We start from the raw sequence: 60,948 nt of genomic DNA, 5'->3' as shown, positions 1-60,948 counted from the left end.
GAGTTCAAGCCCCATGACCAACAAAATAAATAAATAAATAAAGCCAAAAAACAAAAAGGCCAGTGGGAGTTGGTTTAAATGGTAGAACACCTGCCTAGCAAGTATAAGGCCTTCAGTTCCAACGCCAGTACTGCCAAAAATAAAAACTGACCTTTGACCTCAAAAAATGACCCATTAGCAATACTCTATGCTCACAAAAGGAAAGTGGTAGCATGCATTAAGTATCATGAGTGCTGCAGGCAAGGAGGGATCTGAGGACTACAAAGCAAGGCGGCCAGCCTCATGTTGTTCATGGGAGGAAATGTATTCTTTCCAGAGCAAATCGTTTGCTAAGGAGCTCGTGGCACCAGCTCCTCTCAATGGCAGGGCAGTGTTTCCACTGTGCACAAGTATTGGAGGTGTAAATGAAAGGCTAGATGAGGAATATTATACTCTCTCACAAATGCCCTACCACTGCCCATCACAGCTAGGCAGCTACTCCTTCCCCTCTGGTCACTTCTTGAGAAGGCAGATCCATGGGACTCTAGACCTACTGAGGCATCTTCCTGAAACCAATGAGATTACCTGAAAGTTTCCACACTGGGAGGTTAAGATTCTATGTTTTCTTAGAGTCTGTATTTTTCTATTGAGCATCTAATCTTCACAGAGTCAATCACATTTTAGTAATCTACTAACTTGGTAACATGTGGTTTGGTTTGGTTTGGTTTTCTTGTCAGTCCTGGAGCTTGAACTCTGGGCCTGGGTGCTGTCCCTAAGCTGCTTTTGCTGAAGGCTAGTACATTCTACCACTTGAGCCACACCTCCATTTCCTGCTTTTTCTGGGAGAGTCTCTTGGGCTACAACTATCCTAGAGTGTAGCCCGTGTTTTGGCTCTCTCAATAAACTCTCTTCTGCCTGAAACCAAACAAACAAAATAGTTTCACACTTTCCTGCCAGGGCTAGCTTCAAACCTTGATCCTCAGATCTCAGCCTCCAGAGTAGCTAGGATTACAGGCCTGAGCCACCTGCGCCCAACTTGGTATCATGTTTTTAGAATGTGAAACAACTAGTCTTAATCCTATGTCCTATGTCCCTCAGCCTTACTCATCATACATCAAGCCAGAATTTCATCTACACTAAATCAGAAACTAGACAACTAGGCACAGCTCCTATATACCAAAGCCCATCAGAATTATGCAGACTTGTCTATTTTACAGTGTTTAATCATGCCCTGACCTACCTTGCTTTTCCTGTCAAAATTCCAATAAAGATTCTGGCCTAGGTATCCTCCATTCCTGTTCTATCTGCTGGCCCAAAATCTTAGTCTCTACATGGCATGAACATCTATTCTTTCAATGGTGTTAAATTCTGTGTCACCTTTTAAGACATCTCCAGAAGTGAAAGCCTGTACAATGTACAAGCCTTTCCTCCAATCCCCTCAAAGAAAGCAAGGCAATAAAAAGTCTGTCTTCTTCTTGTTTTTTTTCTTGGCGGGGGGAGGGGGGAGGGCTCCCTGACCAAATATCTTTAGCTCTCTTCCCTTCAGGTAGTCAGCTTTCTAGAAAGGAATTGGGACTGCCCACCTGCAGGAGATAAGCCCTCAGACCAATGTTCTGAGTGAAGTTAGGAAAGATAGAAAACTGAAAAAGGGAGGAAGTAGCTTATTGAAACAGGATTCTTCACACACTGAATTAAGCTAGAGTGCCTTCACTTAACCAAGTCTCAGCAGACTTGTTATGAGGAAAAAAGCGAGGAGGCAACAGAAATTTGTTCCTTGCTGTTATAAACCAGTAGTCAGCCTCTGCATCCGTTCTATCCTGAAGCAGAGTAGGAAGAAACAAAAGAAGGGAAGGACATTTTTCATCCTTTCCTCCACCTAAGAATTTATCCATGATAAAAATTAATGGCACTTTCCTACCAAATCTGCTATGAAAACGAAGACACTGAAAAATCGTTCAGATGTTTGTATTATGTGATACATGTAGGTGGCCTGTGTAGGCTCCACCCTTGCAAATCACTATTCATTACAATCCACTCAGTTTGCCTCCAAAATTCACTAGACTAAATGAAATCTGGTAATACAATTTACTTTTACCAAGGAGAGAAATCCTGAAACAGTACATATTTCAGAGGATTTCAGGCAGTTGGCCAGAAAACTCCTAGCTATAGATTTTTTTAATAGTTCTGGAAATTCAGTTATTACAATGGGAAAAGCATTTCTGTCAGGAGCTTTGGATGATTGATGAACAGTAACCCTCAAGGATCCCAGGAGACAGAGAATTTGCCACTCTGCTCCCTGTGAACTTGAAATTACATATTCTAGCATTCTCTTTATTTTTTTTTAATGATTTAAAATTTTTTTGTCAGCCTGGCACCGGTGGCTCACGCCTGTAATCCTAGCTACTCAGGAGGCTGAGATCTGAGAATCATGGTTCAAAGCCAGCCTGGGAAAGTCCATGAGACTCATCTCCAATAAACCACCAGAAAATTGGAAGTGGCACTTTGGCACTTGCCTTGAGCTAAAGAGCTCCAGGACTCATCCAGGCCCAGAGTTAAAGCCTCATGAGTGACTGACACACACACACACACACACACACACACACACACACACACAATTTGAGAAGTTAGTATTTTGTTAGTTGTATATATAACCAGGGATTAATTGTTTGGTGGGGTTTTCCCCCACTTTGTAGCTGTGAGCCTGTCTTAGCTCTGGAGAGGAAGTCTGCTTTGCTCACCCAGAGTTGTGAATCCAGTCTAAACCCAAGGGTTCATGGAACATAAAAGAGGGTATGAAAAGAGCATAAAGATCACAAGGCCCCAATATCATTCAACTAACTCTGAGGGTTTACCATAGATCAGACATTCATAGTCATCAAGTCACTGTCTTCCCTAAGTCAATAGCTAGGGGACAGACATTCAAGCAAACAAAGTATATGTGCTAATAAGTGAGGTTAAACATAGCATGGCAGGATACATATGCCTCCTCCTATTCTTGACAGATCAAGGAAAGTTCTAAGAATGGCAAGGTAAGACTTCTGCTACTGGTTAGAATATAGGAATACATAAGAAAGCCTTTCAAATCTTTAGTAATAAGATGAATCAACCAGATAAAATAGACTTTTCTGTGAGAAGCAACATAAGTGCTTCATAAAGTGAATTCTACAAAAACATTCTGGAAGTATACAAGTGGATTGGGAGCTGTGGCATTTCTGAACCCAGGGAGAAGGGCATAGTCTGTATATTAGTAGGTAGAAGCAAGCCTGTAGCATTGTAGCAGATTGCAGAAGAGTACAGGACAACAGTAGAAGCTGTTAATTGATGTCTAGAAAGATCATAATAAAAAATAAATCACCTAGGCCTATATTTTCCCCCTTTTGCTTAAAAAAATCAACAGTGAGAAAATGGTTTTTGTTACATAGAGAATTAATCAAGTCTTGCATATTCTCATAGTGATTGGGTTCCCAGGCCTTCCTAAAGTGAAATCCAAAGGTAAACCAAAATGATGTGAAAATTCAATCCATCATGGTCTACCTCAGACATGGACAAGATCAAAGAGTTCAGTCTTTGGAGGATAGGAGTTGTGTTCACTGAATACAAACTCAGTCTTTCACTAGTTCACCTCAACCTGTAATTGAACCCAAATGCTTACCTCTTCTTTTAACTTCCTGTTCTTTCTTCACAATGTCCAAAATAAAATTTAAAACTGTAAGACATGTCAAGAGAAATGATAAGTTATCTTGCAGTCTTTAATAATTCAAATATCTGGTTCATTTATGTGTCTGTTTCTGTTGAATCCATTTTATTATTTGTTTTTAACATGTTCTACAATATCCACCTACCTTCTTTTCTCTCCTTCCCATCACCCTCTTTTTTCCTCTTGTATTTCTTGTGGATGGATGGATGGATGGATAGAAGGTAGAAGAGAGAGTATGTCTGGACCATGCATAGATCATAGAAAGCTCTTTAAAGTGCATATTAAAATTACTACTGAAATCAGGTGCTGGTAGTTCATACCTGTATTCCTAGATAGAGGCTGAGATTTGAAGACCATGGTTTGAAGTCAGCCCGGGCAGAAAAGTCCATGATACTCTCAACTCTAATAAAACCACTCAGGAAAAGCTGGAAGTGGTGCTGTGGCTCAAGTGGTAGAGCACTAGCCTTGAGCACAAAAAGTCTCAAGCTCAGGAACAGCTCCTAGACCCTGAGTTCAAGATCCAGGATGTGCAAAATAAAAGGGAGGGGGCAGAAGACAATAAAACTATTGAAATTTCATTGAAAAAAAAAAACAGAGTCATTGGTACAAATTGAGTCACAGTTAAAGAATTATCCTTGCTGTGAGGATTTTGAAGATTAATGGAAGAGATCAAGTTCATATGGGCTTTATCAAGGGGAGAAAACAAAAACATAAGTACAGTTGCCTAGAACTATCACAATGTTTATGTTATTTATAGTTGTGGCAGAAGTACAGTTCAGTCAGGCATCATTTTCTTGTGTTTTGTGTTATTGAACTTTGTAAATATTGCTCTTTAAAAAAAACAAAATGTTGAAGGTTTGTGGCAACCCTGCATGGAACAAGTTTATTAACACTGCTTTCCCACAGCACAGACTTCACTTTGGATACCTATGGCCCACTTTGGTGACTCTAAACTTTCTCATTGCTATAATGTGTTATGAAGATCTGATACCAGCTGTCTTTGACATTACCATAGCAATTTTCTGGGGTGCCAAGAGTCATGCCCACATAAGATAGTAAGCAATCCACCAATATTATCTGTGTTATGACTGCTCCATCAAGTGATTCTCTCCCTCTTTCTCTTTCTCTCTCCAACTCCACGGGCCTTACTTTTCCCTGAAACCAATGTTAAAATTAGACCAATTCTTGGCCCTACCATGGGCTCTCTCAGTGCTCAATAAAAGAAGGAATTGCATATTTCTGTCTTTTTAAATTAAGAGCTAGAAATGATTAGAACAGGTAAGGAAGCTACGTCAAAAACCAAGACAAGCCAAAATCTAAGCCTTTTGTATCAAACTCTTGGCCAAGCTGTGAATGGGAAGGAAAAGTTCTCAAAGGAAACAAAAAGTTCTAGTAATGATATGAAAACAAACTACCCTCATTACTAGTACTGAGTGATTGCCTTAGAAAGTCACAAACTACAGAATTCCCTTTAACCAAAGCCAGACCAAGGTCCTCATTCTCCTTGTCTGTGAAAGATGATGAAGAGGCTGCAGAATAAAAGTTTCAAGGTTGTAGAAGTTAGCTGATAGTAGATGTTTTGAGGAAAGAATTTGTTCTATAACATAAAAGTACAATGTAGCAACAAATGCTGATGTAGCTAGAGCAAGTTATCCAGAAGATGTAGCCATAGTTAAGTGATGAAGGTAGCCAGGTAGCCACACTAGACAACAGACTTTCAGTGGAAATGATGCAGCCTCATAATGAAGATGCCACCCAAGGATTTCCAGAGCTAGAGAGAAGTCAGTGCCTGACTCCAGAGTTTAAAAGACAGGCTGGTTCTCCTCTTACAGCCTGATGCAGCTGGTGACTTTAAAGTGAAGCCAATGCTCATTTGCCATTCTTGCTGTGGTGGTGCATTCTTATAATCCCAGTATTATGGAGGCCAGGCAGAGGCAGAAAGATACAAGTTTGAGAGGAAATGAGGATGCCTATACTGAGAAAATAAAAGATGATCAATGGATGCTTGTTAAAAGATAAATAATAAAATATCCAAGAATATATAGCCAGTTGACACTGAAAGTCTTCATTTTCCCCATGTACAAATCCCACCTTTAACATTTGTATCCTACCCAAATTTTACTCACCAGACACTGGATAGTCTTTTCAAAAATATTCTGGCTTATGTTACTCTCTTGCTCAGAATTTTTTAATGGCTCCCAAGACCATGGAAATAAATTTTCAATCTTTTTGGTTCAAAATAATAATGAGTAGTAGGGTCCTTAAAAATGAAGATTTATAGGTTCACTCAACAGATCTGGTTTATCTGAGGTTAATCTGAAATGAGCATTTTTAAGAGAACTACTAAATAACTGATACAACTAGTCCTTAGATCACATTTACAGGAACATGAGTTATAGTCCCATCATAAAATGACTTTAATAAGCTTTTTCTGTCAATTTCTTCTGCCTTATTCTCCATTTCTGGGCTTCTTTGCTTTTACATCCCCAAACAGTTTTCTTTCCCCCCACATACCATACTCTTTTATGTCTCTGGACCTTTGCTTGAGCAAATGTCCATCCCAAATTGTCTGCTTAATTCTCTCTAATGTACAGTAGCTAGTAAAGTTTAACTTCTCTGGTTTTCTTGGAGGACTTAGAAACATGACTTTATTGGCAGCACCATAGCACATTGCATCTGGAAGCACCTGCCAATATATACACAAGTGTTTGTGTGTGCCTACTTGTACACACAGCTTGTTTGTATTCCTGTCTGGATATTGTACACCAAATTTCTGTGTCTTTCCTACACTATAAATGTGTTGAAGGCAGAGACCAACCTCTTCATATTTTTAGTATTGAACATCTTGCCCAGGATGAATTCACACTTTTGGTTAGATGACTTGTCGGGGGTCATATAGATGATAAGCTACACAGTCAAGAGCTGAACCAAACCTTCACACTCCAGATGTAAAGACCTCCTGGCTCTCCCTCTCTCTTTTCCTCCTCTTCTCCCTCTTGTTTCCCCCTCCCCCCCTCCCTCCCTCTCTTTCTCTCCCCCTCCCCTTCCTTTCCCTCTTCACCTTCCCCTCCCTCTCTCTGCTAGTCCTGGGGAGGGACTGAACTCAGGGCCTGGGCACTGTCCCTAAGCTTTTTTTTTTGCTGAAGGCTAGCATTCTACCACTTGAGCCACAGCACTTTTGGTGCTTCTGGCTTTTTCTGTTTATATGGTACTGAGGAATGGAATGCAGGGCTTCATGAATGCTAAGCTACCTTCTCAGCCCTGCAAAGATCTCTCTTTCCAGGTGAATTTTCTACCTTTTCCAAAGTGACAATCACTTCCTTTTCTTTAGGTCTCAACCATAGCTTGACAGGATATTTGAATTTTTGAAACATCTGAACTCCTTCTGCAGGGAATAAGCTTCTCCAGTGCAACAGGTTCGCTGTCTCTCATTAATTTTTGTATTCTGACAATGCCCAGCAGAGAATCTGACACTTAGTAGTTTTTTTTTTTTTTAAATGATGCTCAATGAATAACAAAGCTATTTAAACACAGAATACCAAGGAGGAAAACGTCAAGTGGATGCAGCTCCTGAATTTCTTAGCTATCCTTTCCCTACTTAAAGTTTTACAAGCAGCCGGACACCAGTGGCTCACATCGGGAATCCCAGCTACTCAGGAGACTGAGACCTGAGGATTGAGGTTTGAAGTCAGCGAAGGGAGATGGATCCTTGAGAGTCTTATCTCTAGTTTACCAACAAAAAGCCAAAAGTGGAGCTCAAGTGATAGACCATTAGCTTTGAATGGAAAACGCTAAGGCAGAGCGCCCAGGCCCTGAGTTCAAGCCCCAATACTGGCAACAAACATACAAACAAAAGGACAACCAAGTCAGCATACTTCTCCAGCGTCTTCAGCAGTTCCCGCAGAAGCCTACTTCACAATCTGGATCAAGAACTACCAATCCCAGAATGCCGAGTGATGAGGAGGGGGCGGGCTCTCCAGGAACACACTTGTGATTGGCCAGAGGAGACGTTTGCTTCCGGCCGGAAGGGCCTCGGGGGTGGGGACCTGAGGAAGCTCTGCTGTTCAGAAACCGAGTTGGCAGGTTTTCTTTGAGGGGATTGTGGGTGACCCTTGGGTCCCCCAACCGCTGACGGGATGGATGAAGACGGGCTTCCGCTCATGGGGTCAGGCATAGACCTGACCAAGGTTTGTAAAAAAACAGAAAAACAAAACAGCGGAGTCGAACTTCCGGCATTCTGGGTGGAATCTGGGGGAGGGACGTCGCCGCTCCAGGCCCTTGGTGCCCCTGACGGTGACCCCCAGGAAGTCAGCCCCCACAGTGTACCTCAAAAAGGGGGGGAGTGTCTCCAGAGCTGACTGAGATGAGATGGTGCCCTAGCCTGTGCTTCCCAGGTCACGTGGCTTTCCACCAGTGGTTGGTGGGTAGAGACTGGCCCATTGGGACCTGCATCACGTGTGTGTGTGTGTGTGTGTGTGTGTGTGTGTGTGTGTGTGTGTGTGTGTGTGTGTGTGTGTGTGTGTGTGTGTGTGTGTGTGTGTGTGTGTGTGGTTTTCACCTGTTAACAATCGTCCTTGTAAGTCTAGGGAACCTTCTGCAAGTTTCTGCAGCCACTTTCCAGCCGCCTCCTCCTCCACCCACACACACTGTGTAGGAAAACAAGCTAAATGACTGTTTCCATCCTCCAAAAACTTCCTATCACACATCAGAATGTCCCCTTGGGATTCCCAGGTACCTAGACGATTATACCGTGTGCATTTCTCCAGCACGAATCATGTTTTTCTTTTTGTTGTTGTTGTTGTTGTTTTAAACAAAACACAGGTGCCAGCTATTCAACAGAAAAGAACGGTGGCATTTCTAAACCAATTCGTGGTGCACACTGTACAGTTCCTCAACCGCTTTTCTACAGTTTGTGAGGAGGTAGGTCCTCTGATCCTGGTCTTTAGCCAAGAAATCACTTCCCGTTGAACTGACAAATGAGTTGAGCAAGTGTTATGGTCTTTATGTATTCATGTATCATGACATCTTATTTGTGTTAACCCTCCTTAGTGCCCCATCAGATCCGAAGGTCACCTCTACTAGATTACTAATCTAGAGGCTTCTTTGAGATAGTTTGGGCATTTTTATTATAACTAAAGAATTAAAAGGAAACCTAAAATTTCACTGTTGGAAGCTCTTCTTTTTTGTAATTTTGAAATTTTATTTTCCTACCCCAAAGATTGACATTTTTAAGTATACATTGTTTCGATTTATATTCAAATTACTTTTACAGTTGTTTATTCCAAAAGATGGGGAGGGGTAGCCTGGAAACATGCCTTGAGTGTCAACTTTTATTATTGGAGCCTGGAGTCACAGTAGAGGTCTAGAGAGTGAATCTGTAAAGGTCAGTCCAGAACAGAGAAGACATGGAACTCATATTTATTTATTTATTTATTTTTGGGTCTGGTTGTGGGGCCTGAACTCTGGGCCTGGGCGCTGTCCCTCAGCTCTTCAGCTCAAGGCTAGTGCTCTACCACTTGAGCCACAGCGCCACTTCCAGCTTTTTTCTTTTTTTGCTTATGTGGTGCTGAGGAATCGAACCCAGGGCCTCGAGCATGCAAGACAAGCGCTCTACCACTGAGCCACCTTCCCAGCCCGGAACTCATATTTATGAGTATCAACCTGGTGTTTAAAGGCTACAGACCTGGTGTGAAGGTAGGCTCCAAGTTTGGACCTGGCTTTGGACTGCTCTAAAATCTAGGACAGCCTTATTATTTGTATCCAGTTGTACGTGGAAGCTGGCCTAGGACTATAGACTGATCATGGGAAAATCATGGCAGTCAGCCTTATATTCTGGTGACAGGCTTGCTCTTAAGACTTCTTAGGGCCAGCCTGATTCTAATCTGGGCTTGGAGATCCTGAGGGACTGGCCTGCTCTTTAGACTGTCTTGAGCCTTAGGTTGACCCAGAGCCACCAGAGTAAGGCCCAAAGTGAGGCAGATCTGGAGTTTGAGGCTGTGGATCTGATGAAGCAATGGAGTTGACCAGGAGGTGTCATCTTTGAGTACAGGTGTGTTGTCTGGGGCCATAGGCTTGCACAGTGCTGGGTTTTATTCCAGTGGACTTAGCTTTGTGGCCCAAGGCAAAGTCTAGTGCTCATGTCTCCCTCTTTTTTGAATTAAAAAGGCATTTTTAATCCATGCTGTGCAGCCTGGGATTGGAGGAGGGTGAAGACAGATATATGAAGCTGCCCTTCCTGCTTCAATGCACCTTTTCTCAAATCTGTGTTCCACCCACTTGCTATGATCTCTCAGCTGGTTTCCTTACCTCTTGTGAAAGTATTTTCATATGTGAATGGTTGACCTGGAAAGTGCTATGCAACTGTTAGCATAGCCCTTTTCTCCTTTAAGTATGGTAATCCAGAGGTAACTGCAAATCATTACCTGTAGCTTATATTGGTCAGTTTTAATGACTCCTACTGAGTGAGATGACAGTAACTAATATTTATTACTGTTTACTCAGTTTTGTACAGGTAAAGCTAATGTTTTACACATATGGAATCATCACAGCATAGTCCTTTGAGAGAGATCGTCATCCCTCCTTTGCAGATACACACACTAAGATGTAAAGTGTTAAAATCATTCATTCATTCATTTATTCATTCAACGTAGTCAACATGTTTGAGCAGCTAGAGTTTCTTCCTGATACAGTAGTGGTACTGGTACTCATATAATTGGGATTCTAAGTCTGGTTGAACTGGAAAAGTTAAATATCCAGCTCACCTCTCTCTGTGCTGCACCTTTTGCATTTGAATAAGAAGCTTGTTTGCTTTCAAGTGAGAGAATATAGTATTTGTGTTTTGAATTCATGTTGTTTACTATATTGTGTTTAATGTAAGGTCCTTTTGGATGTGATAGAGTGCAAGAATATTTTTATCCAAATCAAAGTTTCCCCAAGTGGCTCATGCCTGTAATCCTCGCTACTCAGGAGGCTGAGATCTGAGGATCAAGGTTCAAAGCCAGCCCAGACAGAAACACCTTGAGACTCTTTTCTCTAACCACCAGAAAACCAGAAGTGGTGCTGTGGCTCTAGTGGTAGAGTGCTCGCCTTGAGCTGAAAAGCTCAGAGTTAAAGCCCCATGACTGACAAAAACAAACAAACAAACAAAAAAAAAACAGAAAAGAAAAAGAAAAAACAATAGTGTGACTTTTTGAAATAATTCTTAATTTGTTAGTAGCATTTACTAAGCCTGTAGTCCTTGTTTACTTAAAGCCTTAAACAAGAATGACTGTTTCCTTCAGAAAAATAAAAGAAGTGAACCCCAGCTGTTGTTTTTTTGAACAGGAAAAAAAAAACTAAAGAAAATGAAGCTCCCATCCTTCTCTCCAGACATGACAGGACTTGAATGAAGCCCAAATTGTTAACACTTTCAGTCACAACTAATCTCAAAACACAATTAAGTATGAACCTTTCGTCATAAGTGATACTGCCTTTTAGAGTTAGTAAGAAAAATGAACAACTGTGAAAAAGCTCAACTTTTTAAAAACTTTCTGCGTAGTAGGCTACTTTGTAATTCTTTTATGCCTGGTGAGATTGGAGGACAGAAAAAGGAGAAGAGTTGAATCAGACCCAACTTACAAGTTACTTAGGGTCATATCTTTCTGGACAATTCCCCAGTAAACATTTCTATTATTATCCTAGTCAGCAAAATCTATTGGTGATCCAATTTAAAAGGGCAAAGGGGGCAACACAAAGTCTATGTGATTGCAGGAAAACCTGAGCAGGCACTTAATCTTACAGGGAGTTTTCCTGCCAAAGATATCTGTAAAACAAGAGATTTTTTCCCTCATGGATTTATAACACACTTAGAATACAAGATTTTAAATCATTTTTTTTGTAGCCTTATTTTTTTTTGTCTTTTGTGTGTATAGTTCAGTCATGGGTTTGAACTCTGGGCCTGGGTGCTGTCCCTGAGCTCTTCAGCTCAAGGTAAGAACTCTACCACTTGAGCCACAGTGCCACTTCCAGTTATCTGGTAGTTAATTGGAGATAAGAGTCTCACAGACTTTCCTGCCCAGACTGGCTTTGAACCGTGATCCTCAGATCTCAGCCTCTTGAGTAGCGAGGATTATAGGCATGAGCCACCAGCCACCAGCTTTTGTCTTTTTCTAAAAGCTTTAAGTACAGGCAGAGAATTCTCATAGTATTGAAGAACATTTGGAGTAGTTATCTTCCCTGTTCTATTTCTAAGCCCACCTTTGGGCTTCACTTTCACACAAATGATGTTTTGTGTACAAACTAAATTTTGCTACCTCCTTTACAACATCTAGGTGCCTGTCATATGAGCTTAAGAAAACCCTTTCTCTTTCTAGCCGTCAGACAGACAGACAGACGGACAGATGGACGGACAGTCAGACAGACAGACAGACAGACAGACAGATAGACAGATAGATAGATAGATAGAATACGTTGGGATATATTAAGAGATCTATTAAGGTACTGTTTCTCTTTTAGAGAAGTAGACATGTAAACTGGATACTTATATACTCAAAAACGTTATGTTGTTACTGTCTATAAAGTGTAACTTTTCCCACACCTGGTTTTTGAGATTCTTAGATGTTAAATATGTTCTCAGAAAATATGCAATGTTTTCTGGGGGGGAAAAAATCCACCAGCCGGGTGCTGGGGGCTCACACATGTAATCTTAGCTACTCAGGAGGCTAAGATCTGAGGATCATGGTTCAAAGCCAGCCTGGGAAGAAAAGTTCCTGAGACTCTTATCTCCAATAAAATATCAGAAAACTGGAAATGGCACTATAGCTCAAGTGGTAGAGCATTAGGCTTGAGCTGAAGAGCTGAAGGACAGTGCCCAGGCCCAGAGTTCAAGCCCCACAACTGAAAAAAAAAATCTACCAAATGATGCTGGGTAGGTTAAAAAATTATTTTCCAACTTGGCTCAAACTGAAATCTTACCAATCTCTTCCTCAAAGTAACTATGATTATAGGTGCCCCACCAGTGCCAGGCTTCTATACTTATTTTAAGTTACAAAAAATTACAGTCAAGAGGAGGTGGGGAGGAAGGGATGGTAGGGGAAAAACAAAGGAAGGGGTAACAATGCTCGATAGGAAATGAACTCATTACTTTACTCATCTAACTGTAACCCCTCTGTACAGTATCTTTACAATAAAAAATATATATTAAAAAATTATACTCAAACTACTAATAATGTTCAGATAAATGATTAATTGACATGTATGAATGTTTTGATCATTGTCTTGTATGGATGAATCACTCATGAAATCTTACAGACCAATTTACTTTGGTGATTAGAGTTACAAAAGATTTTACAAAAGAGTTATAAAAGCAAAAGATAGCCACATTGCTCTGAAAACCCATTCCTCCTCTCCCCCCAGGTATCTTCAGTCTTTTTTATAACCTAGTGGTTTTCCAAATAAATGTTTTTATGCTCAATTCCCTATTTACTAAGATATCAAACCTCAGCCTCACCTGGGTGAGACCCATTTAGAGGCAAGGTATTTGTATGATCTAATCCTAACAGTTTTTAATACAACTTTAAAAAGTAACTTCAGATAACTGCATCTAAGAAAATTTACCACAACCAGAAGAAAGCCATTTTCAGTGGATATATCATAGACAGTAGCATCTTAGGACACAGTAGTCATTTATTAACTAGAAAACAAATTCTGTCTGTGTAAACCTCAGGATTACAGTTTTAGCAGTATAAAATGTTCTTAAAAGTAGTTTTCTGATAAAGCCAGGCACTGGTGGCTCACGCCTGTAAATCTAGCATCTCAGGAGGCTAAGATCTAAGAATCATAGTTTGAAGCCAGCTTAGGAATTGCTCATTCCATGAGACTCTTATTTCCAAGTAACCACCAAAAGGCTGGAAGTAGAGCTGTGGCACAAGCAATAGAGAACTAGATGAGCAAAACAGCTCAGGGATAGCTCCCAGACCTTAAGTTAAAGCCCCAGAACCGGCAGAAAAAAGAAAGTCGTTTCTAATAAAATACTGACTGTAGTCAATGTCAAGTTACTTACTTGGCTAAGACTCTTGTTTTTCTTTATTATGAGCATAGTAATTTCTATTTCAAAATTTTAGTATGAATTTTAGTGATGTATTTCCTATGTAGCATACTATATATAAATATTTAAATGTTTACAATGATGCACACACCAATCCCGGGGTTGAAGTCAGGGCCTGGGTGTTGTTCCTGAGCTTTTGTGATCAAGGCTAGAACTCTACCACTTGAACCACAGCTCCACTTCAGGCTTTTTTGTTGGTTCATTGGAGATAAGAGTCTCATGGACTTTCCTCCCTGAGCTGGTTTTGAACTGTGATCCTCAGATCTCAACTTCCTAAGTAGCTAGAATTATATATGTGAGCTACCTGTGCCTGGCATGTAATTTTTCTTGAGTACATATTTATGTAGTACATAAAACTTAAGTTTTGATTTTGTTTTTTCCTTTTGTATATTCACTTTACTCATGCTAGTACGTTCATGTTTTGAAAGCTGGAAATTGTCATTCGTTCTACAAATTAAAATGTTACAATTTTTTCCCTCTGAATTAAAAGATTGATTAAATTTGCCAAAATTGATTTTTACAAATACTCCCTAAATTATGTGTGTGTGTGTGTGTGTGTGTGTGTGTGTGTGTGTTATTTGTGTGTTGTTCTTAAGCTTTTGTGCTCATGGCTAGTATTCTACCACCTGAGCCACAGCTCCACTTCCAGCTTTTTTGGTTTTTAGTTGGAGATAAGAGTTTCACAGACTTTCCTGCCCAAGCTGGCTTTGAATCTCCATTCTCAGATCTCTGCCTCTTGAGTAGTGAGGATTACAGGTGGGAGCCACTAACACACAGCTAACCCCTACTTTGTTTTGTTTTTTGTTTTGTCAGTTGTGGGGCTTGAACTCTGAGCCTGGGCACAGTCCCTCAGCTCTTCAGCTCAAGGCTAGAGCTCTCTTACTTGAGCCACAGTGCCACTTCCAGTTTTCTAGTGGTATACTAGAGATGAGTCTCACAGACTTTCCTCCCCTGTCTGGCTTTGATCCTCAGATCTCAGCCTCCTCCTGAATAGCTAGGATTACAGATGTGAGCCACCAACACCTAGCTCTAACCCCTAAATTATTAAGAGGGATTCATCCATGACACATTTTATAACATGTGTTTATGTTTACACAAAAGCCTATGTGAATAAATCCTACAAACTATTAAAACCAGATACAGGCATAGTATTATCCATGTAAAATCCTGCATTCAGAAGGCTGAGAAAGATTGCCTTGGCTACATGGCAAGGTCTTGTCTTAAAAAGCAACACCAAAGCAAACCAGTCAAACAAACAAAATACCCTAAGATTCTATGTTTTATTTCTAGCTTGTAGAAATGCAATGTGTTAGAGCACCTGCATAGCAAACAAAAGGCCCTGAATTCAAACCCTAGTGCCTACAAAAAATGGAGGTGGAGGGAGAGACGTTATTCTTGGTTCTCTTTGAGTAATCTTCACTCTTGTTTTCCATAACGAATTCATCAGCAAGTAACTATTAAGCTCCTGTTAAGTTTCAGGTACTGGTTTTTATTTTATTTTGTTATGTGTTTTGTTTTTTTTGTTAGTCGTGGGGCTTGAACTCTGGGCTTGGGTGCTGTCCCTGTACTCTTCAGCTCAAGGCAAGCACTCTACCACTTGAGCCACAGTGCCACTTCTGGTTTTCTAGTGTTTATTGGAGATAAGAGTCTCACAGACTTTCCTGCCCAGGCTGGCTTTGAACCGCGATCCTCAGATCTCAGCCTCTTGAGCTAGGATTATAGGCATGAACTACTGGCCCCTGGCTCAGAGTACAGCAGTAAACAAAAGACTTTGGCCTGAGTTGAGTTTATTTTTGGATTGTTTCTTAGTCTAGTAATTAATTTCTTAAAGTTGAAGTGTAACTTTTTGATAGTGAATATTACCTTATATAATTATAAGAATAATAGAAAGCCTGAATTCCCATTTCTACCTATATAAATAAGACAGGAACATATTGGAAAGTGACAAATACTTAAGCCATTGTTTTCATTATTTGCGAATCTGTTCCATGTTCTTTTTAACAGTTTTAACAGTTTAGGCTATGTCTCTAATTTTTCTTTTCTAGAAACTTTCAGACCTTTCTCTTCGGATCCAACAAATTGAAACAACACTCAATATTTTAGATGCAAAGGTTTGTATTTCTGAATATATAGAAAAATTTTTCTGTGCTCACACGGTCTTTTTTATTCATATTTAATTTTAATTACATTTGGGAAGGAATTCAATTTAACTCTTGCATCTATGAAGTAGGATAATATACTTTTAAAAATCTTTGTTATTTTGCAAGGAAATAGTATCCATCTTAAACCATTCGCTGAGTCTTCTCAAATATATATGTGAATTAAGATTTCTTTCATTGTACTAGTCAAAAGCATTATATGAACAGCATGTTAATAAACTGAGCTGGATTATAGTTTAATTCATTTGACAGAAAATTCAAAATGATGGCTATCATGTAATGACGCTAATAATTACATAAAACTTCAAATATCTCTAGAGCAAAATTTACATATTATCAGAGGTTTTTCCATTTGTAAATATATAAAATGCTAAGGAAGAGTACCAATATGTTACACATTGCCAAGAATTAACTGAGAAAAATAGAAGGTTTTTTTTTTTTCTTTGTAATTTGAAAGCCAAAAGATTTTGATTAATATCAGTGACATATTTGATTTTAACTTGATTTAATTTTTTTCACTGCATATGCAATTTTTTCTTCATAAAGTAAGAGAATCATATTTTGGTGCCTTTGTCCTTTGTTCTCCTCAAATAGTAACTATTGATTGAATATTTATGAAAAGGAAAAATGATATTAATACTTTTATAATATTTCTACTTGCTACGTCTTCTATGGACTTTAGAAATTTAAAATAACTCACATGGAACATGTTCAATACACATTTGCCACTATTTGGGTGCTAGCTACTATGCTACTTGCTGTCATTAGTCAAAAGTTCTCAATGAGCATTGCTGTTTAAATCCTGCCATTGTTTTTTTCATTATTGTGACTATATGTCTTATTTTAAAGTTTGGGGAGTGATCATGGAGTTAGATTTCAAGGGCACAAGTTAAGACAGCTAACCTTTCTTACTTTCATGGCCACAGAGTTAATTCCCAGACAGCCTACATTCTGAAAGTTATATATCATTGATTTGCCTAGATCTTGCATATCTAATCTAAAATTCTTAACTATTCCAGGTTGAAATGCTGACAGTATGCCCATTTATTGTGTATGACAAACAATATATTTTAGTTATATTGAGTGGTAATGTTTGCAGAAAAATGATCTGTGTTGTGTATTAAACTACATAGAAGAATTTTGTCATATCCCAAATATAAAACACGCTACAGAGTGCTTGTTTGCTAGCCTTTTTAATAAAAAATATTACAGAACAACTTGGAAAGGTCAATTTTCTTATTCCCACTACAGATGAGAAAAATGGTAACACAGCTTGGGAGTTGTAGTGTAGTAGTGCTGGCTCCTCCTTGAGCTCAAGTAGTCTGCTCCAAAGCCCAAACTCAGTCCTTACACTGAATTGTCTATATTGAAAAAATACTAATTAAAGAAAAAAGAATGGTCAAGTTAAGTTTCCAAGAAACTGTTCAAAGTATTTTTTGTGAATGTCATTCACTTTTAAAATGGAAATTAAAAAAAAAATAAATAAATAAATAAAAAATAAAATGGAAATTAAAGATCAGATTCAGTTCACTATGAAGTTTGTTTAGGCTTAAAACAACACAAATGTTAAAAGCACATTTTAAAAAATATTTGTGCACCTATGGGGGGAGGGAGGAGTCCGGGAGGTGGGGAGGGAATGGATGGTAGGGGAAAAACAAAGGAAGAGGTAACAATGCTCCATAGGAACTGTACTCATTCCCTTGCTCATGTAACTAACCCCTCTGTACAGTATCTTTACAATAAAATATATATACAAAAAATATTTGTGCACCTAGAATTATTTTCATATCGTAATACCAATTTTCATTTCTCAGTTGTCCTCTATCCCAGGCTTAGATGACGTCACATTTGAAGTATCTCCTGTAAGCGTCCCTAATGTCACAAATGAATTACATTGTGGAACTGCCTCAGAGCAATCACAGGTAAGTAGTTCAGTTCCAAGAAGCATGAACAGGTAGATATTCTCTGTTGAACCTAATAGATGTATACTTTGGTCTTGGATGGAAGAAGCTAAACAAAAATGGTAAAATGATACAATCTTAAGATATGAAAGGAAGTTTGAGAAAAAATTGTTTCAATTATTTTGAAGGGCTTTCAAACTGATTATAGTTTATTTGGGTGTAAAAAGCAGTCTAAACATGACTAAGAAAAACTTTTAATATTCGAGTTCACTATGAAATTTTTCTGCTGGTAGCAGGGCTTAACCTCAGGGCCTTACACTCTCACTATTGTCCACACATAGTCTCTATCACTAGAGACGCAGCTCCAGTTTAGCTTTTTTGCTGCTTATTTGGAGATAGAGTCATGCAGACTTTTCTGCCCAAGCTGGCTTTGAACTTCAGTTCTCACATCTCAGCCTCCTGAATAGATAAGAATATAGGTGTGAGCCACTGACACCTGGCACATTATGAAATTTTGTTCTAATTTCTTATAAGATATATACTTTTTAACATGTCTTATTATAAATTTTGTGAACATAAACAGAAATTGAGTAATAGAATAAATACTCCAATACACATTACCTAGATTCACAAATTAAGATTTTGTCATAATTGCTAAATCTTTTTTATTCCTAAGTAATCTTTATACAAATAACTTATCTAAAAAGAAACTTAAAGGCAGAATTTAAGCATTAAAAAGATAGACTGTATTTATGTGATTATTCTTAAAACATTGTTTAATTTAGGATTCCAGAATTTTAAAAAAAAGAAGTGTAAAAGTAGAACAAAGAAATTTTAGTGAAGAGATGATTATATTTGCAAAGACGAGCAGATCTAATGAAAAATCATCAAAGGGAATATTCTAGAAGTAGTAAAAGCTGAGAATTGATCACTCTTAGTAAAGATAACAAGAGAAGGTAGTGCTGAATTAAAATAGCCACTTGAACCAGAGATAGTGACTCAGACAAGTAATCCCAGCTACTCAGGATGAGATCTGGAAAATGGTGGTTTAAGGCCAGCCTGAACAAGTCAGCATCTCAACAAATGAACTGTGTATGGTGGCTCACACCATCCTAGCTACACGGGCATTGTAGGCAGGAGAATCATGGTCCTGCCCAGCCCTGAACAAAAGTACAACATTACATATGAAAATAACTAAGGAAAAAGAGCAAGGTGCATAGCTGAAAGGGTAGAGTGCCTACCCAGCAAGAATTTGAGCTCCACTCCCCCCCTCCCCCGCAATTAAAACAAAATGCTACTTGACAGAAATTATAGCATTATGAATAAAAATGCAACCCTATCCAATAAAGTCTGTCAGGAAGGGAGATAGAGTACTTTTTTTGTTGCTTGCCCAAATGAATCCCAAGCATTATATCCTTTTGCTCTTGCATAATTCCTTGAGCATCTCTGAGAAGTTTTTATATTTTCTTACATAATGTTTTTCTTACATAAATGGGTTTATATTGTTTTATCATGTACAATATAATGAACAGTAATCCTCTGGTTTCATTTAATCTCTTGTTACTCAGAGTGTGTCTCATGGACTAGCTGTCTGGACCTCACTTTGTTTGGTAGAAATGAAGAATCTCAGGCCCTACTCTGTAACTGCTGAAACACAATCTTTTTAACAAAATCCATAGTGAGTGTAAGTTCACTATGTAAGCATTACTGATCTTAGCAGAGCATTTGTCCAAAAAGTATTTTTCAGTTGATTCACTAAATCTTCATCCTACTATTTGGTCCTTTATATTTGGCTCTATGTCTTGATATTCTTTCATGTTTCTGTATAAATTTAATTTTTACTGCTTCTTATTTTTGATAAATTCCTTCATGTTTGAGACCAGATATTTCAATGAAGTAATAAGATTTGAAATAAAATTGATTACTTCTATGTTGGCCTACCAAAGCAATATTAGTCAAATAGATCTCCTGTATAATTGAATTCTTCATTTCTACCAAGAAGTACTTTTCACAGCATGTTTTTTAGGTAATAATGATGTTGATAATGATGTTAGCAATAAAGTATGCTTACTATGTGCTAGGGTATACACACCTCTAAGTGCTTTTCTTAAATTAACTCATCCTCATAACAGCTCTGATTTAAATATCGTCAACCCTCCTTACTGATGGGCTCTGTATCTGTGAGATACAACCAATTGCAAATTGAAAGTATTTAGAAAAACAATTGCTTCTGTACAGAATATACAGTATCTTTTCTTGTCATTCCCTAAACAGTACTATTCACACAGCAGTTCCACTGTATTAGGGATTATAAGTAATTTAGAGATGATTGAAAGTACACCGGAGGGTGTGTGTATGCTAAATTCAAACACTACACTAGTTTTTAGAAGGCACTTGAACATTTGCAGATTTCAATATCCTATGGAGTACTGGAGCCAACACCCTCCCAGAGACAGAAGGAAAACTACAATATTATCAATCCTACATTACACAGAGGTTTAAGTAACTTACTGGGAAGGTCAAATAATAATGTAAGCACTAGAATTTTAACTAACAAGGTCTGGTGCCACCTCACTGCACTATCTCCTATGCCTGTATTCAATCCATTGGGCATATTCGTGCAAGGCCATGAGAGAAACCATATATTTGGATATGGTATGTGTTGGGGAATCAATTTGATGATCACTTAACAAATATTAGAAATCAGTAAATTCCATTATGATGCGCATTGCAATATAAATTGAATATGGAAGAGGGGTTTCAGATGTTGTGAAAGAATTTAATTTTACAAGGCTCTCTAAAACTTGGACTGCCTGATTTCTACAATAGGCATCTGTAAAGAATATTAAGAAAATGTTTTAAGTCTGATCAGAGGTTAGTCTTTGGGAGATGCAGTTGTTATATGTTAATATACATTTTTCAATGAACCTAACTTTGAATATTGGTTTTTCCAGTTGGTATTATGAATGCAATGTATCATATGTATTTTAGGACTTTTATGCAGCTGTATAGGTCCTGGCCTATTTAAGGTCCCAACACTTGATTGCCAGTAATCATATCTGAACTTCTTGTTTGACAAATTCAGAATCACCTACTAAATGTCTGACAGTTTTTAAGTTGTACATTAATTAACTTAAAGTATTTTTGAAGTTCTGTTGGTCCCTACATTTAAAACATTATGGTAGCTTTGTGTCAGCCTAATAAAATGATTTTAGCATGTTAATATTTAAATCAACTTCTCAATTCTTCATTGTTATTAATTGACACATATTATGTAAAATATTTTGAAATGTGTTTAAATATGCTTTACACATAATTTTCATTGATATTACAGTCAACACAATGATCACATAAAGGATAATTATGCATTTTCAAAAATCCATTATCATCCACTTATGGTGTACATGAGTCAAAAATCCATTCTATATTGATTTTTCTTTTACTTTAGTTTCATGTCTTAGGTCTTATCATTCACAATAGAATATCCAATTACATAGATTGAGATAAATTAGAATGAAATGAGGGACAGTTGAGAGATAAGATAGAGAATTTAATAGGTTATTCAAGTAGCAAAGGTTTAAGACGTTACATAATTAAGGCTTCTGAGGCCTTGGTTATTAGGCAACAATTAATAGCTGTGAGATTATAACTGTTAGATGGGGATATAGTTCTCATTTGGCCCTTAGTGCTTTTGTATGAGTTTGTCATCCATACAGTTTTAAAAAATACACTTGGATTTTGTTTTCATTTTTTTAACTTAATTGCAGTGTTTTAGACTTTCATAGTAAAATGTTACAAAATAATACATGTATTATACAAAATAATACATCCCATATTCTCTCATTTTTTAACATTGAAAAGTAGTATAAAAGGAAACTTCTAAAGGACTTTTATGTTATTGCTTCTAAGTTTTTTTTAAAGATTTAGTTCATCTATGAATTATCTGAGGAAAAAACCTTTATGTAAATAATATAACACATTCATATTCTAAATCCTATGAAGATTTAAAAATATTAATTTATCTATGCTTTTAGCATAGACATGGACAGAAAGCTGTTTTTATTTGTTAAATAAATTTCTTTTAACACTTCAATGGAGATACAGCGTGAAATTCCCAAAAGTAAACTTATTCTACTTGAATAGAAAAATTAAGTACTCTGTACAGATAGTTTTGCCTCAAAGTGAGGACAGGATTCTACTGTGCTTCAGCTAACATAGGGTCATTCTAAGTGAGGATATACATATCACAAAGGCATTCCTCACTACTTGTTATTTAAAGTAGCATTTAGTATTTAATCTCATTATTTTGTGGACAGTGTTACTATAACCAATAGCTTAATCAGTACCTAAAATGTAGGAAACCAAATGGTTTTGTCTGAGAAGCTGAGTTCCGCTCCCCTACACAAATTGCTACACACTTAGAAAAAAGAGATTAAATGAGATCAGTAGGAGAAATGGAATATACTTAAGAATCAATTCATTCCCATGAAAGCCCAGCAGTTGACATAACATTTTACTAGCTTTATTAAAAGTTTTATTGACATACTATATCTACCTATAATTCATGTTTAGTATCAGCACCCTAGGACAAATAAAGCAATATTAAAAATTGTAGTGCTACAAATTCATTTTAAGAAACAATACATTGTTGCTATAGTATAGCTTCCACTGAAGTCATATTTTAAGTCTTTGCAGATATTAGAAAGCAGTATCCCATCATTAACTTCTTGTTATTTAAATTTAGTGATATGGCTTTTTCTGATATTTATTGCCTTCTAACTATAAAAAAGCAACATCCCTTTTAAGTAACATGATGGACCCTTTTTGTGAATTATCTAAAGATTTACATGAAATACTCTCTACAGCAGAACAATACACAAGACTCTGGACCACAGCAAAGTGAAGTATCATCAGAAAATATCTTAACTGTAGCCAAGGATCCAAGATATGCCAGATATCTCAAAATGGTTCAAGTGGTAAGCCAATTTGGTCTGTCTTCTCTGTCTAGCAGCCTCATCTTAACCCTGGAGGTTTCATTGTTATTTTTTCCAATCTGAGAAAACTGCTAAACTGAGTGACAAAGCTTTCTAGTCTTTTACTTCTTTCCTCTTTTAGTGAACACCTTGATAAAAGGTCGTCTGTCTTGTTAAAATTGATTAGACTTCTAAATGACAGTTTTATAGATTTGCATACTTTTCTTTTTTGCGTTATGCCATGTTATTACTGAAAATCTTGAGTGTATCAGAAAGAAAGGAAAGTGGATGATTTAAATTTGGTAAATCATATGACTAGCTTAATTCCAGTATATCAGGACAAATAATGTTTAAAATATAATTTAGTCTGATGCTCATTTATCAATAATTTGGTTATTATTAATAGAAAATGAAAACTCTTGATCATATAAGGTAATGCTTTTAATATCATATGATTTCGGAATTCAGTTTTTCCAAAGACGCTATAACATGGGTCTCATACTAAAAAATACACAGAAGTCAGTAGTAGTAGAAGTTAATTTCTTTTCTGCTGTAGAAAGCCCTACAGCCCTTCTTGCTGTTGAAAGAGCTAGCTAAAGATCATTCTCATGTTAATCAAAATATTGATGCTTTTGTAAATACTTCATTATTAGGCAGCAGAAGTACTAAAAACAAAAGAGCAGATTTGTTTTGCTGTCCATGGTATTGTTGTAAAAATAGTTTAAACACTATTTTTCTCCCTGACAATAAGAAGGAGTCACGTGGCCAATTTAGAAGCTGCAATCAATGTTGAAAACTGAGGGGAGAGGTGAAGCAAACTTGAAATACTCCGCAGTATACAAATTGCTTTCCAAATTCTTCTTTGCAGTCAACACCTGGGATATAGGTTTCAAAAACATAGACTCTGTAATGAAAACATACAAAATGCACAAATAAAAATAAAGATATAGCCAGGCACCAGTGGCTCACACCTGTAATACAAGCTGCTCAGGAGGCTGAGATCTGAGGATCACTGTTCAAAGCCAGCCCAGGCAGGAAAGTTCATGATACTCTTATCTCCAATCAACTACTCAGAAAAAGCCAGAAGTGGTGATGTGGCTCAAGTGGTAGAGCACTAGCCTAGAGAACACAGAGAGGCTCAGGGACAGAACCTATGCCCTGAGTTCAAGCCCCAGGACACCAGCCCCTCCCCCCCAAAAAATTCAGGTTAAATTTGCATAGTGAATACATTAAAAAAAAAATAGAACTCATGGGCTGAGAAGGTTGCTCAGTGGTAGAGCGCTTTGCCTTGCATGCCTGAGGCCCTGGGTTTGATTCCTCAGCACCACATAAGCAGAAAAAAAAAAAGCCGGAAGTGGTGCTATTGCTCAAGTGGTAGGTAGCCTGCTAGCCTTGAGCTGAAGAGCTGAGGGACAGCACCTAGGCCCAGAGGTCAGGCCCCACGACCAGACCTTCCCCCCCCCCCCCAAAAAAAAAAATAGAACTCAGGAAATTCTAAGATTGAAAGACAGACTGTTAACTATGTGACTCTTTCAAACAAGACCTCACAATGGCTTATAAGCTTTTTATTTTCATCTGCCCTGAACACTAAAAAATGGGAAATAAGAAAATTTATTTGATTATATCTGTAAGAATGCCATGAAGTCTTTCATGTGACTGTATCTTTAAAAAAAACGCTTAGCCCAACTCCATTGCCTCACTCTTGTAATCCTAGCTATTCAGGAGACTGAACTCCAAGGATTACAGTTCAAAGCTGGCAAATGCAGAAAAGTTCATAAGACTCCCATCTTTAGTTAACCAGCAAAAATCCAGGATAGAGGCCAGGTTCAAGTGGTAGAGGGCCAAATGGGCCCTCTACCAGAAAAAGCTGAGAGCTCAAGGTACTAAGTTCAATTCTTGGCACAAGCACAAAAACTAATAGCCACATTTGACACTCAACTCTACAATCTGTCATTTTCTTTTGTCCCCAAGTTCAACCTTACTTCCCTCAGACATTTTCTTTTTGTAGTCAGAATTTCCTGTTTTTATTTCCTTGGTTTCATTAAACCTTTAGTACAGGTAATTCCAATGTGCTAAGCATTTCCAGGGTTCTGGATGTGCTGTTTTTTTGTGGTAGCTCCCTCTTAAGACACATGGACACAGCCTTCTGTGCTGAGCTAGCTCATCAATCATTGGTCTATCTGCTTTTAATTTTCAAGCATTGTGGTTCGTATATGGTGCTTAGTCATTAAAGTTGGAGGTTGTGTCCTATTTCTAATGGTTTGGGGTGATTTTTAAGAAGAAAGTGGGGAGCAATATCTTTACACTGCCATCCTAAAACTGGAAGTTCATCCAAGTTAAATTTAATTTTATTGTTTTTAGTTTATTTTGCCAACCTGTATCCCAGAATCTTATTACCCAACTTTTATTTTCTCTACTGATCCTTGTCCTGAATTCCATTCTTCAATCAGATAAAACCACAAATCCCTCCTCATCTAAGTTTCATGCTTTGCCACGTCTGAATCTAGATTCTCCTCCTCTTGATTACTACAAGTCCTGATTTTACTCATCTTAACATGTTTCAATGAGAACTCTTAGTAAATCACTCCAGATTTTAAACCCACCCACTCCTAAAGCTATACGTAATACCTTTTTTTTTCATTAACCTGTCCAGCCTTTTCTTCTGAATTCATTATGGAATTTATCACTTCATACCTTTTTTGACAAATACTTGAAATATTATATTTCTATAATCAAGAAAGAACCAAGAAAAAATAATATTATCTTGGTTAATTTTTTATATTCACTTTAATCCCATGCCCCATATAGGCATTCAACCAGTATTTTTCCGTATACTGTGAAACCCTGCCTATTAGTTCTCCATTCCAGTTTTATACTACTTGGAAATGTATACTTGTCCTCCTGTTTCTTCAAGATTGATTTAAAATGTTTATAGAGCCAAACCAAGAGTAGACCAAATAGAGATCTTCTGCAAGAAATTATATAATTGTACTGATTGTTATCATTTGAATTATAATTATTAAGTATATTATAATTATTAGATTTATTATTAAATATATTATAAATAAATTATAAATTATAATTATTATATAATTATTAAACCACATTAAATATACTTTTCCCCACTTCTTAAATATGGCATGACTGTCAGAATTGGAACTGGAGGTACAGTGACAATGCTACTGCTTTAGAAGATACTTCCCAGAAGTTGAAGTCATTAGAGATCCTTAATAAGCCATACTATTGACATACTCATTTTTATCACTGATAGAATAATCTAGGTAGGTCTGTATGTCTGTACTCTAGGTAAGCAGTACATCTTATTTTCTGTGTTCTCTCTTCGGTTCATCCTGATGAAGTGGTTCAATTTCTTTGTGAGAAAATCAGAGTTGAGTAGGATACAAATACAAAGACAAACAAATTTGACTGCTGGCCCAAAGAAGAGCCTAACTCCAGCTAATTTTAGTTTGTACCTTCATGTACCTTCACTACCTATCAGTACTAAAAAGAATTTCCCTTTCCACAAAAGATTTCATTAAAATACCCAGTTTTTCTCAACTTTAAAAGATGACCAAGGTTTCCCTGTCACTTTATTATTGAAAACTTAGTTTTAGTTATTATTGCAGAGAAAGACTGGTATCAGCATAGTTCATTCAATAAACTCTACCTTGCCTGTACATATGATTGTGAATAGTTTAACACTTATTTATTGTAAGTTATTGAAGCTGAATTTCAGAATCCTACATGTTAGCGGTTTGTTAGGAGATGCTTGTATTAGGATTTAAAAAAATAGCCCAGACTCAAAAATAAATTAAGATAAACTGTCACCATATCAATAATATAAAAATCTATTACTAAAAAAAGAAAAAACAACCCACAGTATCTATGCCCTCAGAAGGCCACAAAGCTCTCACCTCCTAAGATCAATACTGATTTGTTTTAAAGTACCGTTATATGTTTTAAAAACATGAATTCTCCATGAGTAAATTCTTGTCATTCCATCTATATTGGGCCTAATTTTTTCCAAATTATAGTATCTTCTTTAATATGTCATTAACCCCTTAGCAATCTTATAACATTTTCTCATACTTCCTTCCTGAATTGTTTAGATAAGACAAAGAAAAGAAGAGCATTTCTCAAGCTTTATGGGCATTTTCTCCATTCTAAAAAGCTTGAAATTGCACCACCCATGTAGTGACCTTAAGACAAGAAGACACAGCAAGTCCTATAACATTACAAAACTGTGTTTTGTTTTAATTTTCAGGATTCTTCTGGATATTATTATGTGCTGGGCTCTTTCTCTAGGATGCCATGAAAACTGCTTCCTCCTCCCAGGTCCTCACTGTCCCTTTTTACAGTTTTATACCTGTCCTGCCTCACAGGTCATCTGCTGTCAATCTGGTTTAGAGCCTAATCATTTAAACTGTTGAATTAATATAAATACCTTTGAACAGAGAAACGACACAATCTTACTAGTCTCACAAATCCACATTCACAAATCAAGAAACACACCTTCGCCTTCTGACTTCCATGCCTTTTCCTTTTAGATCTAGCTTACTACCTTTGTGAGATATAAGAGTGATAACAGTTCCAACAAGTGGTGGTTTCTCTGCTTCAGGGTACACCTGGTTCTTGACCCTTTGCTTGTGGAGTACAGCTTAGGGTAACTTCCCAGCTTTGTCATATAAACCTTCTATGACCATGCTCAGGTTATGTCACCTCTCAAGGCCTTAGTTTATTCATGTATCTAAAGTAAAATCCCAAGTTCCTTCTGGATTTGTGATTCACTAATTGATCATCAAATTTGGATCTTATTAATGGAAGTTAATAAGATTAACCTGGCTGGCATTTTCTGATTTTTTTTTCTTTTTAAGCAAGGTTTACACAGAATTTTCAACGAGGAATCCTGTCGTGTTCCAAACATGGTGGATAATTGATTCTGATTTAATGGCTGTTGTCATAATAGTACAGCACAAACCTTTACTAAGTTACATACTGCTTTTATAACATAACTGGAATTGTGCTCATAGATCACTTTTCCAACAATCTCCCCTTATTACTGGCAGAGTTTGGTGAATACTTTGCCAGTAATAAATTGTACATTGGGAAAATCCTACTTCTACATTAAGAAGCTAATGCCTTGTATTTTTTGAAACCATGTTTGCCAAAATAGACTCTTCAGACACTTAGTTTTTTTTAACTCTTATTTTTCTTGGCTTGCTTAAACATGAATTGAACAATCTCTGGTTCTGGTGGTTCTGATGCATCTGTTGCCAGCCATGGAAGCTGGCCTGGGAAAATGTGACTTCCATAACCTAATGGCAAATGGGCTCCAAATGATTCTTAAATGTGTTCAAGAAGCTATTCGCAGTCAGGTACTGGTGGCTCACGCCTGTAATCCTAGTTACTCAGGAGGCTGAGATGTGAGGATCATGGTTTGAAGCCAGCCCAGGCAGGAAACTCCGCGAGACTCTCATCTCCAATAAATTACTCAAAAAGCCAGAAGTGGCACTGTGGTGGTAGGCTCAGGCACAGACCCAGAGTTCAAGCCCCAGGACCAGGGGAAAAAAATAAAAAGAAGAAGAAAAAGAAGCAGAAGCTGAAGCTGGTGAAGTTCATCAAGCATGAATTAGAATATCCTTTCCATAGCACAAGGTATAGTCATGAAACCTTGTTTTGGATATGGCTACATTGTAGCTTTCCATAGTTTAGTGTAGGTTCCTTATAACTTGACCAGTGTAATCAAAAGGAGAAGTTACTGGTTAGTGTATAACCACAGCTATTTTGTGAAAAAAATCCACTGGTGTAGATTTAGTTCAATAACTGTGTTCCTTTCTCAAACTTTATGTGAATATGGTAACATTAACATGTGGTTCATTACTCTTATGCTACCAAAACTTTACTAATCATTATCAACGTCAATGCTTTTAGAATACATGAAGACTTAGGAGATGATTGACACTTTTTAAAATGCTTTAGCTTCACACGGTTCATTGAAGGTAAAAGCTGTACACTCAATAATGACATGTTATCTTTTTCATCCACTGAATCATTTATTTGACTACGGCAGATAAAAGGCACAACACTTTGCAGAATGATATACTATATGAGTAGTAACTGTAAGTTGGGATAAATAAAACTCACATTACCTCTTTCCTCTACATTCTGTCTTATATTAAATGTAATATCAAAGCTTGCTCCTAAGCAGGAAATCTTTAACAATTAGCTACCTAAAGTGTTATCTATGCTTTGCCACAATCTGAGTACTCAGAGGACTTACCTATAAATGGGTAACTTTTGTTGTATTTTTTTGACACGGAATCTAAAAAATTACTCATTCTCTGACAAAGTCAATGAAAGCCAAATGTGAAGGCTTATGCCAGTTATTATAGATTATTATTTTTCATCCATTGTGACTGCCTTTTGAGCCCTTTGACTGTTGTCTTAAAAGTGAGGGTGCTCAGAACAAGCTGTAGTATGCACAGATTTTTGTGCTAAGAAACATTGCTGTTGGTCATAGTGGCACATACCTGTAATCTCAGCCCTCAAGAGCAGAAGTAGGAGCTCAAGCCGGAGGATAACCTGGGCAATATAGCAAGGTCCTCTTTGAATTTTTTAAAGGAAGTATTATTTAAAAATTGTATTGGCTGGGTGCAGGTGGCTCATGCCTATAATCCTACCTACTCAAGAGACTGAGATCTGAGGATCATGGTTCAAAACCAGCCTGAGTAGGAAAGTCTGTGAAACTCTTTATCTCCATTAAACCACCAGGAAACTAGAAATGGCATTGTGACTAAAGTGGCAGAGTGCTAGCTAGCATTGAGCTGAAGAGCTGAGGGATCCTGCCTGGGCCCAGAGTTCAAGCCCCGTGACCAACAACAACAACAAAAAATTGTGTTGTCATTTTATGTATTTGTTTGTTCTTTAAAAATCTTTTTCTTATTGATGTTTGTCAGCAGTAAGCAATAATACTACTAAGTTCGGTTTTTCATCCCTTGCTTTCCTGATGTGTGATAAAGGTAGGAGATGGCAGGAAGGGTGCTTGCCCCATGGGCGCAGGTACTACCAGCTGTATAGTTGACAGCATCTGTTTGTTGATACTATATGTGCCTCCCTTTGACTCACCCTCTGTTCTTTCCCACTAATTCCACTATTCCTATTTTAGTACTAAAATCACCTCTTTTTCATGGTAGCTATCCTTCAGTGGTGTGCAGTTTTCAAAGTGTTAATTTTGAGAATAATTTGTTTCAGGGACTAATTGTTTATCATGACATTTTCTTTCCTATGGTGTCTAGAAAATATATTTTGAGCTACACTCCTTAGAAGGTTTGGAATTCTCAGTCATATTTGAATAATAGTCACATGTCAGCACCCTGGTGAACTTCCAGAGATGCTATCGCACTTGGGGATAGATACTTGGCTACTATATACTTGAGTGTTTTGTTTTTAAATATTGCATCAGATAATTTAAAATTAAATTCTCTCTTTTTTTAAACATTTTTTATTGTGAAAATACTGTACAGAGGGGTTACAATTACATGGGCAAGATAATGAGTACATTTCTTATCAAGCATTGTAGCCTCCCCTTCCCATCCCTTCCCATTCTCCCCCCGCCCTCCCCACCGAATCCTCCTCCGCCTCCCCCCACCACCAAAGTTGTAAAATTCGTTTTTCGACATAACGACTTGTACATCTCATTGTTACAATGGGTCCACCTGTATCCCTGTTTTAATGATTTGTTTTTTCCCTTCCCCTCCACAAACAATACCAACATCATATACAGTGAAAGCAGGGGTTATACCATGGGGGAGGGACATACAAAGCAACAAAGAAATAATCTTATAAATATGTTAGAAACAATCGCATGAAAAATCTCTCTTTTTTTTTTTTTTGTCAGTTGTGGGGCTTGAACTCTAGGACCTGTCCCTGAGCAATTCAGCTCAAGGCTCATGCTGTACCACTTGAGCCATAGCACCACCACTTCCAGTTTTCTGGGGGTTTTTTGGAGATTGGAGTCTCACAGACGTTTTTTCCCGGCTGGCTTTAAACTGTGATCCTCAGATCTCAGCCTCCTGAGTAGCTAGGATTACAGGAGTGAGCCACCGGTGCCTGGCTAAAATTGATTTTAATTACAATTACTTTAACAGAAATGGATCATAAGATAGTTGAAAATACAAAAATCTTAAAGTAATTGCTAAGTCAATGAGTTTGTGATGTTAAATTTGACATCAGTTATTGTTAAGTATAAAACTTTTAAGAAACAACAAAAAATGTATTTTTCCACATGACATTGTTGTATGATTGGTATTTTAATTAAAATAATATATAAAGTGCATAGACTGGTTTATTTAAAACAGTCCTTTCAAACCAGAATGTTTAATTTTCAATTTCACTTTATTTTGATAAGTGCTAATCATATTTACTTCATTTACCTGAAAATTTCTATAACACCATATCTGTCCATACACCTCTTCAAAGAAAGACAGGGGAGAACTTTTAGAGGATTTATTTTTAATAGTGGGGAAGGTGGCTCAATGGTAGAGTGCTTACTTTGCATGCATGAGGCCCTGGGTTCAATTCCTCAGTACTACCTAAGCAAAAACAAAGCCAGAAGTGGTGCTGTGGCTCAAGTGGTAGAGCACTGGCCTTGAGCTGAAGAGGTGAGGAACAGCACCCAGGCCCAGAATTCAGGCCCTACAACCAACAAAGAGAGAGAGAGAGAGAGAGAGAGAATTTCCTTCAAATGACATGTAAAATGATGACCAACAAAGCATTAGCAGGAAAATAAAGTTAACTTTTACTTTCCTATCATTTATCCCAGCCTAGGACTTTAGAAGTGTGGACAAAAGGACAGCTAGCTTCTAGAAAAGGAAAAAGCATGTGCTTTTTTGTGTCATGATTTTTTTCAGTAAACAATTATCTATTATATGTGATCTTCCATCACCAAATATTTATTCTACATATAGTGCCCTTCTGAAGTGTTTTATAAAAGTGCAGTATATTTTTAATAGCATGATTGAAAATCAGAAGACAAAGATATGATTGAGTCGATTTCACTTAAATCTAAAAAAGAAAAAAAAACCTACTTCTAATTCCTACATATTCTCTCTCCCTGCAATTAAGAAAAGAGGCAGGTTGTATTCCAGGATGTAACTAATCTAAAACTAGGAAACTTTAGGAAAATTTCAACATGATTTATAAAGAGATTTAGTAGCTTGGTTCTTATTAACATAGTAACAAACACACACACACATATATATATATATATGTCTACATATATGTATATGTATGTATGTATTGGCAGGTCTGTAAACCTCCAGACAGTTTTTGTGATATAAGAAACTAGTATTTAACCATTAGTGCTGCCATCATAATTTCATTAGTGTGTCTTTACACACTTTCTCCAGTGACGCAAATACAGACATGATTTTTTGGAACATCAGACTTATGGCTGCTTTTTCTCTTCTTCATTACTTATGTTGGACAAAATGCCATTATCACTTGCCAAAAAAAATCCCACAGTTCAGTAGACTTCAGTTTTGAGGTCTCTCATGTCCTTCTTAGACCACCAGTAGCTTTGTCTCTTGGCGATTAGAAATTGGAGACTTCTTTTCCATGTTCAACAAACCAGAGACTGTTACTTGATGTCTAAGGAGGAATATAACAAAACAACACATTTTTGAAGCAACATCACTGGAAATGTAACAGCAAATCCCTTTAGAATACATCCTTTGCAACACGGACAAATTAATCTTTTTTTTTTTGTCAATCAAGCTTTATGAGATTTGTATTAAGGTGTGATACTATGTCTGATGGGTTAAAATATTAGAAGTTGTACCTTCGTCCATATATAGAAATGACTAAAAAGCTCACTGGATTTTTGAGATACATACACTTCTGCTGTAACCAGCTATATAGTTAAGAACAGAATCATAGGTTACCAATCAGATTTCTATTATTATTTTATTGTAACTAGTTCTGTGAAACAAGTTACAGTGGAGAATTTTTCTGATTCCACCAGTGTCCCTGTTCTTCATTTCTACTTTTCTATCCATCTCCTCCCCTCTACCCCATACACACTTTCTTGCTGTGTTTTAGGAAACATGCTTATCCTCATTTTTCTTCCCTACATGTTTTTGGGTTTTGTAATTTATTTGTTTAACCACATGATGTCCTCTCGATTATGCTAATGTATGATAAATAAATCACATAGGCAAGTTTGTAGAAAGACCATGTACCATCAAACCATAGTAAATTGAAGCTGAGATGTTTGTTTTTTTATATATATATAGATAAGAACTCTGACATCAACTCTACTCTTTTCCCCTTTTATCCTTAGCACTTCTGTGCTGGAGTATTTGTTTAATTAATTGTTTCAAATTCCTAACTTTCCCTCTGGTATCCTAAATAGTTGAATAACATTTAATTATTAAGTTAAACTCCTGTCATTTAAGTAGTTGGCTTACTTCTCTATTATTAAAAGTTAATTTTGTTATTAAGTACATTTTATTTTAAAATCTATTTTGCTTAAATTTTAGTTCTAACTACTTAAAACATAGTTTTTTTTCAAATTTTTTATTGTTATTAAGTGGTTACATAATTTCCCAAATTTCACAGTATTGTGGGATAATGATGCTTCTTTAAAGTCACAAACACATTCTAACTTTCATGGAGCAAATTGTCTATAACATTTATGAGTTCTATGAGCTTTGCAATAGAGTTATTTCTTCCATATTGGATGATATTTTCTTTTTGTTTGTTTGTTTTGCATAGCATCAGCTGTTCCCTCTTTCCCACTTGTTTCCTCCCTCCCATCACTGCCATTGAGTTGCTTAGTTCATTTTGGTCAATGTCCTGTGCAGCTGATGGGTCCCGCTGTTGTATGTTTTTCTCTGATTCCCTCTAGTTCTGTGTTGTCCTCCTTGTTCCCCTCCGGTGTGCACATATATACCATGTATGTGATCAGCAGCATGGGGTTATTTAGTAGTGATTCGACCAGATGAGTGGAAGTCCTTTGTTTCTTAAGTCCTGATAATTTTGTCGTATCACCTAACATTTTGGATTTAACATCCACTTATCAGGGAGACCATGTGCCATTTGTCTCTTTGCTCTTGGCTTACCTTGCTCAACATGATTTCTTCTAGCTCCATCCATTTCCCTGCAAATAAAACATAGTATAGTTTTAATCACTTCCTCTAATCCAAATATAATTCTGTTGATTTTGGATTGACCTTGATTTTTAAAAATGATTTGTCTTTAAACTTTTAAGTTATACCAAAGGCCCAGAGTTTTATCTTCTACATTCTATATCTTTTTTTTTTTTTTTTTTTTTGGGTCCGGTCATGGGGCCTCAGCTCTTCAGCTCAAGGCTAGCGCTCTACCACTTGAGCCACAGCACCACTTCTAGCTTTTTTCTTTTTGCTTATGTGGTGCTGAGGAATCGAACCCAGGGCCTCAGGCATGCAAGGCAAGCACTCTACCACTGAGCCACCTTCCCAGCTCCTACCTTCTATATCTTCTAATACAATAATTCACATTTCAGTGATTTATAAAAGTTGCCTTGTGGGGCAACAGCTGTTTCTGGGGTATCGTTTTAGGGAGAATTTTATGTGGCTGCTATTTATATTCATCCATGTAACATTTCAAATATATTTAAATATTAAGTTTTTATTTTTACCTGAACTTTCCTGATTCATACTATCAAATACAGCAGTCATGAAGGTAATATGAGCACTGCCTTGTTTTCACTGCATCTTCTGAGTGACCTATAAATTTGAGAGGAACATGCTGCTTCTCAACTAACCTGGCAAGCTATAAGAGGGCCTGTAGACCTTATCTCCTCCACAGCTAAAATAAATGATTATGAGTCTTCCTATTATTGTCTTTTCTGGAAAAACATTTTTTGTTTTGGTCAGTCATGGGGCTTGAACTCTGGGCCTGGGCACTGTCCCTTAGCTCTTCAGCTCAAGGCAAGCACTCTACCACTTGAGCCACAGCGCCACTTACAGTTTTCTGGTGGTTAATTGGAGATAAGAGCCACCAGCGCCCAGCAAATAACAATTTTTTGAAGTAACGTTTTCTGAGCCAGGAGCCAGTGGCCCACGCCTGTAATCCTAGCTACTCAAGAGGCTGAGATCTGAGGATCATGGTTTGAAGCCAGCCAGGCAAGAAAGTCTGTGAGATTCTTAAATAAATGTATATATTACATATTGTATGTTTTATATATGCATATATATACATATATTTATAAAATCTTCGAGTAGCTATACAAACGAGTTGGCATTCATCAAAGCAGTTCTGTACCCCAGGTTCCAAATTGAATACCACAGCTGGCTAGTGATATAGGAGGAAAAGGTGTTTTATAACAATAGAGAAGAGGTTATTTGTTCCTGTGTGGGTCTTGCTTGGCTTCCTCCTTCTGCAGCCTCAGCCCTGCAAGCTGTAAAAGGGTACGTGCGTCTTTTTCACGTCCAAAATAAGTGATTATGATTCTTCATGTAAATGTGGTTTTTGAGCAACTTTTTTATTTGTTTGTTTTGGTTGGCCGTGGCACCTGAACTCTGGGCTTGGGCACTGTCCCTCAGCTCTTCAGCTCAAGGCTAGCACTCTACCACTTGAGCCACAGCACCACTTCTGGCTTTTTCTGTTTATGTGGTGCTGAGGAATCGAACCCAGCGCCTCATGCATGCAAGGCCAAGTGCTCTACCCTTGAGCCACCTTCCCAGCCCCTTGAACAGCTTTTTAAAATTATAAAACACTTATTTTTGGAAATAAAATTTTCTCAACCAAAAGATAAAGAGATTTTCTGTGATGAAGAGATGTGAGTACAAGGGTCCCATCCAATGACCCAAACCCTCAAACTGAACACAGCACATTAGTGTTTTCTCATCCTTGGAGATGATGTGAGAAGAGGGAGTTAGCAGAGGTTTGAAGTCTTCTCTCCCTAGAGATTTACTAAGTGAGCTTTCATAAGGGTTTATTTATTCATCAAATCAGTTTCCTTCTCAAATTAGTATTTCTTTTTTTTTCGAATTAGTATTTCTGATGTACCTTTTTCTTACTGGTTTGATATTCTTAACCTGGATGCTGCAACACACATATTATAAATGTTAGTATTATTCTATTATTGTCATTGCTCGCATTGTACAGGTATTGGAAAGATGTATGATGTAGTACTGAAGGGTCTTTGAATTTTATGTCTAAGATATCCAAATTGAATTGGACCATTTATTTATTTAAAAACATTAACATGGATATACATTGTTGTTTTATTTTAAAAAAAAAACAAAAAACCTTTGAAATCTTTGTGTTTGTTTGAAAAGATTCTTATTTCTACTTCAGCTAAACTTTTAATCATTTGAGTTTTCAATGTATTCTTTTAGTGAATGGACATGAATGTAATCCCTGCTTTTTATACAGCAGAATTAGTAGTGAATAAACTCTAATAGTCCAGTTTAACCTAATATGGTATTAGATAGTACTGATTTTACTCAATCACTATAAAATGTATGCCTGATTAGGTGATTCAAGTGTTTTTTGCACATGCTAATGTAAAAGCAAATTAAAATCTGTATTCGGTAATAAAGCATCTTATTTCAGATGTATGTGGCAACAGTGAAGAAAGTACTTTTAATGACTGAGTTACTACTTTATGTCTTTTGCTTAGGGTGTTCCAGTGATGGCAATAAGAAACAAAATGATATCAGAAGGACTAGATCCAGATCTTCTTGAGTAAGTAACTCTCACATAATCATACTACACACACACACACACACACACACACACACACACACACACAGACACACACACACACACACGGTACTCTCTCTTAAGGATGTAAAATATGGCATGCTTCTCTGCCGAATATCCAATCCCTCTACCTGCTTCTGTTTATGTGTTACCCTCTGGCCAGCCTAAGCCTACGTTCAGTATAATTCAGCCAGCAGTGTTCTCATTAGCAACTTGAAAAGCCTCTTTAATTGCCCTCGTCCTTATTACCTCTGTGTCAGTCACTGTCCTCCTCTCACTTTTAATATCCCTTCATACTCATTGCTCTTATTCCTGGCTCTCACCATTTCTCACCTGAGTTATTACGTTAGCTCCTGATTTGTGTTCCATTCTCTTTCTTTTTTAACTTAATTTTATTGTCAAGGTGATGTACACAGGAACTTAATTTTATTGTCAAGGTGATGTACACAGAAGTTACAATTACATACATAAGGTAGTGAGTACATTTCTTGTCAAACATTGTTACCCCCCGCATTTTTCTCCAACTTTCCCTTCCTCCATTCTCTTTTGAGCCATCTACTAAAGCCTGAGTAGATGTCTTTGTAAAATTTTTTTATATTTATGTTCTTTCTTGCTTCATATTATCTGTGACTCTGCAAATATAGCCTAACATCTAAAAATTATATATAAATACTTTTGCCATCAAGTCCAGAATTTGCAATTTGCAGTCTCTCTCTCTCTCTCTCTCTCTCTCTCTCTCTTGTTGTTGTTGGTCGTGGGGCTTGAACTCTGCACCTGAACTCTGTCCCTCAGCTCTTCAGCTCAAGGCTAGTGCTCTACCACTTGAGCCATTGCGCCATTTCTGATTTTGTGAGTGGTTTATTGGCAATAAGAGTCTCATGGCCTTTCCTGCTGGTCTGGCTTTGAACGCTGATCCCCAGATCTCAGTCTCCTGAGTAGCTAAGTTTACAGGCATGAGTCACCAGTGTCCAGCTCAGTCTGTCTCTTGCTACTCTCCATGCGTGCCTATCCCATTCAGAGCAAACAATTTGCTGTTCTTCGACGGTATCATCTTTCTATTCTCTTTTGATCTCTAAATATTAGTTTTATTTCCTCTCTGTAGAACTTTCTCCTATCTTTTTGGCCTAGCTGTGTCCTTGGTATTACTACCTTAAGAAGTTTATAGGCTAAGGACGCTCACACTAGCTACTTAGGAGGCTGAGATCTGAGGATCATGATTCAAAGCCAGCCCAGGAAGAAAAGACCATAGACTCTTATCTCTAACAAACTACTCAGGAAAAGTTGGAAGTGGTGCTGTGGCTCAAGTGGTAGAGCACTAGTTTTGAGCACAGAGGCTCAGGGACAGCATCCAAGCCCTGAGTTCAGTCCCCACGACCCACCAAAAAAAAAATTGTATAGGCGACTAGCAATGGGAGAATGCATTCCCGACTCTTATATCTCAGTTAGCAAGTTTGAGGGTATGTCATTGTCTATAAATGTTTAGAAACACTCCATCATGAGGTGGTGCCAACTTTTAGGGTAGAATTCCAGTAACACTTACATTGTCTTACAGAAAAGCTGTTCCTCAACCACAGCCTGAGGCTGGCTTCTGACCTGTTGCCTCATAAGTACATGCCATTGGTCACCAGGGACACTGGTTAGAGTGGGGTGACTCACTTAACCTATCCTCACTACTAGTAAACAAATTCTAACTACACTTAGCTTAGTATGGTAAGTGGAATCAAGCACCTAATTAACCGAGAAATGGTGACGCTTCTGGAGTCAAGTTTACATAAGTTAGGGAGCCCCATTTTGGGGGGAGAAGCATGAGGTGATGAGTAAGAAGATGATGTGCCATCCAAGGACAGTGTGATTTTTATTTAGAGCTTCGGGACTTAATGAGCCTCATCCAAGAACTTTCAGTAAAAATGGTTCTGTTTTTTTTTTTTCTTTTAAAGTACCTTTAAGTAGTAAGAAAAACTCATATAACTGTTAGAACTAGCAAGATGTATCTGTACAAAGCAAAGAGAAAAATTGAGGTGGATCAGTAAATAAATTGTGGTTTGATTGGCTTGGGTATATAAAATTCTGGAAGCTTAGCCAGGCGCCAGTGGCTCACTCCTGTAATCCTAGCTACTCAGGAGGCTGAGATCTGAGGAACGTGGTTCAAAGCCAGCCGGGACAGGAAGACCTTGAGACTCCTATCTCCTATGAACCACCAGAAAACCAGAAGTGGTGCTGTAGCTCAAGTGGTAGAGCGCTCACCTTGAGCTGAAGAGCTGAGGGACAGTGCCCAGGCCCAGAGTTTAAGCCCCATGACCAACAAAAAAAAAAAAAAAAAAAAATTCTGGAAGCTGAAAATACACAATTTTAAACTAATAAGTTTTTACATGATCAGGGGACAAAAGCCTAGCATTTTAAGATATCTGTAAAACTGAAGAAAATGCCTGTGATTATTAAATGAGTGTTATTTAATCAGTTCTTCTAAGTAGTTATTTTTAAAATTTCAAGTTTTTCTAACAAAAAGCATGGCAGGAGGTGTGATTCAAGCGGCAAAGTGCTAGCCAAGCAAACAAATCAAGGACAAGGCCCTGAATTCAACCCCCCCCCCCCCCCGCCGCCAGTACTACAAAAATAAATAAATAAATAGAATTCGAACCTTTGAAAATAACAGTGGTTACATAACCAGATACTACTCCTGTTTGCATCAAAATTTTAGATTCATTGTCACTGAAATAAAAAGATGTGAAAAAGAACCATCATACTGAAAAGTTTTTAATGGAAAAGAAAATTATGTAAAAAAATATGATTAGGCCACTGTTGAGTGAGAAAATAGAGCAGAGGTTAGAAATGTTAGAAAGCATTTGGGGTCCATCAGTGACTAGCAAGCAAGAGAGAAAAGATCTATTGGGAAATGAAGGATTCCAAGATAATAGGAAGCCCACCTTACCTAAAGCACTGGCTTTCTTTTATTTTATTTTAATCTTTTTTTTGGGGGGGGTCTGGTCCTGGGGCCTGAATTCTGGGCCTAGGCGCTGTCCCTCAGCTCTTCAGCTCAAGGCTAGCGCTCTACCACTTGAGCCACAGCGCCATGGTTTTTTTCTTTTTGCTTATGTGGTGCTGAGGAATCGAACCCAGGGCCTAATGCATGCAAGGCAAGCGCTCTACCACTGAGCCACCTTCCCAGCCCCTGGCTTTCTTTTCTGTATGATATTAGGCATTAATTTGATTCCCTGTTTGTACCAGTCTACTTCCCATGAAAAATAGGATATACCTGTTTTGAAGCATTTAGAAGAGACTGGAATATCCATAGTCTGAGTATATGTAGTGCTGAAACAAGTCTGAGTAGCCACTATATCATGGAATTGAAAGTGGTTTTTAGTTTGGATTTGTTTTGTTTTTTGGTGCTGGTATTGGGGCTTAAACTCAAGGCCTGGGCAATGTCCCTTAGCATTTTCAATCAAGGCTAGTGATTTACCGCTTGAGCCACAGCTCTATCCAGCCTTTTGGTGGTTCATTGGAGATACAAATCCAAAGGAATTTCCTGACCACCGTGACTTTGAACCACAATTCTCAGATCTCAGCCACCTGTGTAGCTAATATTACAGGTGTGAACAACTGGTGCCCAGCAAAAGTTATATAGATATAATCACAATAGTCATACCAGAAGATTTTATATGGTTAGTGCAATCACAGTTCAAGAGTCTTAAGACTACCTACTCAAGTCCATAGAGCTCTGACAGATCACCATAGAAAACAATGGCATGTGAAAATGCTAATTTTATATGACAGTGAAAACACAGAGAACAGTGATGTAAACTAACTACACTCCCTACTACCCAGCAAAACGTTTATTAACTATGTTTTTGCGTACTTAATCTGTTTGAAGTTCAACTGTTTCAAATGTAAAGAAAATTGTTTTTAAGCCCTTAATCTACATAAATAAATGTTTTTCAAAGGATGTTAGTTTAACATTTTTTGTCTGTGAAGTGGCTATAGTTTTAAACAGAAATATAAACCTCATAATGAAAAGAAATTAAACCAATTATATATATTTTTTGGCGAAGGGGGTCCAGTCGTGGGGTCTGAACTGTGGGCCTGGGCGCTGTCCCTCAGCTCTTCAGCTCAAGGCTAGCGCTCTACCACTTGAGCCACAGCGCCACTTCCGGCTTTTTTCTTTTTGGTTATGTGGTGCTAAGGAATCGAACCAAGGGCCTCATGCATGCAAGGCAAGCACTCTACCACTGAGCCACCTTCCCAGCCCCCAATTATATTTTTGCTTTGGGACTCTTCATGTTCAGGACTGCAGAAGCCACCTTAAATTAGCTTCAGCAGAAAGAAAATTTACTCCCTTCAAAGCTGAGAAGTGTGGGTGAAGGACAAGACTAGTACCTCAGTGTCATTGGCTGGTATTCTATTATTATTATTATTATTATTCACTCTACTGTGGATAAGCTTTCTCTATGAAGCCAGGGAATGAAGTCCTCAGCCAGGCTAGTACTGGGGTTTGAACTTAGCCTCATGCCTGGTAGGCTGGAGCAATAGTGTAGAGCCCTACTTCCACCCTGTTTTTCATTGGGTAGTTAGAGGATTGGATCTCACTTCCTGCATGCCTGAGCTGCTGTCAACCTACACAGGCTTCCCATCATTGCGGAGATCACAGACACATGCCGCTTTGTCCAGCTTCCCTTCATGGAGATGATCTTATGGACTTCCCTTTCCTGGTTAACTTGGATCCCAACCCTCCCAGCCTTACTCTCCCATGTAGCTTGGGAAGACAGGCACACACCCCTGCACCCAGCTGTGGATTGAGAGGGGATCTAGCTATCTTTTCTGTGTAGACTGACCTCAACCCATGATCTTTGTGTGCTCAGCCTGTCAGTACTTAGGATTATAGGTGTGAGCCACTAGCACCTAGCTCTACTGCTAGTTCTGCCACTTGAATGAAAACACCACTTTGGCTCTATAACTCATAGCTTATTTCTGCAGAAACATTCTGATTTTGGCCTACTTGAGTTCTGTGCCCTCTCTTGAGTCTCTCCAGAAAAAGAGCTTTCTATCATTGGCCTGGTCATGGGACTGAAATAAGGAAGTGGATAAGGAAAGTAGGAGGACAGCGGAGATTATGGTTGACACCCTTTGGTGGTTTACATGAATGGGAGAGGATGGGTGTCAGAATCAACCATGGGCACAGTATCATATCCAGTGTGCCCTGCTAAAAAATGCTTTCTGTTCTAAAATTGGGCCTTTTATATTTTTTACAACCTAGTAACTTCTTTGAAAAAACTGTATTCTATAATTTAAACTTAATGAGTTTGAACTTACACTTTAAAATTTTTGCTTTCATTAAGAATTTTATTGGTAGCTGGACACCTATGGATCATGCCTGTAATCCTAGCTACTTAGGAGGCTGAGATTAAGAATTGTGGGTTGAAACCATCCTGGACATGAAAATTTGTACAACTTCTATCTCCAGTTAACCACCAAAAAGCCAGAAGTATAGCTGTGGCTCAAATGGCAAATACTATCTTTGAGCAAAAAGTCTAAGGGACAGCACCTATGCCCTGAGTTCAAATCCTAGGACCCCCCCCAACCAGACACACAAAAATTGTATTGCTAATATTAATGTCACCTATTAAATATGTAGTTACCCTTTTAAATTCATTGTAATCAATAAAGATTGAATTTTCTGGAAAATACACATATGAATATAGAACTTGATATATTTTTCTGTTTTTTCTGATATACTTTTTTAATAACTTGTGTGTGTGTGTGTGTGTGTGTATGTATTGCACCGTACCACTGAGCCACCTTCTGAGCCCCGATATGTATGTTTTTAAAATAGAAAGACACTTAGGTTTTTAGAATTTTATTTGTTTTTGTGTTACTGACATTTCAAACTCAAGGCTTCACATTTGCTAGGCAGGTACTCTATCATTTGAGCCACATCCCTAACACTCCCATTTCCAGCATTTAGTATGAGGTGTGTTTCTTTTGGATTTGGGAGAGTTAAACTTTAGGCTGGTAGCTTACAGTAGGAGTCTCCTCCAACATGTCCTAAAAGTCCTTTGTGTGAATAACAAGTTAAAATGAAAAGTTCACATAGTGTGATATCAGGGAAGAGCACTTGTGATTGTAACACAAGAAATCCAGCTTCTGTTCCTCCTCATAACCAGGTGGAAATGAGGGGGGTGCTGTGAGTTTTATCATTGGTGTTAATATTTATGTAGACCTTTTCATAAAATGCTTCACTGGGTTATTGTAGTTTCTTTTTTTGTTTGTTTTTTTGGGTCCGGTCATGGGGCCTGAACTCTGGGCCTGGGCGCTGTCCCTCAGCTCTTCAGCTCAAGGCTAGCGCTCTACCACTTGAGCCACAGCGCCACTTCCAGCTTTTTTTCTTTTTGCTTATATGGTGCTGAGGAATCGAACCCAGGGCCTCTGGCATGCAAGGCAAGTGCTCTACCACTGAGCCACCTTCCCAGCCCCCGTCCTTTCCCTTTTTAAAAAATGTTCTTTTTAATTTTTTTTTAAGTTTGTTTGTTTGTGTGGTACTGAGGAGTCAAACCCAGGGCCTCATGCATACTAGGCAAGCACTCTACTACTAAGCCACATTTGCCACCTCCCTGTGTTTTTTTGCTCAAGGCTAGCATTTTACCACTTTGAGTCACAGTGCCACTTTAGGTGTCTGGAGGTTAATTGGAGATAAGAGTCTCATAGACTTTCCTGCATGGGCTGGCTTTGAACTGCAGTCCTCAGATCTCATCCTCCTAAGTTGCTAGGATTACAGGTGTGAGCCACCGGCACTAACCCAGAGGAATATTATTTAACTTTTTAAAAAATGGGAGGAATTCTGACATTTACTGCAATATGGATTAAACCTTCAGGACGTAACATGAATAAAATAAACAAGTTACAAAGGAACAACGGGATGGAGGAGGAAGTGGAACAGACAATGTAAACACTGGCAAAGATGTGGAGAACCTGATATCCTTATACATCATTTTATGACTGAAAAGTAGTGCAGCCACTGTTGACAGTTCCTCAAAAAGTTCACCAGAATTACCATATGACCCAGAAAGTCTGCTACTATGTATATAGCCAAGAGAATGGAAAACATATGCTCACATAAAACTTGTGATTCAGATGTTCTCAGTAACATCATTTGTAATGACAAAGAAGTAAACAACCACCCAGATGTCCTGTGCCTGATGATGGTGAAGCACGACATGCCACGTCTCTCTGATGGAGGAAAAGCAGTGAGCTACAGTAGACCCGCCTTACTTGTGGCTCTATTACATGTGCTTTTGAGCAAGATGGGTCACATTCATAAAAAAAGCAAAAGAAATACTACAAACAAAAAAAATTCCAATTTTTGCCTGTGCCTTTCGCAGCTCAGTTGATGCAGAGAAATACTTGTGGATGCCATGTTTTCATCAGTTTTTGTGTTTAAAATGTGTGCGATCTGCTGACCGGACCTCTGCCCTTCACCTTATGAAAAAATCTGCCTCCCATAAAGCAACGAGTGCTGAAAAAGCAAGGCTAACGTTAATGTGATTAACATAAGTGGTAAAAGGAAATTGCAGATTGGTGGAAAGGTGGCAGGTCTTTCGTGGAAATTGGGAGCCTGAACTCCAAACATCCTGAGCATTCAGGGTTTTTCCTCAATATTAGGTTTGAAACCTAAGATATTTTTACCCTTTTTAAAGTAGCACTTATTTTTACAGGGTCCTGTACGTTATTTGTTTGAGTTGTCATAGATACTAATATAATTTTGGTGTGGTATTGAAGCAAGGCCTTCTAGTAATTTTTTCCTTTATTTTGAAGTAGAGATGTAAGACGAACTCTATAATATAGTAAAGAGAAACAAAGAGAAAAAAAATTCCTGCCAAAAAAAACAAAAACAAAAAACAGTAGACAGTGCCCAGTCTACTGCTCCAGTTGTTTGCTTCTATGGGAAGTGAGGAAGATGATGGCTTCATGGTAGCATTTTATGGTAAAAAGAGCATCAGTCCAAATCTGGAAATGCTTTGTACAGTTTTCAAAGTCTCACTGTGCTGGGTACCTATAGCTACCTGATAGGTGTCATCCACAATTATCTGCAGAGCAAATGAGTTTACATTTGACAGCAAGGGAGCAGGACCAATGTTTCTTTCTGTTTAGTAACACACCAGAGATAATAAAATATATAAGCTATGCCAGCACTGTGGCTCATGCCTGTAATCCTAACTACTTGGGAGGCTGAGATCTGAGGATCCAGTTCAAAGCCAGCCCAGGCAGGAAAGTCCATGAGACTTTTATCTCCAATTAACCACCAGAAAACCGGAAGTGGTGCTATGACTCAAGTGGTGGGAGCACTCACTCACCTTGAGCTAAAGAGCTGAGGGACAGCACCCAGGCCCAGAGTTCAAGCCCCACGACTGACATAAATAAATAAATAAATAATAAATACAAGCTTTAATTTTCAGTATCTAAAAGTAATGAGAAGACTATACATTTTCTTATTTATTTTAGTGATAATAATTCCTACTTGTTGAATCTCCTAAATTCATAATAAGATCAAAGAGCCTGAGACAGAAAAAAGCCTAGTAGTTTTTCAGACATGGTTATCGAGACATAACTGGGCCTGGGAATGTGGCTTAGTGGTAGAGTGCTTGCCTAGCATGCATGAAGTCCTGGTTTCGATTCTTCAGATTAAACAGAAAAGGCCAGAAGTGGTGCTGTGGCTCAAGGGGCAGAGTGCTAGCCTTGAACAAAAGAAGCTCAGGGCCAGTGCTCAGGCCCCAAGTTTAAGCCCCAGGACTGGCAAAAAATAAAAATAAAATAACAGCTCTAGCTCAGTTATTCTTCCTTGTCTTCTTATTTTCTCCCTAGTAGATTCCTTGACTAATTTGCTTTGTTGGTAGAAGTAGAGGCTGAGTGCTAGAGTTTCTTGATTGAAGAAGTGATTTGCTGGCACAAATACTATTAATAATGAGGCACAAACACTATTAATATTGAGGCCTATCTGAATGATTATGTTAATGACACTATGTAAAATCTCATTTGGGTTTACTCTGTCACATCCTGCAAAGTTGTAAACTATGCAAACCATTCTCGGCTTTCTTTATTGTGCCTAGGGAATTTTTGAAATGTCATTGTTAAATTTCTTACCAACTCATACTTTTTTTATATTCTCTAGAGAGGAAACGTGTAAGTGAAAACACTTACAAACATTAAGAACCCTCTTCAGCAGAATTTCCATCTAGCCTTTGTCTTAGCCATTCTTGAACTCCTTTCTGTTTTCTGAATTTTTCCCGGAAACGTCTCTTTCCATTTCTAGCTCTCCCCTCTCTGTACCTCATGTACACTGGAGGCTGCAGAGAGTTTAGCACTGGCCATGCCAGACTCTGCAGATCACAGTTCCGTCTATAGTTGGGTCTCCATGGAAATGAGAAGTAGAAAGTGCTGAAGGAGCATAGTATGTAAGGGCTGGCAAAGAAAAGAGTGCTGCTGTGGCCTCTGCAGGAATAGCACTTAATCCCCGCGGTGCTGGAAGCCAGAGACAATCACGCTGCGGTGGAGGCAGGAGACTCCTTCACTTAGGGACACAGACTTGGCAGATTCGTTAGCAGCAGCATTCTAAGATGAGCCTAGTTTACAGTTTGTAAGCGCTCTGCTTCAATAGTTAAACCTTTAAACATTTTCTTCTCTTTCAGGAGGCCCGATGCACCAGTGCCTGATGGTGAAAAAGAAAAACCTGTAGAAGAAAGTTCAGATAGTGAATCTTCTTTTAGCGACTAAGCTGGATTTTCCTAAGAGTTAAGTGTATGTACAGATGAACTGGTAGAGTCTGTGAGAGAGTCTGTACTCTCTCAATCATAGAAATGTAAAACAACCCTATACCTCACCAACCTTCCTCTCTGTTAAAAATAATAATAAAGCTTTTATAATCCCCCAGGATATCTTGTGATCAAACTTAAGGGCTCTAAAATGAAAAACCAAGTAACCTAAATTGCAATTAATGCTACAAATACTAAGATGGTATATTCTAGACGTGCAAGGATAATTTTAAAATTAAATTGGGCTTTTTGTAAAAATAAGTGAATTATTCACTGTGAATATTTTAACACAAAAAGTGTTACATACATTTGTATCAGAAGAATTCTGGCAAAAAAAAAATACTGTATTGAAATTTTCCATGACAATCTGAGACATTATTAGGGATATGAAATTTTATTGGCAGTATTTACCAGCATATATTGCTTTTTTTTTTTTTTACCACTTTCTCAGTAGTTCACATATTATCAAAGTGAGATTTTTAATTTATTTTTATTATCAAACAAATACTGAAGATAGCTCCAATATGGTTGTAAGTGAGCAAACATCATTGGTAAATCCTTTTATTGCCTGAACAACAACAAAAGTAATTTAAGACCTGGCATTAGTTCATCCTAAAGCAGTGGGGAATGCAGTTAGATCACAGAGAGGAGTCTTCTTCATGGATCCACCTCGGGAGGATACACCCCAGGTCTCCTTTACTGTGGCAGAGAAGCCGTTTTGCCCGGCATGGAAGGTTTGAAGGAAAACAGAGATGCAAGCGCCTTCAGCACTGTCACCCAGACTTTCTCTCACGTGTTAGAGTTCTACTCCTTTGCTCTCAGGGCCTTCACTTCAGCAAAGACACTGGTGCTGCATCTTTTATCTCCTGTGCTGCTCCTCCATTCTTCCATTTACACCTCGAGTCTGATTCTCAGCACAATTGCCCTGTGGAAAGAAAGACTACCAAGAAGGTTTCTGACTTTACCACGTGCTTAAAGTTGGCTGATTTGCCTTACACTTCGTTTTTCAAGGCTTGCAAGCTGTTAATGAGTGCTAGTCCATCCCAAATTCTTTCTCCTATTTATCATCCAGAGACAAAGCTGCTGGGTACCTCACTGCTTCTCATCACAATCCACCACAGGTGAGATTCAGAGAAATGAGGATATACACCAAAAGAAATCAGTGTTCTTCTTATCCTAGCACTAAAGAGAAATGATCCAGTTCCAGAATCCCACCTTCAGGATCTTCTCTGCAGAGTCCCTCTCCGGGCCCAAAGCCAACCCTGAGACAAACAATTGACTGCAAGTAATTTGTGATGTGACCCTAGCAAGCGGGAAGAATAAGAGGGAGGAAAATTCAACGGAGAGGTGTGATTGCTGTTGAGGGCACATGGGACTGAATTCATGACCAGCACCTGCTTAGAAAGGAGCACTACTTCCCAGAACTTTCCACCTGAAGGCACAGAATCCTGAGTATTGGTCTGCTAGCCTGGGCCCATTGGTATAGAGGGGCCCCTTCACACAGACCTAGGGTGACCACGGCCTTGGAAACAACACTAAGGAGGCAAAGAGGGAACTTACTTGAGGTAGGTTCCTCATCAAAAGTTAAGTTCAGAACTGGGTAGAAATCTCCCCTACATCTGTGGCTGAAATCCAAAGAAGGTCTGAGGATATGTTTCTTGGTACAACAAATATCACCTACAGACAGTGTTGCTTCTAAAACCCCAGAATGACCCGTGCTTACCTTGATTTAAAATGTGCAGTTTTCAAGCTGAGAATGTGGCTTAGTGGTAGAGTGCTTGCCTAGCATGCATGAAGCCCTTGGTTTGATTCCTCAGTATCACATAAACAGAAAAAGCCGGAATGGTGCTATGGCTGAAGTGGTAGAGCACTAACCTAGAGCAGCAGAAGCTCAGGGACAGTGCTCAGACTCTGAGCACAAGCCTCAGGCAAAAAAGTAAAAAATAAATGCAGGGTTTTTCTTTGTAGATACACAAAGGCCACACTCAGAACTTTTTCATTAAAACTTATAGATTAAAAAAAAAACTTCCAAGACTAAGCTAAGGGTAAACAATGAGCAAATCCATATCTTTATAGTCTGTTAAAATTATAAGACAAGTTTAAATGTTTCCTTTTACACATACCCCACAGAGTTTCTGTGAAACTTTTATATCTGAACTAGAGCATGGCTCCTGTTAAAAAGCAAATTGTGCCCATGTGCTCTAGAAGCATGCCCAGGCAGCATAATGGGTAGTCAAATACTTTTGTTTCACAAAAACAAGCTTGATTGTCAGAATCCAGAGAGATCTTCAATTCCCACTATTTATCTCTGTGTATTAATAATTGTTTTTGTCTTCCAAAACATTCATTTTTTAATCTTTCCTATTGGTAAGATTGGCAAATGAAAAGACTGGCACTACAAGTAGCGTCACTGTAACTTGGTTTTGGATAAATATCTTAAATTAGATATTTTTCTTCCTGCAGAACACGTGTCTCCATTTCTTTTCCTCCCCAGACAATATTGCTTCAGATGAGCAAATAAATTTGAAAAGGAAAAAAAAAAGAACCTTTATTTTACAACAACTACAATTTACTGGGCATCTGTATATACTTATATTCAAATCGATATAATTGTATTATACATTTCAGAATTAAACACTTTGTTTGGTCACTGTTAACATTGCAAACTTTATTTTGAAATAAGTTCTGAGAAATAGAACAATAATGTTTGTTAAGACTAGAAGAAATCTTAGCAAGTATCCAGTCTGCTTGACTCATTGTTACAAAGGAATTAACTGAGGCCCAAAGGAATTGACTTGCTCAAGGTAAGAAAAAAAGGTATTTATTTATAAAATGAAAATAGTTAATTTCTCAGTAATAATACTCAAGACTTGAGTATCCATACAAAAGCAAAGTACTCACAATTTCAGTAATTTTATTCGTTTTACATTGTAATCTACAAAGTGAAGTAGTGAGAAAATCTTTTTTTTCACATAACCTTAACATTTTAGGGATGATCTCAGTTTTTCACTTGCACTGAAATTTATCATGTAACAAAGCTGCTGCTTCATATTCTCTGGGGCTTCTTAGCCATCCTGGTTTATTCTTTGCTGTACACTATTTCTAGCTTTCAAAAATCACACCTTAGAACATTTGCAGAAACTGGAGGCATAGGGTTTTTTTTTGTTGGCCTGGGCACTGTCCCTGAGCGTTTTTTGCTCAAGGCTACAGCGCTACCACTTGAGCCACAGCTGCTTTTTTTGGTGATTAATTGGAGATAAGAGTCTCAGGGACTTTCCTGTCTAGGTTGGCTTCAAATGCCATCCTCAGTTCTCAGCCTCCTGAGCAGCTAGTCCCTGGCACTTGCTGCAGTCTTACGTTTTAATCCAGCTTGTCATTTCATGTCTTTTGACTGAAGACATTAACATCAGTGTTAGTACTGAGAAATGTCATGATTTGTTTTTTGTTTTTGTATTTTGGGGGGTTTTTTTGGTGGTGGGTCTTGAACTCTGGGCCTGGGTGCGTCCCCTGAGCTTTTCAGCTCAAGGCTAGAGCCACTTCTGGTTTTCATTGGAGATAAGAGTCTCATGGTCATTCCTGCCTGAGCTGGCTTTGAACTGAGATCCTCAGATCTCAGCCTCCTGAGTAGCTAGGATTATAGACATGAGCCACCAGCGCCCAGCTGGTTTGTTGTTTTTATGATACTTGCTTCTTTCATACTCCTCCTTTGCTAACCTATTCATTATTGGAATTTATTCTCTTCTTTATTTTCCTGTTTTCATTTGTCTTCCTCTTCTGACACTTCCATTTTTGATAAAGAAAAGGAATGGGTCTGCTTACACAACCTGTTTTCTTATCCTTCTGGAATATAACTTGTTAATATCTGAATTATTTCTCTTATATAGATGCTTTAGTCCTATGCATTTCTCATATACACTGACATCACAATAACCATACATTTCCTCAAGTGCTTGCTTCCCTTCAAACGTCTCTCTAGTTAAAATTGATTGGGAGAAGAAAGGATCTCATACCATTTCTTTAAGTAAAAGAATTCAATTTCCAAATGTATTGACTATATGATCCAAGTGGACCAATAAAGCAATAATAGTAATAGAAACCCAAAACACTACTAGAGATAAGTTATTAGGCAGAAATTTAGTTGTTGCTTTTATAGATCAATAAGTACAGAAACATTGTGAGCATTAAACTTCCAACATACAGGTAGATGTCATCTGTAACTTGGGAATAGACAGGCTATTCTCCTCGCCCCCTCCCCCCAAGTCCTAGGGCTTGAATTCAGGGCCCAGGCACTGTCCCTGAACCCTCTCTGTGCTCGATGCTAGCACTCTACCACTTGAGCCACAGTGCCACTTCAGGCTCTATGTGGTACTGAGAAATCGAACCCAGGGCTTCATGCATGCTAAGTAAGCACTTGACCATTAGGCCACATCCCCAGCCTTCTTCCTTCTTTTTTTTTGCTGGTCATGGGGCCTGAACTTTGGGCCTGAGCGCTGTCCTTCAGCTCTTCACTCAAGGCTAGCTCTCTACCACTTGAGCCACAGTACCACTTCTGGCTTTTTCTGCTTATTTGGTACTGAGGAATGGATTGCAGGGCCTTGTGCATACAAGGCAAGCACTCTACCACTGAGCCACCTTCCCAGCCCCTCTTCCTTCCTTTTATTTGTGCTAACAATTATGATTTTAGGGCAGAGATTTTCAATATTGACTGTAATTAGTAGGCCAAGAGATTTTAGTCAACAAGGTTATAGCATTCATTGTGGAGGGGGGAAAATGGGACAAATCAAAGTCAAAATAAGTTTCTTCTGCTGGAGCTATTATTACATGAGAAGGAACAGCTTGTTCACTAATTGCACAGATGAAGTCATTTTTGTTGTAGCAATATGAAAGGCCTAACGTGAGACTCTTCCAGCTCCATCTCTCTCTGCAATATAACTGGTGACAGGTATTTAAGAACTGCCTGTTCTTCCAAAAGGTTCACTGTCTGCTGCGTATTATCAGACTGTCTATATACATAAACTGCTCCAACTGCTTTGAACTACAACAGACTCGGTGTGGTAGGCACGCCTCAGATCGTAACTCTCCCCTTTGGATTTCATAGTCATAATTTAACGTTTTGAATTGCTGTTGCTTGCTGACACTTCAAAGACAGCGAATAAGGCTTTGCCTTTTTAAACAGAGAGCATTTTTATTTGAAAACAAACTTACTTGCATCCTAAATGCAAAGAGCCTTGCAAAACATAGTAAAATACTTTACATGATGTCTCAGATCCTAGCTGCAGTTTGTTTTCATTGTATAATCGGTTCCATTTGGTGGAGAATCCTTGAGGCTATTTCACTGTTCTGTTAAATGCTAACATACACCAAAACTGGGGGAGTAATAGGAGGTTGTTGGTGTGAGGCAGGAAAGATTCATAAAATTAGGGCAAATTAAGTTAAAGGTCAGTGTGAAGATCAAACATTACAATTTCTACTATCCCACACACAGAAAAAAAAAAGAAAGAAAGAAAAGGAAGGCTGGAAAGCTCTGGAATTGAATCCGGGAATGTCTTTTCACCAACGTGAAAGCAAAATGATCCTTCAAGTACTCTTGTTGAGGATTTGCGATTGTTTTGGGGATGCTCTAATAGAGTACTGGCTCTAAAATCATTGCAGGAGAGCAGTGTTTTGCAATCATCTCTTCTGCAGAAAGGGTGAGTGTAGTTGAACATGTCAGGCAACAATTTGCCTGATATGAAAGTTATTAATATGAGACCTCTACCCTCTTCCTTTGTCTTTCTTGCTTTTTTTTTAATGGCCCCACAGAATGAACTCTGTCCATTTTTTTTATTTCATTTGTTTTTATAGTATGCAAACTGCACAGAACACCATGGCTAAGTCTCACTAATCTCCATGGACACACTGAAATGCAAATAAACAATTTCAGATAAGAATACATTAACCTGCTTATTACCATTTGAAAGTCTTCCTAGTGCACCTGTTGGCAAGTTCCCTCTAAGGAAAAAGTACGAATCATAGGGAGTAGAATTATTTCATTACTGCAATAAAAAAAAGTCACATGAACTCTCTGTAATGGTTCTGTCAAATATCAGCCATATAATTTATTAAAATTTATTAAAAGCCAAAAGAAATATTTAAACTTTACTTTTATTTTTAGTGTGTATTTTATTTAATCCAATATATTTGAAATAGTATTTGATCCTAAAATAGTACAAAAAGATTAGTGGGATTTTGTCAAATATCTCATTTATTAAGCCAATCAGATACTTGACAGTATCTCATTGGTCTATTGTCAGATGTCTGATTTTAATATCTGTCAAATATCTGGTTTAATCAGATGATGTCTTTGAAATCATATATTATTATGTCATCTTTATTATATATACCAATACTATGTATCTATTATACATCATATTATTATATTGTCTTTGAAATCTGCTGGGTTTTTTTCTTTTTTTCTGCTGTGTTTTTATACTTACAGCAAATCTGAATGTGTTAATGACATTTCAAATACTCAGTAGCACATGTAGGTAATAGCTACTATGTTACATAAAGGAATTCTGTAGGGTAGTACATGGTTATTATGTATCAGTAAAAGGAGTCACTTCAATGGGGGTAGCCTTTGTAGTTTTTCTTTTGGTCTTGTCTAAAAGCTATGCATATTAGTCATGTAGGGCCTCATTGTGTTCCTCACAAGAATTCTTTTGCATAGGGCACTGTGCAAGGAAGCAGGTCCCCTGGCAATAGTATTGACCTCCTAGAACCTCTCAAGACCTCTGGCTAAGCAGCCTACTGCCAAAGCTGGTTCGAACCCAAGAGGGAAGCTCTTGCGATCTGGATAGGCTGAATTGAATGGACTATGAAACCTGCACGGTTTATCAGGCACCACCATGTTATGTAGTGCTTCTCACTGGCTCAGTTTATAACCTCATTTTTTTAGTCCTTGTTTGCTTTCAAGAACACTCTGATTGTATCCATCTGATTACCCAACTGTATTCCTTCTCTCCCATACTCTTTCCACATCTTGTCGGGCCACACAGAAGTCACTTCTCACCATGTGACCATGTTGTATCATTTTATTATGATATAATAGTATACTATCCTTTCCTATTCAATTCTTTTTTTTTTTTCTGTTAGGTACGTTTCCCTCTTGTTTCCTCTAGTTTTGTTTTGTCATAATCCTTCTAATCCAGTTAATGGAATCCACCCTGATAGCCTAGAGTCTATTTGCTCTGCAGGTTGTTGCCTTCTGACCTGAAAACCCCTTTGTTTCTAATGAAAGAAAGGAGGTATTATCGCCTTCCATGAGCATATCCAATGAATGTTCAAACTTCAAATAGCATTAATATTGCACTTAAAAGTAATTTCTCAGGAAAACAACAGATTTAAAGGCTCACAGAGTTATTTGAAATGAAGACATTAACTTTTTAGTATCACCCTATGGAAAGGAAACTAAAAATGTGATATGGAAGTTTAAGCTCCTCCTGATTGGCTAAGTCTACATAAGCACTCGCTTTGTGAGTATTCATTGGCCCTCAGTACTTTTCAGTGCAATTTCCCATTCAGGCCTTTTAACAGCTGAGCTACCAGATTATTGGTAGGAGGCTCATAGCTCAACATATCCTAAACCAAACTCAACACCAGCTCTCCAAAACCTGTTCTTTTGGATTCAGGACATCATGCAGAGTCATACTCAACACGTCCTACATTGCTGCTGGCTGCAAGTAAATGGCTAAGTTTCTTACTTCAGTTGTCACCAGCATCTGTGACCATTGTTCCTCGCAGACATTCTCCCAGCTGACATTCTAGTCAGGCCCACCTCCAGCCTCATTTCCCCTCAACTCCTAAATTCTAACATCCACCAAGGTAATCTTTTTGAAGCTCTAGGCCTGACCCCTCCTAGCTAGAATAGGCTCAGTTACTCCCCATCACCTAATAAACAAAGTCCAAATTTCTCAGCCTGACTTTGAAGGCCCACCCATGCTCTGACCCCAATGTAACATCATAATGTGATCTCCTCCTACTCCCCTACTTCCAGCGAAAATGTGCTAATCAACTCCCAAATACACCCTTTTGGTCCCAACATCTGGGTCTTATCTCTGTTGCATTCTTACTTCGTATTTCTCTAACTTCTTACTCATTAAACTATGACCCCATCCTTGAAGTTTCACTCAAAACTACTGTCTCTTCCATGATGTCATTCTGGATTTCCCAGCAGAAAATAATTGTTGACCTTTGAACGTGTTTTACTTTTATGTTTATTATGACCCTTATTGTAGTTAACATCATTAGGAAACAACAGTTTGTGTGTATTGTGTATCAATATCCTATCAATGGTAAGAGTATTAAGCTCATTTCTTTCAATTAATACTTATTGAGTACCTATTATTTGCTAGTGCTATATGGATTGTGAACCAGGCATGAAGAATATGTATGTTGGCCAGGTGCTGGTGGCTCACACCTGTAATCCTAGCTACTCAGGGGGCTGAGATCTGAGGATCACAGCTCAAAGCCAGCTTATGAGACTTTTATCTCCAATTAACTACCAGAAAACCAGAAGTGGCTCTGTGGCTCAAGTGGTAGAGTGCTAACCTTGAGCTGAATTGCTGAGGGACAGCGCCCAGACCCAGAGTGCAAGCCCCACAACTGACAAAAAAAAAAAAAAGAATATGTATGTTGGAGGATTATTCCACAGTACCTAGCATGTATTCCCTGTTTTGTAAGCACTCAATTTTCATTTGTTAAATGCATGAATAAAATCCCCATTTGTTTGAGAAACATTTATCTAACAAGCTTTATTTTCAGAACAGAGTTAAAAAAGGCTTCATGAGCCAGGTGTGGTAGCTCATGCCTATAATCCTAGCTACTCAGGAAGCTGAGATTTGAGGATCTCAGTTCAAAGCCAGTCAAGGCAGGAAAGGCCATGAGACTCTTATCTCCAATAAACTACTAAGAAAACTGGAAGTGGCTCTATGGCTCAAGTGGTAGAGCACTAGCCTTGAGCTGAAGAGCTGAGGGACAGCGTCCAGGCCCAGAGTTCAAGCCCCACGACTGACAAAAAATAAGAATAAAAAAGATGAAGAAGAAAGGCTTCACAGCAGCAGAACTAGGAGTTCACAATATGGATGTGCTTGATCCTTAACACCATTTTGCTGAGATCTTGGCGAGCCCTGGAACAGAGAGAGCCCTCTGCTCTCAGTTTACTTATATTTCTAACACTAACAGACTGTTAACAAAACACTGAGCTTGGACATCTGATTGCCAAACTCAGTTTAGCAGAGAAGAGCAATTAGGAGCCTGGGTCTGTTACATGGCATCAATGAGATTGACAGCAGCGAGGGAGAACCCTCAAAAGCTAAAAACAAAACAAGAATCAAAACACAGCAGCAATTTTCAGCCATTTAGAATGGAGACAAACAGTTCTACCTACCTCCCAAGTGCCTGAGGGCTTCTCAGGACTTTAGCTCATTACCACTTTTAATGACAATTGGACTCATCTCCCTGGATTATGTTTATAATGTACTATTTTGGAAGTCAAGGAAGAGTAACATATTGGAAATGTTCCCACCCAAGATAATTAAAAGTAAAACTTTTGGTGTTTAAAAGGATAAATCCTCAGCCATCTATTAAACTCACTTATCCAGAACAACTCTCCTTCCTCTTACCCACTACAGCCTCTAGAGCCAGGGTTTTATTGTACATCCTTGTATTACTTCATTCATTTGCCTCAAAACATTTGTTGGCTCCCAGAATTTAGTTCAATATGCATTCAGTAAGTTTTATTCCCATTTTATTTGCACAATACTCTAAGAGGGCCAATGGAGGACACCGATTTGGAAAATCTAGACCCTGGCTTTATCCCAGAGATGCTCAAGGTCGAGTAGAGGAGATAAGGCCTCTATCCTTGAGCAAACATAAGGAAAAAATGAGAGGGCTAACATTAATCAAGATGAAATGTAATGATTAACTGCTTTGTTACAGGTCAACTCCTTTGTACAATTACTTACCGATAATAATTCCTTTATTGAGATGCAAATAAGTGCATGGGAAAACACAGTAAGCAATGGATTGTGAGGGAAAGAACCAGGGTGAATCAGCAAAGACTTCTTACAGATGAGCCTTCAACTAGAAATGAAAGACTTGGGGAGGTCATTTTGGGTAAAGAAACCAGTATAAGAGGACTACATACCAGAGGCAAGAAGGAGCAGATAGCATTCAGGAAATGGTAAGGAGCAATCCTTGCAGAGAGGGGGCCCTCCTTGGGAATAATAAGAGATAAGTCTGGAGCAGTGCCACCATTTTGTAGAAATCTCTGAGACTTTCTAAGGTCAGATCTCTTCATCTGCTCAGGCTGCCATAACAAAATACCATGGTGGCTTAAACAGCAGAGATTTATTTCTTACCATTCTGGAGGCTGGGGAACGCAAGGTCAAGGTAGTGAGTGATTTGGCTTTCTTATGAAGTCTCGTGGTTCAGTTGACAGCCTTCTCACTGTGACCTCACACGGCAGAGAGAGAGAGAGGTCTCCCATGTCTGATTCCCTCCCGAAGGCCCTACCCTCAGGACCTCAACTAACCCTAATTGCCTTCCAATGGCCCTGCCTCCAAATACCAGCACACTGAAGGTGAAGGCCCAAGAGAATTTGAGGGGGCCATAAATATTTGCACCAGAACAGATCATATGGAACGTTATTTTTCTTTAATCCCAAATCAATGTTGATGTTTTCCTATCATGTCATTTTGCTCGAGTTTATGTCCCAGCCACTTCACAGATAAGACCCTGGGAAATGTCAAGCCTTCCTTTGGCTATCAGCTCTGGAGGACCTTACTTCTAGAACTTATCACCTACTGTTATAGAAGCTTTGGGTGATGGTCAGTGGATTTATAGGTAATTGAGCATTAGTACACACACACACACACACACACACACACACACACACACACACACTTTCCAAAGCTTGTTAACTGGTAATGATTGGAAATCTATTAGCCTGTTAAAATGAGACTCTGAAAACTACACTTTTCTCTTTCTCAGAGCTGGGTAACAGTGGCTCATTTTTGTGATTCTAGGTACTCAGGAGGCTGAGATCTGAGGAGCTGAGGTTCAAAGCTAACCAGGATAGGGAGGGCCATGCAACTCTTATCTGCAGTTAACCACCAAGATGTCAGAAGTTAGGCTGTGCTAAAATGGTAGAGCACCAGTCTTGAGCAAAAAATAAGGGACAGTGCCTTGTCCTTGAGTTCAAGCCCCAGTACTGACATACAAACACACACACACACACACACACACACACACACACACACACACACACACACATCTCAGAGGATAAGACAACTTTTCCCTAGGGACCAGCCCAGTACCTACCAACAAGATGAGGTTTAGTATTAAATAAACAATAGAACAAGCATTTCAAGGAGCAATAATTTCATTTGGTAACCAGGCTAAAGAAAAATCATATATTACTCAAAATAAACATGGTCTGAATTGGCTAGGATCTTTGCAACCGGTAGATCATGACTTTTTAACAAACTGAAAACAAACCACAAAATTAGAGATTTTTAAAGTCATTCTTTTATGGACGTGTTCGTTGTAAATCCAATACACGTATCCTGTTGAATTGGCTGCTTTGTATAACTGAGAGCCAATTTCAATGTTCACATGACAATGAAAATCGCAAGCTGAAATTTATTAATATGTCACATTGGCAGAACACCAGTCCTCTTAATAGCAAAATATGAAGAGAAAGGATATTAGTCTCCAAAGATTTGAGTTTGCTTTTGAAAGTAAACTGATGCTCTTTAAAAAAGAAAGTACATAGGGTTGGGATGAGCCCTTTGCTCACAAGTGCAATGTCCTAGGTCCGATCCCCAGTACCCAAAAAGAAAACACACACACAAAAAGGAAGCATATCTGTAGAATTATAAAGCAATTTAAGTGAAAAATAATTCACAGAACAGATCAAACACAATTTTAGTGTGGTGTTTAGTAGAAGTGTCTGTTAAAGGATTTAACCTGAGCAATTGAAATCATGAACCACGACGAATCCACTGTCAGATGACTCCTTATCTAGACAACCAGACGTACTGGTGAGGCCATAACACAGTGCTTTTGATCAGATGGACCCTGAGAAAAGAAACGACTTCCTTTTTAGTACCTTTGGCTGTCATTTATTACCAGGTATCTGCAGCACTGCCATTAATTTTAGACATTAATGTAGACATTCTTTTATCTAATCCTTAAAAAGCCCATATATAGTAGATGAGGAAACTAAACTTCAATATATTTGAAGAAAACTACCCCCAAACAACAAGCATTTAACTGGAAAAGTAGGACTTGAACCCAAGCCTCTGTAACTTCAGGGACTGCTTTTAATCACTCCGCTCTCTTCCACTGTTCCTCAAAAGGTGAGCTGTGAACAGACACTACCAGCATCACCTGAGAATGTGCTGGAGGTCAAAATCCCAACCCCTACTTAGCCCTTCTGAATTAGAGTCTCTGCTTGTGGGATCTAGGATTCTGTTTTAACCAGCTCTCCAGGACATTATGATATGCACAGAAGATAATCATATCTCTGTTTCTTCAACTTTAGCAAAGGTGTACACTATTTCTTACAGATGCTTCTAGAACCCAGAAAATATAATATCTGTTCCTTTGTTTGAGTATGTGGACAAGAGTCTCTATGCCTTTGGTGACAATCTGAAAGGAGAATATGGAAAATGACCTCTAAGGACAAAGACATGAGGACATTTTTATATACCAGAAAATATGAACAAAGGCTACTGTGATTGGAATTCATCCAAGACCTGAATATACATATTGATTTGCTATTAAAATGGAGATCCATTTAGCTCATTATAAGCTTTAACAGATAGATTTTTTTAAATATAATCTGAGAAACAAATGTCTTGCCAAGAGGACAAGAAAAAGTCAAGAACAACCATGCTGGGGTACTGAGGCTGAAGTGAAATATAATTGATGAAAGTGGCCATTGGAATTCCAATCTTGTGCTGTGAGCGACTACCTTGCCAAATAATGAAATGTATCAACATTAATGCTAAGCGGCCACTGGCATGTTACAGACATTGAAATTGCCTAAGCAAAGTTCATAGTGGTGTAATAGGTGAACTGAAGACAGTCTCTTTCAAACAAAAACTCGTTCCAAACTCCTTGATGAGAAAAGATTCAGGACAAGCACCAATTTATTTATATTCATATATGGCTGAAATTGATTTTTATATCCCTAGGATTTTAAGACTCTTCTTAGTGGTTGAGAACTGATGTACAGCTGTGAGAAGTTGGCATAATCTGAAGCCAATATTTATGCTTTCCCGACAGAAAAAATGAGAGTTCTCGCTCTGTTTTCTATCTTACTTTTGTCAAAAACCTGGCAACCCAGTTTTATAATACATGCCTCTTCAAAATATTGCTAAGTTGTTGCTCACCATTTTGTAGTTTATTTCAAAGCTGGTTTTGAAATCATATTATTAAATCTCAGAAGCCCATGAAGTAGAGAATAATAGGGAAGATTTTTCATTGTTTTGTTTTTAAAAAAAAAAACTTTACTTGAAATTGAAAACTATTTGAGTCTAGATTTTATTCTCAAAGTGTATGTCCCTGAATTGCCCTGAGAAGGCTTAAGCAAATAGTTAAATCCTATTATACGGTCTGTTGTGACTTAGGTCTCAGTTCACACATAGCCCTTGTTTATATAGGTATGTGGAAGTTTGTGTAGAATCTTGGTAGTCCTATAGGCTTGCTATTTGATTTCTTATTTTGAGGCTGGTACTGTAGCTTAAACTAGGAGCTTTTTGCTTTTGCTCAGGTTTTTCTTTCAAAGCCAGTACTCTACCATTTGAGTCTTGCTGGCCTTTTGCTAGTTAATAGGAGATAAGAGTCTGTTAAGCTGGTGGCCAGTGGCTCATGCCTGTAATCCTAGCTACTCAGCAGGCTGAGATCTAAGGATTGCAGTTCAAAGCCAGCCTGGGCAGGAAGTCTGTGAGACTCTTATCTCCAATTAACCACCCAGAAAAATGGGAAGTGGTGTTGTGGCTCAAGTGATAGAGCGCTAGCCTTGGGTTCTGGCTAAAGAACTGAGGGACAGCACCCAGGCCCAGAGTTCAAACCCCCACGACCAACCAAAAAAAAAAAAAAGAGTCTCAGAATTTCTGCCCAAGCTTTTCTTTGAAATACAATCATCAGATCTCAGCTTCCAGAGTAGCTAATATTACAGACATGAGCCACCAAAATCCAGCAGCGATTCCATTTTTCTCTAAAAAAAGATTGATCACTACTCCTACCATCTCTGTGTGCACACAAGTGCACACACATGCATGCTTGTGCATGCTAGTACTAGGGCTTGAACTCAGGGCCCAGGCTTTTCTGCTTAATGCTGGTGCTCTGCCACTTGAGCCACAACTTTACTTCCTATGCCTAGATTCTTTTTTTTTTTAATTTTATTGTCAAGATGATGTACAGAGGGGTTACAGTTACATACATAAGGTAGTGAGCACATTTTATGTCTAGATTCTTTAACTTTGCTTATTTATTCCTCTTAACTGTTTCTCTAGTATATTGAGGTACTACTAGGGGCAAACATTTTTCTCATTTTTCTA

At 38.2% G+C, this 60,948-nt stretch overlaps 1 protein-coding gene across 2 annotated transcripts; it reads left to right on the top strand.

The window, feature by feature from the left end:
• The first annotated feature begins 7,708 nt into the window (after window positions 1–7,708).
• On the top strand, window positions 7,709–46,460 carry Washc3 (WASH complex subunit 3). Of its 2 annotated transcripts, none has more exons than XM_042693380.1 (7): window positions 7,709–7,863; window positions 8,498–8,596; window positions 15,806–15,871; window positions 17,734–17,841; window positions 22,689–22,796; window positions 36,460–36,524; window positions 46,217–46,460. In XM_042693380.1, exons 1-7 carry the CDS (start codon window positions 7,813–7,815, stop codon window positions 46,299–46,301), a joined length of 582 nt encoding a protein of 193 aa, XP_042549314.1. In that variant the 5' UTR covers window positions 7,709–7,812; the 3' UTR covers window positions 46,302–46,460. The 2 variants fall into 2 exon arrangements, with proteins under 2 accessions (XP_042549314.1, XP_042549312.1); XM_042693378.1 differs by having other exon boundaries at window positions 22,686–22,796.
• The last annotated feature ends 14,488 nt before the right edge of the window (window positions 46,461–60,948 follow it).

The sequence above is a fragment of the Dipodomys spectabilis genome, unplaced genomic scaffold (genome assembly GCF_019054845.1).
Source record: "Dipodomys spectabilis isolate Male_0828 unplaced genomic scaffold, ASM1905484v1 ptg000163l, whole genome shotgun sequence".
NCBI classification, from domain to species: domain Eukaryota; kingdom Metazoa; phylum Chordata; class Mammalia; order Rodentia; family Heteromyidae; genus Dipodomys; species Dipodomys spectabilis.
The sequence above is the reverse complement of the archived record's forward strand: the minus strand, read 5'-3'. Positions and strand labels throughout refer to the sequence as shown.

Excerpts from the sequence above, each read along its gene's own strand:
- Washc3 (XM_042693378.1), top strand. The coding sequence starts at position 7,813 with ATGGATGAAGACGGGCTTCCGCTCATGGGGTCAGGCATAGACCTGACC. Across the intron at positions 7,864-8,497 it reads CAGGCATAGACCTGACCAAG|GTGCCAGCTATTCAACAGAA; the intron begins GTTTGTAAAAAA and ends AACAAAACACAG. Across the intron at positions 17,842-22,685 it reads CTGCCTCAGAGCAATCACAG|CAGAACAATACACAAGACTC; the intron begins GTAAGTAGTTCA and ends TACTCTCTACAG.